Source organism: Pseudophryne corroboree, chromosome 5, assembly GCF_028390025.1.
Source record: "Pseudophryne corroboree isolate aPseCor3 chromosome 5, aPseCor3.hap2, whole genome shotgun sequence".
Classification (NCBI taxonomy): domain Eukaryota; kingdom Metazoa; phylum Chordata; class Amphibia; order Anura; family Myobatrachidae; genus Pseudophryne; species Pseudophryne corroboree.
In genome coordinates, this window is record NC_086448.1 from 473074685 (window position 1) to 473146773 (window position 72089).

Below are 72089 nucleotides of genomic sequence, written 5' to 3' on the forward strand. Positions count from 1 at the left end.
CAAACATAGCCCCTTCCATATGTTTATATCTGTTACCATGACTACCACTTCTGGTCACGGATCACCCAGCTGTATTGTAAATTCTTTTCCAGAAGTGGTAGTCCTAACCTAATACGAACCCATCAAACAGCATCATTATGTCACCCGCATGCACGCTATCTACAATAGTCTAGAGTGCGGGCTAACAGAGTCATTGTGTGTGAGTCAGGTTGCTAAGCAACTGCCCTCCAGCTCCGGGATCCATCGTCATCAGCGATACATCATTTCCATAATTTTCCAGTTGCTAGGCAATCGCTGGGTTCCGTCATCATGAGCGGAACATCACTTCCGCTCTGAGTCCCGTCTCTTTGTTGTGCCACATTGCTAGGATACCAGATTTCCTCTTATAAACATTTTTTTCCCTTTGTTAAGATAAGGAGCAATTATAAAATGCCCAGAAATGGGTTTGAGAACAGAGGAAAGAATCAAAGATGGGAGAGTAATGGAGTACAGTTACATGCTACATCACTCCCACAAAGAAACAGATATGCCCCCCTAGACAGAAATTATGAAGAAAACCATTTTTTAGGGAGACGAGGTCCATGAATCAACCAAAGATAGACCCTCATAGAAAGACACATATGGGTAAAAGGGGAGGAGTACATAAAAAATGCAAAAGAATGGCAAAAGTAAAGAAAAAATGAAAGTCAATTGGAAAAGAAAAAACCCATACATCTAAAAACAACCCAGACGAGGGAGAAGTGTCTGAAATAGAATCTACTAATCATAGCAATGTAGAGACAGGGAAAACAAATTTTCAATATCAGCTTGCATATACTGTCTAAATTTGAGATTTCTCTTCTAGAAAAAGGAATGAAGTATGCCCCTACCACCTCAATAGACAAGTTCTTGACATATATAGATATTAACAAGTTTGTAAGGAAACTTTGTCTAAATACATTTTTCCTAACTAAAGAGATGACACAGGATTTGGGTGAAATGGAGCTACTCCTTTCAAACCCAAATCTGTCTTTTTTCCACATCACATGAAAGGAAATTAATGTACATAGAAACTTTCACATTATTAGTCCAAGATGATCTGAGAGAAATTAATACACGTGGAGTCAAATATAATTTAACATTTAAAGAAAGGGCGGCGCTCAAATCCCTAAAATCCAACAATGCATTGGTTATTAAACCTGCCGACAAAGGTGATGGGGTAATCCTCATGGACAGGGCTTGGTATGTCAATGAAGTTGTACTTCACTTAACCGATAGAACTACATACCATAAATTAAGGGCACATCCTACATCTAAAATTCAGCAAAAGTTAGAGAATCTTGTCAAAAAGTATGGAACTTTAAAAGTTCTGAATGAAAAAGAACAGGAATTCGCTGTTAATAAGGAACCTGTCATTCCTTTGTTTTACCTCCTCCCCAAGGTCCATAAGGATGCACAACACCCACCTGGATGAACAATTGTGTCGGGCATCGAATGCGTAACTGCTAATTTATCAGAATTGATTGATTATCACTTACAACCATTGGTATTAATCAACAGATCCCATCTGAAAGACACGAAGGCTCTGTTGAAATTCCTACCCATGGGAGGATGGCATGCTGATAGTTACAGCGGATGTTAAATCCATATACACGATCATAGATCATGATGCATGAGTAGGAGCAGTTTCTGAGTTTCTCAACAAGAGTGAGATTGATAATAACATTCAAAACTTTATAATAGAAGCAGTATGGTTCATTTTGGTCAACAATTACTTCATGTTCAATGGAGACTTTTATCGTCAAAAGGTCGGGACGGCCATGGGCACCAGGTTCGCCCCAAGTTATGCCAACATATTTATGGGGAAATGGGAATCGGACTATACCTGGGAACCCAAGACATTTGGGGCAAGCCTGGTGTTGTGGAAACATTACATCGATGACATTATTTTCCTATGGAGAGGAGGAAGGGAGGAGTTGGAGAACTTCTGTACCTACTTGAATAGTAATCCACACAACATAAGTCTAACTTTCCACATTAGTATAGAAAGTATAGATTTTTTGGATATCACGCTGTATGTAAAGGAGGGAAGATTGTGTACTAAGACTTATACCAAGCATACGGACTCCCAAAACTTACATAGATAGAAATAGCTGCCATCATAGAAACTAGCTCCAGTCAATACCAAACAGCCAGTTCAAGAGAATTAGATGGAACTGCTCAGAGGACATGGTTTTTAAGCAACAGGCAGACCATTTAGAAAAAAGATTCCATGAATGTGGATATGAAGTTGATCATGTAAGCGAAGCCAAAGAACAAACTTTGAGTCTGAATAGGGAAGAACTCTTGAAGAATAGGGAACAGGCAATGAATGGACACAATCGCTTCGAATATGCTTTTGTGACAAATTATAATATACAGCATAAGTCATTAGAACACACAATCAGGAAACACTAGAACATCTTGAAAAAAGATCCAATATTAATGGAGGTCTTGCCAGACAGACCAGTGTTTATATACAAGAAGGCTCCAAACTTTAAAAATAGCTTAGTCAGAAGTGATCTTCCAACTCTAAAGAAGGAGGGGCAGATCAACACCAAAGGATTCCATCGATGTGGGTCATGTATAGGATGTAAAGCAATCAGGACGGATAGCGGGAAGAAGTTAGAAAAGTTAGAAATTAACGGACAAACACATACGATATGTGACTTTATAACATGTAACGTCAGGAATGTTGTTTACACAATTGTATGTTCTTGTCACATGTTCTATATACTGTAGGTAGGACATCAAGGCCTCTAAAAGTGCGTATAGGTTAACATCTTAGGAATATACAGAAGGGCCTTGAAACTCACTCACTGTCCAGTCATTTAAAAAAAAATCATAACTGTGATGCTAGTCATATTTTAAGGTATGTAGGGTTAAAACGGGTGGAAGCTAATCACCATCAAAAGAACACCCCTAAACTATTGCCCAAAATGGAAATGCAGCTGATATATAAGTATAATACACTTTTACCTGGGGGGCTTAATTCAGACTTTGAGGTCAAATGGTTCTTATGAATATTGAAATAGAAAACCATATGTTTTGTAATTTTCTATGAAACATTATATGTTAATAATTAATTTATCCAATCAATTTTCAGTTAGTTGTAGATACTTTGAAGATAATGAACATTTGTTTAATATCGCCCAATATGAGATATGGGGCTATGCTGAAAAATGGCTGTACTTTTATGATTATCAGGCTATTGCATGGATTTCCCCAAAAGACAACTTTTCATATAAAAACAACACTGTTAATATGGACCATCTTAACAAAGGGAAAAAAACAGTTTATAAGAGGGAATCTGGTATCCTAGCAATGTGCCACAACAAAGAGACGGGACTCAGAGCGGAAGTGACGTTCCGCTCATGATGATGGATCCCAGCGATTGCCTAGCAACCAGAAAACAACGGAAATGACGTATTGCTGATGATGATGGATCCCGGAGCTGGAGGGCGCTCGCTTAGCAACCTGATTCAGACACAATGACTCTGTTAGCCCGCGCTCTTAACTATTGAAGATAGCATGCATGCGGGTGATATAATGGCGCTGCTTGATGGGTCCGTATTAGGTTAGGACTACCACTTCTGGGAAAGCATTTACAATACTGCTGGGTGATCCGTGACCAGAAGTGGTAGCCATGGTAAAAGATATAAACATATGGAAGGGGCAATGTTTGTCACAGGTATACATCATCTATTTTGATTGATACTGTGATTGGATGACTCAGGAATAAAAGTAGGTAGGATTTTATTGAGAGCACACCTGTCTTGTAAAGGCTTGAAATGCGTGGGTGCAACACAGGGTGATTCTTTGCTGCTTTTGGAGGGGCGGTTGCCGAAAACCCAGGACGCCATTTCCCGGGAGGCTGCCTGGTGATTGTGAACACACTGGTTTGAGGATTTTTCAGTCAGTAACTTTCCGGTAATTGCAACCTCTATACTCAGCAAACTTATCACACATGTGTTGCATGTGCTCTGTTCAGCTATATGGAGAGTTTTTCTCTACTTGAATTTGTTTTACCCATTTTATGAAATTTTTATGGAGGAATAAAATGGTATTACATGAGATATTCCACATTTTCTTGACATTACTGACTGAGAACCTGTTGAGGATGTCCTCCTGCACATTAGGAATCCAGAGAATCCACTACATACCTGAATGATAGTCTAACCTAGGAACATATACAAACAAACAACTGAAAAGCATTTGTTGTTGTGATATATATATTTCCACTGCAGTTTCATTATCTACAAAATAAGCGCCCAGCACAGTTCACACCTATTTCTTATCTCTATTGTATTTTGGGGGAGAGGGTTAAGCCCCCTCATGGTGTTATATTGTTCAGGTAGCTATTTCTGCTCCATTTCTATCTTTTAGTTATTATGTTTTCATTCTTATCTTATATGACTTTGGTCAAACATATCTGTTTTCATACTACCTGCAATACCTCAGGATAAAAACCACATACTTACCCATCTTCCGCATTTTATATCCAACAGACCCTCTAGGCCCTTCTTCAACCTGAACCATGGTTGGGTCACCCATCCCACGCGTAAATTTAGTGCTAACTTTGGTGGCTTTTACCAAAATGCTAAATAACTTCTTTGTGATGGCAGTGGGGAATATTACAAGCTGTCCTCCACACACTCCTACACACTAATGATGCCATGTCCTGTCAATGTTCTGGCTGAGAAACACCTTATCAATCACCCCATTAGCCAGTCGCCTTTTTAGTGTGGCCCCTACCTACTTGGGTTTTGTTCCACTAGAATTCCAGGTGAGAAACACTGTATCGATCACCCCATCTAGCAGACTTCTACCGGAAATTCAACTGAGAAGAGAGCGTCAGTGTTCCACTTTTACACAAATCACGTATGTGTATGATAAGTAATTCGCCACGACACACAGGTACTTGTTATCTGTGAGCCCTACGATTAGGGAGACAATTTAACTAGGCTATGCCCCCGGAACCTGGATAATCGGTTTCAAATGGGCTACGATTCCAACACCCTTATATAACGTGAGGTAGCGATCCTCCATGCCACTGAACCTCTCTTTGGATCAGTGTAATCACTGCGGTACCTCTCATATTCACACTCATACAATTCACTTCCAATCTTCACACAAACAATATTTTTCTGTACAGAAAATTAATCATTAACCAGTGATTGATAACATCCCCCTAGAGGTATTAAACTTCAATATTTTATTTGCTATTGACTATAATTTAAATGCTATAATTCAGATTGGATAGCTATATTGCAGAACATACACTGATATAAATATACATACATTTATATAATACTATAACATATATATATGTATATATATATATACACACACATTAATTTATTGCGCTCTATGAAACCCTCACACAGCATATATATTTATACAAATATACTGAATGTAGCTTCCATAGCAGCCTAATTTGCATCTCAACAGATGTACACATACTCTACTCCTGTCCAAGAGTAGTTGAACAAGTTCATTAGCATTTCAATTGCCTAGCTGATGTAATAGATAAAGGGTCTCATCTTATACACTCATTATCTCCAGTTCTAAGACAAATTATAAAAAACTTTCTCATCTGAGTGGATTTTTCTTACATCAAGTATTACTCTTAACATTAATCTCACTAGGTCTAATTGAAATACTATTTATAATTGACTATGGCATGGGTTAATTAAATTCATTGGTAGCTTTTACATGGCAATGGACTTGTATATATATATATATATATATATATATATATATATATATATATTGTTTACTTGTGACAAAGGTAACAGATTGTTTAACAATGGCTTATTATGGTGTTTAATTCAGGAACAGCCGAAAGTTAGCTGTTAGCTAAATGGGTAGGTAGTGACTTTAAGTTATGTTGGTTTTGATAAGACCAATGCAGATTAGACCTAAAATGGCCACTGCTCCTCCCCCCTCCAAGCCATGTGCTTGGACACAAAATGGAGTCCAAGCCATGCGGCCAGAACACACAAACACTAGCTCTCTCTTTTCTCACAAGTAAATCCCAAACTATACAAGCACCGTAAATTGCCCTGATGGACAATTCCCACTGCATGGTAACAAAGTTTCCACATGCTCCATCTTTTTCAGCGTGAATTAAGCTTTGTTACTTCAGGCCTGTGTTAGCACTATGCGAGTAAGATGCAGCATGGTAACCAAGCTATATCCATACTATGCGAATTAGATGCATGCGCCAACTTTTAAACTCTCTTTAAATTTACTTAACAGATAAACAATCCAATCTGAATCAAACATAATATGACTTATTGAACCCTGTTAGCAACAATAAAGAGTACACTGTAACATTTCTAATATTGTATGTTTTGTCACACCCAAATTATACAAATAAATCTATTGTCCCTTGATTCATATCAGCGCCTTAATGATAGCTCAAAATGGATGCGGTTTATTGGCATCAGATGCGTCCACCATTAGCCAGTAGACCACAGTGTCTCTGTACTGCACATCATAAAAGTACGTTATATCGCGGATGTAGCCCCCAACTATGAAATTCCATTATTTTAAATAGACATTTACATATCAGCATTGTTATATACTGTGGATGCAAGGTGCATCTTATTACCATATATGATAATAGTGCTCTAAATGTTGCAGCACTATGTTACTTAAGAGAAAGCAAGTAGTCACACACATGGTATACTGAGGTCCAACGCTCAGAGATATATATGTATTTGATATTAAAAGATATGCATACAAAATAACATATGTACAGTATATCATTCAGTATAACATATATAAGACTAAGTAAGTGGTACAGAGTTACCGTTACATGGGAAACAGTTACAGCCAGCATACATCATCCTTAGGTCAGTGGACAGTCATCTCCATTTAGAATCAGAAACAACTGAATTCCTGGGTAAGGGAAAATACTTATATACTGTGTATTGGAGAAGGTACATGTCTGGGGCTAGGTCTTCTGCTATTGGTCCAGGGGTGGGTCATATACAGTACACTGGGGATCATTGGTTGGCTCAAACAGTGGACGATGACTAAGTCCTGAGATGTGATTACTGTTGTTTACATCTGAGTTCCTGCCCCAAGACCAGTCAAACCAACCACATTATCATACATTAATATACATGAATCCAGTTTTGCTAAGAACTTGTTGCCACAATATGTGACAATATTCTCGCAACCACCAAATTATTACTTATGTGACCCTAAACAATTTCATCCCACACACGGTATCCTTATGCAGTGTCCTTGATATGTAATGGAACAATACCTTTATATATATATATATATATATATATACACACACAGTTAACCAGTTGTGTAAATGCTATGTATAACTCATTGTGTAGGGGACATTTCAGTGCTGTGTAAATCATAAAACTAGAATACATAATATCTATGACATATCACTCTTAATTCAAGTGTCAATATCTGGTCTGTATTTTATTTAATATAAATACACAGGATTCTGAAGTGCATGAATGTGTGTTAAGCACACAATCAAGAATCTGCATGTCCTTGCAATTGTATCATATCTGGCTTCTTGTTTGCTCTGCCCTCTTTTGTAACAATGACAGTCCAGGATCTATTGACTCAACACACAACTCTCAATGGTTCGCAATTTACATTCCCAACAATGGAAAGCCTATGAATATAGAACACTACATTGTATGTTCACAATGGCTGTTTAAGCAATCTGATATGTTTAAGACACTATTTTATGTGTATTCCTGCAGATTCTACATTTGAGTGTGTGTAAGAATTATTTGCTATTTTTGTCACAGTTTGACATTTATTAACAAATGCATCTTCTACCGTAATGCACACAGTAACTTTCCGTTATGGTCATTCACGCCCTATTGTATTGATGCATGCATCATAAATGCATCCATTAATAAATGCCATAGCGTATTCTAAATATCAAATTATGCAATTTGACTTTGACATCCTATACTGTATGCTGTCAGTTTTAGACTACCTCCGTAATTTATCTGTGCTAAAATAGTGCTTATTTGAGTCTCATTCGTGATTTAAATATGTTAGGAAATAATGAAGACATCATTGTTGTTATGTAATTATTCATACTTGTATATGCTTATGTTTTTAATTTATTTATGTAATATACAATATAAATTTTTTACAAAGTAAATTGTTCAAAAAGCTTTAAAAAATTGTCAATGTCCAATCACATCCACATCAGGAGATATGTAAAATCAAATAATTAAAATAATTATTTATTTTAGCCTATATGTGCATATGCCTTATGGATTAGTCAGTCATGAATTTTTTTTTGGTGGTTTTGATTGTGAACACACAGCTCTTCTCCATGGTGACTTCTAGAACTGTTTCAAAAGAGAACAGGCCTTGCATTCTATTTGAAAAAAAAAAAAAGGATTTTAATATTCTCTTCTCCTTGCACTTCTGACTATTGTAAATAAAACATGCACATACTGTATACACCATTATAAAAGTTCACACAAATATAGGGTTGAGCAATGGTGAAAGCATGTTTTAAAAAGGAGCTTTAATAATAAAAAAGTAAAGAATACATTGCAAATTCAAGTGTATATTTATATATAAAGTCTATTTATCAGTGATATGTTAAACCTAGAATGATGTTTAATAGATGAGAGATATTACGATGAAAATAATGCCATCTTGAGAGAAGGTTCTATGAATAATTTTGGATGTTTATGATTATATTCAGATGGACTGAGAAGTTAATCTACCAATGGGGGATGAGAGAGGTGGATAAAGAGGCACATTGATGATGATTATCTAATCAGGTGGCTGACGAAGGTAAAATACATAATGAAAAGAGAGTCTACCCGGAATTGGTCAGATCAGGTGGAGAAGGGGATTCAGTATGGGATACTGGCGGATGGGATCCCAGCGGTCAGGAGACCGAAGCTGATAGCCAAAATCCCGTCAGAGAGCACAGTGAGTCTCCTTGCAGGCCCGGTGGCAATCTATGCTCACCACACTATTTTATTCCCCCTCTGGTGGTAGGGGCAATACTGGTAGTGTGTTGGGATTCTGTGTGCCAGCTTGTCACCTGCTGTTTGGTTTCCGGCATCTGTATCCTAACTGCTGGAACACCGACATCCAGGAAACTAAACACATCCCAGAGAAGAAATTGGAAGTTGGGAGGGTATATGTTTAAGTTGCCAGCAGTCGGGATCCTGGCATTCAGGATACAGGCACCAAAATACCAACCAAACAGGACTATTCTCACTCTATCAGGAGACTGACACTGGAATCCTGAAAGTCGGAAACCCAGACAGAGAACACAGCGAGTTCCCTTGCAGGCCCGGTGGCAAGCTTTACTCGCCACACTATTTTATTCCCCCGCCGGTGGTGGTATGGACGACCACCCAAGTGGGAAAACTGGTAGTGTGTCAGGAATCTGTACACCGACATGTCACCCGCTATTGAGTTTCCGGCATCGATATCCTGACTGTCAGGATCCTGACAGCCAGGAAACTAAAAGCATCTAATGGAAGGAATTGGAAGTTGGGAGGGTATACGTTTAACTTGCCGGCAGTCGGGATCTCAGCGTACAAGATACAGACACTGGAATCCTGACAGCTGCCAATGCCGGCTGCCACAATACCTCCCAAACAGGACTATTCCCACTGGTGGGTGTCCACGACACCCATAGAGTGGGAATAGAACCTGTGGTGAGTGCAGTGAGTCATTGAGCCCACAGTGTGGTGAGCACAGCAAACCCACAATGGGACTCTTTGCGCTCGCCCCACTGCCGGAATACTGGCGTCCGGGATGCTGTTGCTGATATACTGATAGCAGGCATCTTGGCCGCCGGTAAATCATACAGAACCCATTGGGAGGAATCGATGACTTGTATAACAAGGTTCCTAAGATCATAAAGATACTTTTTAGAACATACTTTAATCATTATATGCCCCCATGTTTGCTTGAACTGCAAGAAAAGCTGAGCCAAACAGGAAAAGGCTTGTTTGAAAAAGGGGAGTAGCAACATAAAAATATACACTCCATCTGGAACAGAAGTTCATTATAGCAGAACACTGTCAATTGTGGTGGACAATTTAAACCATTATCCAAATATTTTTACTTTGTCACCAGTCAGTTCAGAAAACAGTACTTTTGAATGATATTGCTATTGTAGAAAATAACATTACACACAGTAACTAGCAGATTGTTTTTACATTGTAGAAACTTTAGATTGCATTTATCACTTAATATCTTAACAATAATAATCTAATACTGTAATAATATAATAATAATAATAATAATAATAATAATAATCTATAACAGTTGATAGGTCTGCAGAACTGTCTTGAAATACACAATCATGTGTACAATGGATGTTCAAAGCTTGTACACAGTCATCTCGAATGACTCAGGCTTGAGAGCTATGGAGCGAATAATTTTCAAAATCTAAATATTTCACTGTTTATGTAACTTCTGGCATACATGTTAACACATAACTATTTCTTGTACAGTGGTGAATATTACATCCAACTTACAGGGTGTGCCATGGGATCGAATGGGGCACAGAGATACACAAACCTTTTCATGTTTGCACAGGAGTGGATCTTCTTTGGAACACATAACATACAAGCGAAGACATTACTATACACACGCTACATAGATGATCTTCTCCTGTTCAGGACTGGACCAGAGATGGATATTGTTGAATTGTTGGCAAACATCGATTGGAGCGACACCCCTATTAAAATAACTGCGCAATATAGGGGTTCAGAGATACACTTCTTGGATGTACTGATTAACATCAAGGATGGGAACATTTGCACGTCCATGTACCACAAAACTACAGACCGTAATACGCTATTGATGAAGAACAGTTTTTGTCCTCCAGCCCTTAAAAGGGGCCTTCCCAAGTCTCAAATGTTAAGGATTGCCAGAATAACCAGTGACCGTACCCACTTGAATCCAGCTTTGGACAAACTTATTACCACATTTCTACAGAGGGGGTACCATAAAAGCTCTGTAGACACCATGAAGAAGCAGGTAATACGAATTCCTAGACACAATTATTACATGGTTCACAAATGACCAATAATAATAATAATAAGATTCCTTTCATTATCGAATACACTACAGCCAGTTCTGTCATGACTAGGGCAACACGGGCCCTTTGGCCAATTGTAAAAACTGACCCTGCTTTACCATCCTTTACAGAGACCTCTATCATGCCCTTTTACAAAAGAGGGCACAATTTGCGTGACATTCTAGTAAAAGCTGATGTGACTAAGAAGAAAACCCTAATTCATAAACAAGGCTGCTACAGATGCCCTTCCTGCACAACCTGTAAACTTATGGATACAGGTCCACTGTTGACTCACCCGAAGTCCAAGCAAACATTTAAGATTAGACATTATGTAATGTGAACAATGTAATTTGTCATCTATGTCATCACATGCCCTTGTGGTTTGATATATGTGGGCCAAACCATACGGACCTTTAGAGAATGGATTGCGCTTCATCACTCTGCCATTAAGGCAGCACTTGAAGGAAAACAAAATAATCAATCAGTAGCCCGTCATTTCAAAACCGCACAGCATCAACTCCAGTAGCTCAGATATACTATTGTGAACCATATTCCTTCCCACAATAGAGAAGGTGACAGAATTAAACAGTTGGCTCAGCGGGAAATTGAATGGATACACCATCTATCTGCTGTAGCGCCCGAGGGACTTAATGAACACATCGCATGGAGAGTCTTTCTTTAGTCACAATTCCTATATCATGGTGACTTTGCCCATCAGCCTATCCTGTATATAAACATAGTGTCCATATAATGACCTTATAATGATCTTACTACATCAGTATCAGTCTGTATTTATCTTTTATGTGATATGATACTTTATCTAAAAATGTTTACATCTTTTCACACAGACTAATATTCCACGTCTGCATCTCTGTCCATTGTGTAATCATACAGGCATTATGATAATAATATTTTTCTATGTTGCTCTATTATATTAACATATTGTATGTATTGGATAATAGTTTTAATAGCCCTTTACAGACTTCATCTCTTTTGTTTTTAACATTGTTTAGTCTTATTTGTAGTCACGCAGGTATTTCCTGCACTTTACACATTGATTTCTCTTATCGCATCTGCAGGAAGCAGATGGGGGACAGGGGCGTCTGAGGTTGCCTGGTAATCGAGTGATGTCATCTTTCAGTCATGGAGCTCCGGAGCTGACCGGAAGTCCCGCCCACCGCCGGCTCCGGGCAGACAGCGCGAATGGCACACACAGCACTTTATCATGACTCCTTTATAAGGTAATGTAATGCACCTCTGATTGTTAGTCTTAACTAGCATAGAGCCTTGAGAAAAGCGCCCTGCATGGCATTGAAACGTCAGCAAGCTATGCCTTTTTTTCACAGGTTGATGCACTGAAGACCTCTTATTATCAAGACCGCTGAATGACGCCTGGTTTCTTCCTTAAGGAGGGGGGACAGAGCAGTTCCATCCTAGGAAACCATTGCATCTTTCTCTCTCTGTCTATCTGTCTATCTATCTATCTATCTATCTATCTCTATATATATATATATATATATATATATATATTCATTTCTGAAGCGGCACTCAATGAAAACAGGAGTCAGCAATTGATACCAACGTTTCAATGCTCTATTGTTAGCATTTTCATCATGGTGCAGAACGAACATATACAAACTGCAACACTCACTTAAATACCTCCAGATTGTCCATGCTGCCACACACCGCCAGGGCAAGCGTTTCAAAATGACATCACTGGATAGAGACCTGTGGAAGCACAGAATGAACCAGTCACCTAGGAAACCAAAATAACCATATAAAGACAGAATACTATCAGTAGATTAAATATTCCCAGTCTACTCAGTAATTATGTATATGCATACATGTATAGTACGATTATGTAAGCAGGCTAATATTATTAATCTCTACTAGACAATACTTTAATATCAACGATCAGTACCCGAATAATACTAAGATGTTGCCAAACTGAATATATCTGTACATTAATGTAGAACCACTTATAGCTAGTATTAAACATTATGGGCTATAGCATATTGCTTAATAGACCTGCTAATATCTCCAAACTAACATATAAAGATAAGAAAAGGACCACCCAGTTCAAAGAAATCCAAGAGAAGTTCCAGGCAACAATTTACAGGAAGCATGCTAATCTCGCATGCTCGTTGAGATCCCTAGGGGCCAATGTGTCCAGTCGATGTATCCACCTATTTTCAGCTTGGAGTAACAGTAAAGGTCTATTACCACCCCATGCTGGTGCTGGTATATGTTCAATAATCTGATAATGTAATGTCACCAGGCTATGCTTGGCCTCCATGAAGTGACGCGCCACTGGCTGGTCACTTTTTTTGGTAGGGATGGCATTTCTGACAGACCAGTGATGTTCTGCCATGTGTTCTGTAAAGGCGCACTCGGTTTTGCTGGCATAGTGATGTCCGCACGGGCAGCTGATAAGATAAGATGCCACAGGATATCTAGTCCAGCTCACATATGAGGTTAGTGAAGATAATATACCCTTTCTGGATGTCAACATTACCCTAGAATCCCAACAACTTAGAACATCTATACACTTGAAGTAGACAGATAAAAATTCGGTACTAAGACATGACAGCTACAATCCACTCCCTCTGAGAAAGGGGTTACCTTATTCTCATATTTAAGCGTAAAAAGGATAACAAGCGACCGTGCACAAACATGGACCGATTTGACCACCATGGTGGATAAGTTTGTAGAAAGGGTCTACATATGTCAAGAGTTGGAACAGATCAAAAACAGGGAATTAAATATGCCCCGTGATAATACCCTAAAACCACGACAAGTCACCAATCTTTCAGAGACAGTAATACACTGGGTAAATAAATATACAATTCATAGCTCCAATTCACAGGTGGTGGCCTAAAAAATATGATTTTAATTACCTACCGGTAAATCCTTTTCTCATAGTCCATAAAGAATACTGGGTTTCCATTTAGTATCATGGGGTATAGACAGGTTCACTAGGAGCCATGGGCACTTTAAGCATTTGATAGTGTAGGCTGGATCCTCCCTCTATGCTCCTCCTACCAGACTCAGTCTAGGAAACTGTGCCCGAGGAGACGGACATACTTTAAGAGAAGGATAGATAAGCATAGTGGTGAGATTCCAAACCAGCACACACAGCAAGAGGAAAGCCAAGCTAACCAAACTTAAAACAGGAACAGCAATGTCTGAACCAACAGTATCCTCTATGGACTACGAAAAAAGAATTTACCAGTAGGTAATTAAAATCCTATTTTCTCTAACGTTCTAGAGGATACTGGGGTTCCATTTAGTACCATGGGGATGTACCAAAGATCCCAAACCAGGCGGGAAAGCAGTGGCAAACACAGGATTTCTAGTGGGGGGTTTCCAAATGCAGTCCATAATCTCCTACTCTGTAGAACATTGTAGCAAGTGTGGGAGTCTTGGGGAGCAGTAGAAGTACCTAGTACAGACCCTGTACATTATTGTTCACATTTATCTTTTTATACACTGGTTACTGTATGGAATACAGTATTAATATTTAACACTATAGATGGTCTATAGTATAGGCTGTATTTAAATAATATAAATAAGTGTTCAGGAAAAGGAAAAACAAACCGTAATAAATACACAAACATAATAGAACCACAGTACTACACTTTCTAAGCACACATTCTCTCATATCATGATAAGGCTCCTGTCTCTTCTACCTGGCAGCTGCTCTCTGGTCCTTTGCACTGAGGACTCAGCTCCTCTCACAGCAAACTTGGTAGATAAAGCTGCTACACTGGGCATGTGCAGCAGCTCTGCTCTGTACCTTAAACTGCATGATGTGACAGCAGCTCTAGTATTTGTATTATATATCATTGCTATTGTCATAATTTAAGCCACTTGGCAAGAGGAGAGGGGTTTCTGGGAAACCAGAAACCCCCCTGTGTGTGCGTATGGAGAGTGCTGAGGTTCCTGCAGAACTGATTGACCAAACTGAAGGCCCTCAGAGGCCAAAGTATCAAACTTGTTTGTCTGCTTGTGTGCAAGAGGCATTGAATGGGAGCAGCATTTGGAAGGCATGCTGTTCCTTGTAGTGCCAATGGGAGATCCTGGGGGTGGCTCCTGGGTAAGTTAGCTCTCTGTCTGGAAGTGTTTTAGTAATAGCTTTTATCATGAGGCCTACTGTGACAAATTACATGGCCCTATGTGGGCACTGCTATTATGTAGGTTAGGACTGCTGTATCGGAGAAGCCGTGACGTGGCCAGCAGCTAAACATGTGTTTGCAAACATTTGTGACTAATTCTCTGAATTATATTACCAGATAGGTTCAGGGATGGTTACAGGTAATTTTCAGTGTGCGGAAGGGATTTTAGGGGTGGGGGATTTGCACTCCCCTCCTCTCTGTCTGTTGTTTGTCTGTGACCCCTCCCCCTTCCAGCACCTGATATATAATTATCTCCAGGTATGATTGAGCAACTGCCAAATTGTTTGTCTGCTTGTGTGCAAGAGGCATTGAATGGGAGCAGTATATGGAAGGCATGCTGTTCCTTGTAGTGCCATTGGGAGATCCTGGGGGAGGCTCCTGGGAAAGTTAGCTCTCTGTCTGGAAGTGTTTTAGTAATATCCTTTATCATGAGGCCTACTGTGACAAATTACATGGCCCTATGTGGGCACTGCTATTATGTAGGTTAGGACTGCTGTATCGGAGAAGCCGTGACGTGGCCAGCAGCTAAACATGTGTTTGCAAACATTTGGGACTAATTCTCTGAATTTTATTACTAGATAGGTTCAGGTATGGTTACAGGTAATTTTCAGTGTGCGGAAGGGATTTTAGGGGTGGGGGATTTGCACCTCCCTCCTCTCTGTCTGTTGTTTGTCTGTGACCCCTCCCCCTTCCAGCACCTGATATATAATTATCTCCAGGTATGATTGAGCAACTGCCAAATTGTTTGTGTGTTTGAACCTGACCATGTAGCTGCTCGATAGAGCTGTAAAGCCGAGACACCATGGGAAACCACCCAGGAAGAACCCACTGACCTTGTAGAGTGGGCCTGTACAGATTTTGGACATGGCAAACCTGCCATGGAATAAGCATGCTGGATAGTAAGCCTGATCCAGCATGCAATTGTCTGCTTTGAAGCAGGACACCCAATTTTATTGGGATCATAAAGAACAAACAGCGAGTCCAATTTTCTGTGATGAGCTTTTCGCTTTACATACACCTTCAAAGCCCTCACAACATCCAAAGACTTTGAAGTAGCGCAATTGTCAGTGATAAACGGAACCAAAATAGGTTGGTTGATGTGAAACGATGACACCACTTTCAGAAGAAATTGCTGACGAGTTCTGAGTTCAGCTCTGTCCTCATGGACAATTAAATATGGACTTTTGTGAGATAAAGCCCCCAGCTCCGACACATGTCTTGCTGAAGCCAAGGCCAACAGTGTGACGGTCTTCCACATAAGACATTTTATGTCCTCCTCCCGTTCAAACCCGTCCGATTGGATGAACTGCAGCACCACATTTAGATTCCAAGGTGCTGTGGGAGGCACAAAGGGAAGTTGGATGTGCAGAACACCTTTCAAGAAAGTCTGGACCTCAGGGAGAGAAGTCATTTGTCTCTGAAAGAAAATGGACAACGCCGAAATCTGGACTTTTATGGTGCCCAGACGTAGGCCCACACCCACACCTGCCTGCAGAAAAAGCAGAAAATGTCCCAGATGAAATTCCACCGCAGAATAATTTCTGCTCTCACACCAAGAGACGTATTTCTTCCAAATACAATGGCAATGCTTAGACATTACCCCCTTCCTGGCTTGGATCATAGTTGGGATAACGTTGTTAGGGATCCCTTTCCTGGCTAGAATAAGCCGTTTAACTTCCATGCCATCAAACGTAGCTGTTGTAAGTCCTGATAGACGAAAGGGCCCTGTTGCAGAAGATCCTCACGAAGAGGTAGAGGCCACAGATCTTCGAGGAGCATCTCCAGAAATTCTGAATACCAGGCCCTTCTTGGCCAGTCTGGAGCAATGAGTATTGCTTGAACCTTTTCCCTTTTTATTTACTTTAGAATTCTTGGGATCAGAGGAAGTGGAGGAAACACATACAGTATCTGATAGACCCATGGAGTCATCAGAGCATCTACCGCCACTGCATGTGTGTGTCTCTCGACCTGGAACAATACTGCCTGAGCTTCTTGTTGAGATAAGAGGCCATCATGTCAATCTGTGGATATCCCCATCAATGTGACAAGAACACTTCTGGGTGAAGGCCCCACTCCCCCGGATGCAGATTGTGTCTGCTGATGAAGTCTACTTCTCAGTTGTCTACTCCCAGAATGAAGACCGCTGACAACACCACAGCATTTATTTCTGCCAAGAGGAGAATTCTTGACACCTCCAACATTGCTACTCTGTTTTTCGTTCCACGCTGTTGGTTTATCTATGACACCACCATCACATTGCTTCCCAACCTCTGAGGCTTGCATCTGTGGTTACAACTATAAGACCTTTGTGTGCAAAATACAGTCGGAAAACTGATACACCGTTTGCAAGAGTGGATGACCTCTGACCTCCTTTGAGCTGGATGTGGCCAAAAAAGATAATACTGAGTCCTCTTAAATAATTAGCAGTCCTGCTAAATGTCTCCAATGTTAATGGGAAACCTGCAAAGCACGTGTCTCCTTTTCCCTTTCACAGGAATAATCGGGAGACACTTATAGAAAAGCAGACATAGTGTAGCAATCCTTAAAATTGAGACACAATTTATTTTACAGATTGCACTTACAAACATAGAAGTAAAAACAGAATATCAAATAGACTCCATAGGACATATCACCAATCCTATTTGTTTTTTTCTCCGGAGGATTCCTCAGGCACCAGATGGACAATGGGCTAGTGGGTTACCGGGCTTCGGATGCACGGCTCCACATCTGTAAGGATAGTCCCCCAAAGTACAGATGAGTCCCACGGGCTTGTTTTTCTGTGGACTCCTGGACTCATCTATCCTTTGGAGGACTATCCTTACAGATGTGGAACCTTTCATATTGAAGTAGCTCGTAAGTGGCCACTATTTTCCCCAGAAGGCGAATGCATAGATGCACCGCTATCTGGGTTGGCTTCAGGACATCCTGAACCATTGACTGGATTACCAATGCCTTTTCAACGGAAGGAACACTTTCTGCGACTCTGTTTCTAGTATCATTCCCAGGAATGGAAGCCTCCATGTTGGCTCCATGTGAGATTTCAGAAGGTTCAGAATCCACCCTTGATCCTGTAGGAGTTTGGTTGAGAGATCAGTGCTTTCCAGCAACCGTTCCCTGGATGGTGCTTTTATCAGGAGATCGTCCAGGTATGGAATTATGTTCACTCCCTGTTTGCGAAGTAGAAACCTCATCTCTGCCAACATCTTGGTTAACACCCTTGGTGCCGTGGAGAGACCAAATGGCAGGGCCTGGAACTGGTAGTGACAGTCCTGCAAACCGTAGGTAAGTTATACTTTCCTCTTGTGAAACTGGTAAGCCTGATTTGAAGAATCTGTGAGGTGGGGGCTCTTGGAACTCCAGTCTGTAGCCCTGGGAAATAAGATCCATGACCCAGGGATCCTGGCATGAACTTGACCAGATCTGACTGAAGAATCATAATTGGGCTCCCACCTGACAGCCTTCCAGGCATTGCAATCCACCATCATGCTGAAGGCTTTGAGGAAGCAGAGCCTAAGCTCTGTTCCTGAGAGCTTGCAGTTGCTGGATTGCGTGGTTTACCACTTGCACCGCTGGAGGACGTAGAAGCACCTCTGGATTTGCCCTTGAACTTGGCTGTCCAAAAGGACTGCAACTTAGAAGCTGAATAAGTCTTCTTGGTTGGGGGGGCTGCGGAAGGAAGATATGTAGACTTATCCGCAGTAGCTTTGGAGATTCATTTGTATAGTTTATCTCCAAACAAGGCCTCTCCTGTGAATAATAGTCCTTCCACTCCTTTCCTGGAGTCCGCATCAGCAGTCCACTGGCATAGCCACAAGCCTCTGCATGCTGACACTGCCATAGCAATAGTGCATGCTTTAAGCAAGCCTATTTCCTTTATGGCCTCCACCATAAAGTTCACAGAGTCCTGTATATGCTGCAGGAGTAAAACAACATCCTCCTAGGCAAGGAATCCAACCCCTCAATTAGGTTACCTGACCATTTAGCAATGGCTTTTGTGATCCATGCACATGCAATAGTGGGTCTTTGGGCCACCCCAGCAGCTGTGTACAATGATTTGAGTGTAGTCTCAATTTTACGATCAGCCGTGTCTTTTAGGGAGGCTGCACCACGGACAGGCAATACAATCTTTTGTGACAGCTTAGAGACTGATGCATCCACTATGGGTGGATTTTCCCATTTTTTCCTATCTTCCAAAGGAAAAGGAAAAGATGAGAGCAACCTTTTAGGAATTTTACGTTTCTTATCAGGATTAACCAATGGTTCTTCAAACAGGGTATTCAATTCCTTTGATGCAGGAAAAGTGACTTAGGACTTCTTTTTTACATTAAAATAAGTTTCCTCACACTCCTGACACCTTTTCAGGAATATGTAGAACATCTCTGTTATCCTCTATAAGAGCCTCTATTCCCTGCATCCCCCCTCTGAGTCCACCATCCCCCCATCACTCCACAATGTCTGACCTGTCAGCGTCAGAGTCAGACTGCAGGATATGGGCCAGAGATCGCTTTTGCAGAAAAATGGGAGGGGAATGAGATGCTGTTTTGGGGACTGAGTCTCTGTTCATAAATACATCCACAGTCTGTTTTAAGTATTGCATCTCTTCTCATTGCGGGACAATTTTGTAGAAAGAGTGGAGATCATTTCTTTAAGAGAATTAACTAACTCTGGTTCAGCCCCGCTATTCAGGGATGGTGTACTGCCCTGAGTACCCAGTAGTGAGCCCCCGGTGAGGAAAAACACTCCACTGTACATGAAACACACTCTTTTCCTGATATAATGTAAATGTGACAACACACACACACACAGGAAAAAGTTAAGCACAATTAACCCACAAAGAGCCCTTCAGGGAGACACAGAGTTGTTGGAGCCAGCCCCCATCGCGCCCTCACTGCTAATGCCAAGCTTAGCTTGGTCGCACACCAAGTACCCTGATAGGAGACTTAGTACACTAATAGATGCTTCCCCCCTGCTATTACCCCCTGGTACCGCTGAGGTAATTTGGAGTCACACAAGAGGAGCTGCGCATTCCAGTCAGTCAGCGTCTGTGTCCACTGCAGAGGGAAAATGGCACTGGTGAGCTTCTGGATCGTCTCATAGTGAAGCCCCACCCATTCAATGGCATGTGGTCTTCTCACTTTTTTTATACTGGCTGAGGTAATTTTTGCGCTTAAAATGGAGCAGAACCATTTTAAGGCTGTGTTTGCCAGTCTTGGTACTGTGTACAGTGTACAAAGACGCAGTTGTGTACTGTGTCCGGAGACGCATTCTGCCTCGTTGAGAAGCCATGCATCTCTGTACTCTCATGCCGCCATAATGGCTGACGCACCGCTAACTGGGATGCCAGCTCAGTACTCACCACTGTTCATTCTTCTGGCTCTGTTAGGGGTGGCGGTAATGTATGCTCACCATGGTGGGGCTTGCGAATAGTTCCCTCAGGAGCTCATTGTCCTGTCAGCAGGGAATGGGACCATTAACCCTTCAAGAGGTTGGGCCGTTCCCCCTCCTAAGTACCACGAAGCAGAAGACTACAATTGGGAAGAAGTAATCTGTGCCGAGCGCAGCAGTTGCAGAGCAAGGCGTCTTTCCTGAAGCATGGTGAATGTAGCGAGCAATGCGAGGGGACATGGTGCACTAATTGAGGTTCCCTGTCACTTTACGAAGAAAACGACACCAAAAAAAGTAAAAAAAAAACCTCATGTCGACCTTTTTCCATATGGACCTAGTACATGTCGACCTAAAGACCATGTCGACCTAGTGATCTTGTTGACCTAATGACCCATGCCCATTTTTTTCACACAGACCAGGATGCTATAGATGCCTGGGATGTGTTACATGTCGATCAATGTTAGTGGGTGACTCATTCACACATCCATATTCAGGAAAGAAATACACCATTAATCATCCACAGACATGCATAATAAGGTTCTGTCTTGCTCATGTGGGTTGATATATGTGGGTAAGACAGAAAGACAATTAAAGGAGTAGATGGTACAACAGAGATTTGCAATCAGAACAACCCTGGAAACGACATACAGTAGGTAGTCATTCCGAGTTGATCGCTCGCTAGCTATTTTTAGCTGCTGCGCAAACGCTATGCCGCCACCCACTGGGAGTGTATGTTAGCTTAGCAGAAGTGCGAACAAAAGGATCGCAGAGCGGCTACAAAGTTTTTTTGTGCAGTTTTAGAGTAGCTCAAAACCTACTCCACGCTTGCGATCACTTTAGACCATTCAGTTCCTGTTTTGACGTCACAAACATGCCATGCGTTCGCCCAGCCACACCTGCGTTTTTTCAGCCATGCCTGCGTTTTTTCAGTCACGCCTGCGTTTTTCCGAACACTCCCTGAAAACGGTCAGTTGACACCCAGAAATGCCCACTTCATGTCAATCACTCTGCGGCCAGCAGTGCGACTGAAATGCTTTGCTAGACCTTGTGTGAAACTACATCGGTCGTTGTAATAATATGTTGCGCGTGCTCATTGCGTCGCATACGCATGCGCAGAAGTGCATTATTTTGCCTTATCGCTGCACAGCGACCGAAAGCAGCTAGCGATCAACTCGGAATGACCACCATAGTGACCAACCTATGGCACGTCACTGCTTGCATGCAAAACACAGCATAGCAAGCATTAGATTTAAAACTATTGACCATGTCTCATATGATGTAAGAGGTGGTAATAGGTTGCAGAAATTATTACAATTAGAGAGGATATTCCAATTAGATGTACTGGCACCAAAATGACTTAATGAAATGCTAGGTCTGCAATGCTTACTGTAAGTCGGTATTTTACAAATGTCTGCAATCTATTTAAAAAAATATATATATTTGTTTATATTACTGTACACCTTGTTTTATTATATAAGTGATGATACTGAAAATGCAACCTTAATAGATCAGAGGAGGGCTGTTTAGTAAAGTAATAGATAGCAGTTATATAGTACCGTACCATATAGTATGAGATAAATTAATAACAAACAGCCTGGTATATAAGCAACATTGCTACAACATCACTGATACTTGTATTAGAGCATGTTCTATAATCGTTTTTTTATATACTGCATAGCATTGAGGGTGGTTGCCAAGGCAACCATACACAATATTGGGACTTCTGCTGGCAGGTGTGGCCTGATTACATCACCGGCTGCCCAGAGCAGCATTCCCACAGCACAGACACCGGGGAAGTCAGAGGGAGCGCCAGTTCAGCTGAAGAAACTCAGGTAATCATGGGGATTGTATCTGTGGGTATTTATATATCTACTGTCACATTTGTACTTGTTTTCCTGACAATGGGAGCAAGACACAGACATACATATAAAAAAAAAATACATGGCGACCAGTTACTGCCTTATTTATGGTCTAACCTGTGACACATTGGGGATGGTAAGGTTCTGTTATCCTATGTTTACAGTGTGTTTATTACCCTGCGGACGCCTACGCTGTGACCTGCCAGGTGTTGTACCTTTGTATACTCTGCTGGATGTTTAGGTATTTATTCTACATCTCTGGATCTGTTGCATTTGTGTGTTTTCTAGTAAGCATTTTTTATATCAAGTATAAAATTCTGTTTAGTGCTGTGTGTCGTTCCTAGTGGAGATGGCACTAATCTTACATCAGGGCTGTTTGTGACCATGATATGTAAACTGGATATTTCAGGTAAACCAGCGACTTGTGCTTTTTGCATGCTTTGGTGAAATAATATCAGCACCTTGCGATTGTTGAGCACTTAGGACTGTTTGCACTATGCCTACATTCGGCACCTATAGGTGTAGTAATATGATACTGTTTACACATACGGATAATTAAGATTGGCCTCCTCTGGATAGTGGGCTCTTGAACTGGCTCGCCTTGGGTATAAGGGTGTATATAGACACATATATATCCTTATATAGCTTGCACTTTTTTGCAGCTATATTTGGTATTTTGACGATATGTGTATGTGTGTAATATTGTCATCATTTGGGGCCTGAGCTACAATAAACTTTGACAACAAAACTGAAGATTTTCTGTTTCTTTTGTGAGAATGCACCCTCCACCTTGTGGAAACTTCTTCTATATGAGCAGACATTGTTCTGTTGGGAGCACCCACCCTGGGAGCCTATGATGAGAGTGCAGGACTTTCTTGTGTATATATATATATATATATATATATATAAAAAAAATTATAATAATTATTATTATTATTATTATTATTATTATTATTACCTTTATTTTATTTAGAAGATCACCAAATGCAGTGATTTCCATATCTATTATTGTGTTGTTTTTCCTGTGATTCTAGTAAAACCTTCTTCATTTGCAGCTGGTGACACGTGTAGTTTTATTGAAATCAATATATTAGTGACGGGAGGTATAGTAGATTATTCTATTACCTTTGATTGTTTGGTGTAGTGCTACAGCATTTTGAAGAATACTGTAGCTCATCCAAATTTGGCAGTCCATAAATGAAATAGTACACAGGACCTCAATTAGACTTGAACATAAAAATTGTGTTTTTGTGTACTGTGCATGAGAACCAAATATGCATCTACATACAGTATTGTATGTAATTGACTCATATCTCCTAACTAAAGAGACAGAACAAAGGGCCTAATTCAGACCTGATCGCAGCAACAAAATTGTTCTCTAATGGGCAAAGCTGTGTGCAGTGCATGTGGGGCAGATATAACATGTGCAGGGAGAGTTAAATTCGGATGGGTTGTGTTCAAAGTGAAATCTAAATTGCAGTGCAAAAATAAAGCAGCCAGTATTTACCCTGCACAGAAACAATATAACCCACCTTAATCTAAATCTTTCTGCCCCTTCCCCCCTACAGTGCACATGGTTTTGCCCATTAGAGAACAATTTTGCTGCTGTTATCAGGTCTGAATTAGGCCTAAAGCTAGGAAGACAGGCAAGCACAGGATTACGCTAAGACTCAGTTCACATAATTGTTATGCATTAATATGTCAATTTTTTTACAGATATACCTTTTAGGAGGTATATTTAGCATCAGAGTCCTGATGAAATTATAATGATGATGATGAAAATGATGATAATGATGATTACTATCAGCATCTCTAGCTATTGAAAGGCTGCTTTTTTTTTTTAGCCCATGCAACTGAACACATCATTGTTACATTATTTCAAGCCATTGCTTTCCATTTTCATTATTTAAATGATATTTACATTTTGTCGATTGCGTTGAAATAAGAGTTCCATTTAAATATAAAGAAGAAGCAGTTGTTTTGTAATATTTATCTCTCTCTCTCTATCTATCTATCTATCTAATTTTATTTATATAGCACTCTTTCTCCACACAGGACTCAAGGCATTTATAGACATCAAAACAATGCACATAATACAGAAGATTAATACAGCAATACACAAGCCACACAGACATAAATATGAAAACCTTGAATGCATAGAATAATCATAATTCAGGTTTGGTGTAGGCATTTTGGGTAGTAACTTCAATGGTTTGTGTATTTCTCCATTACAAGGTACCAGGTAAGGCAGCCATCTTGGGCGCACTGCATAGTATTAACCTGGGTTAATAGTCTACACCTAGAAGTGATGACACAAAATGGGGATGATTGCAGTGTCCTAACGCTCAAAGGTAGGTTCCCAATTAAACTATCAGGTCCATGTATTTTTCATCCCATTTGTGATTACTGGAACAGTTTATGGCACTTCATTGTATTATTAAATTGTGAATAACTAAAGTGTTTTGAATTTAGTATTCTTTACTACTAACATGTTCAGGCATATGTCTGTGCTGTTTCACTGCCATTGTGTGAATACATGCTTGTCATGACTAGTACAGTGGTTCTCAAACTGTGTGCCGTGGCACCCTGGGGTGCAGCGAGGCTCTTGCAGGTCTGTAATGGTTTGGTGGTCCAGGGCCAATTCTAATTATGTATAGTCAATGTGATATGCAAAACCAGTGCTAGTGGCTGTCAATCATAAAATATGTGGATAAAAAAATGTTGTCCTTTGCCACACAACTGAATTAATTTAATTTAATATTTCTTTCTAAATTTCTCAATATAAACTTTTGGCCTAGGGAGCCATGATGTAAAAAAGACAAAAGACTAGTACAGTATATGCGAATAAACTAGTGCAGTTTATAATATACTGTATATATATATATATATATATGTGATTGCAAACAAGGCAACACCCAATGACTGTAATCTGATTACAATGAAGCAGGGGGCTTTAAATATTAACATAAATTATCATTTGGAACCACACCGTGAAGAATTTGAACAAAATTATTCCTTAGGACAAAAGAAAGGAAGAGTGATAAATTTGAATGCTTTAATATAGATGTCTGGAAGAGCTTGGTAAGATTATACATACTTTATATACATTTTATAACTTATTAAATATATTTTTTTACAAACACCAATTTATAAGGATATCCAATAATTGTTTATAATTTTATTTTAAAAATGCCTTGTACAAATGTTAAGCTTGGCACATCTTGACTCATCTTATACATTTATATATGCCTTTTTATGTGAGTGTTTTTCCTACATACGTATGTTCATAATGCAAATGCATCATCTCTAAATGAGCCCCAAAATTAAACCTTGTTGACTATTACTTGCATGTACAGGCAGCCACAGATCAGGAGGAGGAGAAGCAGAGGGGCTCACACTGACTCAGATTCCGGGACTAGGTAGGGAACAGGGCAAGCCAGAGGCAACAGCAGGAGACACTGACAGCCAGCACATGCCGGGTCTCTGCTGCCCTCTTTATATCTTCACTGGCTGCTTGTAGCTGTGCAGCAGGGTTACTTCTGTCCTGTTACACCACTCTGCCCCGCTGCTGCAGCACCTCTTTCTGTCCCAGCTGCTGTAGCACTTCTTTCTGCCCCAGCTGCTGCAGCATCTCTCTCTATCCCAGCTGATGCAGCACCTCTTTCTGCCTCAGCTGCTAAAGCACTTCTCTATGTCTCTTATGCAGTAGCACCTCTTTCTGCCTTAGCTGCTGCAGCAGCTCTCTCTGCCCTGTCTGCTGCAGCACCTCTCTCTACATTGCACTTGTTTCTGCACAAGCTCTTGCTGCAGCATGTATTTCTGCATTAGAAGCTGCAGAATAACATCTGTAAGTGACTCTACTGTGGCATAACATGTATAAGTCGCTCTCAGAACCGGCCCTAACCAATATGATGCCCTAGGCAAGATTTGGCTGGTCCCCTTTGGCACTGCTGCTAGTTCCGCCTCTGATCCTGTACCCCTTTCCCAGTACCATCACCCCTCACTTATAGCAGTTCTCATTTTGGTGCTCCTATCCCCTATATTTTAAATTGGAACAGTGCGTACATGTTGTGTGCAGCCCAGAAAGGGGCGTGTTCTTGCTGGAAAGGGGCATGGCCACAAAATAGTACCCACAATTCAAATTAAGCCACCTAGTATTGCAACTTTATTCACATTATACCACACAGTAATGCCCCTCACACATATGACACACATTATTAATGTCCTTATAAACAAGATGCGCCTTACACATTATGCCAACCTTTATTAATGCCCCTTTACACATACTATCCTTTACACATATGCTGCACAATATTGATGCCCTTATACACATAATGACACACATAGTGCCCCTTACTCATATGCTGAACACTATTACACAATCAACCCACCTGCACACATCACTCACATGGCTGCTCACACTGTGACCTCTGCCTCTGCTTGGACACAGATGTGCCCTCATACATCTTGCCTCAATACACCAAGCAGCTTCTGCTGATTAAAATTATATGCGGCATGCCTATATTCTGTGTGCAACTGTGGCTGTATCTGCATACGGAATGCTACATTACAGGAATACACTGTAATGTAGCATTTCATATGCAGATACAGCCGCAGTCACACACAGAATATAGGCATGCTGCATATCATTTTAATCAGCAGAAGGTGCTCGTGCCCCTAAGCATTCCAAATGTATTTGCCTAGTTTGCCTATGCATAGTGCCGGCTCTGGTCGCTCTACTCTGATATAACTTGTATAAACAGCTATAATGTGGCATAACATGTATAAGCGGCTCTACTGTGTTTTGTAATGTGCACAAGGGGCTCTACTGTGTGGTGTAACGTGCATAAAGGGCTCTACTGTGTGGTGTAATGTGAATAATGTACAATACTGTGCGGTGTAATCTGAATTGGTACTATTCTTTGACCACGCCCCTTCCCCATGAAGCCACTCCTCTTTATTTTTCTTACACACCTTTGGAGTACACTGACCCTTTTTTAAACATGGGGGGTGCCCAAAGGAAACTTTAGCCCTGAGATCCATAAGGTCTAGAACCAGCCCTGTCAACAATTTAGGATTTTTTTATATTTTTTTCTTTTCAAATTTAACATGCCCCAATTCAGTACAGGAGTGGGGGTGCCGATACATAACATTGCTTTGGGCACCATGGCACTTAGCTACACCTCTGGATGGCTGCTAAAGTTGGCAAATCTTGTCTGCTAAAATACATTAGCTGGATGATTACAATTTTAAATCTAAGGTATACAGCTTTCAGTTTTCATTAAAAGTAATAGAACTTAAAGTGCAAGGTATTTCAATAGAAGAAAATAACTGTTTAGACTTTTTTTTATCAAGTGACTATAGTTGTAACAATAAACTTACAAGGTAAATACAAAGTGTAACACAGTGTACTCTGTTTTTCTCAGTTGACATAGCCTGGAGTAAAACCTGCATCCTCTAATAAGAAAATGATGTATGGAAGCAATTTTCTATGGCTACAACGAAGAGGTGAATTACAGCTGCAAAATATTTTACAAAATAACAATTTCTAAGTTTATTAGACAACATATTACAACATTATTTCCAATAAATCTTACAATTCTGAGATGCAAGTAAATTTAGACTATGTAGAAAAACATAAAATCTGTTTATTCATTAAAAACATGTAGAAATACACTTGTGCTCATGTTATTTTAACACACTTTAAAAAATGAGATTTGTCATATGTTCCATGGCATTTATTGTCAGATAATTGTGTAGAATTTTCTAAAACAAAATGTCTAAAGTATTTACTCTTCAGAGGTGCTTTTAAACACACACAAGTACTTTAAGCTATGTTGATCTCAAAGCTAAAAGCCATTTGTGCAAATGACAAGCAAGTGACAATTCTACAATGCAGATGTCTTCAATGCAGATGCAGATGTCTTAGTCAAGGCTGATTGACAATATATACTGTAGATAGATAAGTGATTACATGCTGAGACTATATAAAAGTCTGGTATGGTAAATATTCTGACACACATATGCACAATAACAGCAAAATAATATACCTGTAAATATTAAAAATAATTTTTAATTGATATTCTCAAACAATTTATTTAGTAGCAACTGGTTGCCAATTAATCCATAGTAACTTTAATAACAATATAAAATAAATACATATATAACATAAGAAATGTAAAAAGATATCTAAAGAAATAAACATAATTCTTATAAATGAGGATTATTCTAAAATGAATTTAAAAAAGTAATTATTATTCACGTCTATGGTTGGGCAAGAATATCCATTTGTTCTGGATGTATTGTCTGAGGGCTCCTGCGCGCCCTTATCGGATCTCATGACAAGATATCACTTTCCAGTGGCAAACCCTTTCACTTATTTTCAGATAAGACATTTTGTATCCTCTCCCAAATTCTTCCCCATTTCAGCCCCTATCCACATTAGAGTCTTTTTGCTATCATAAACCACTTGTTCGTGAAATCATTTCATTGCTATATTCCCTCCTCATGGATTGTGGTCAGTCATCGACCCTGTCATTCATTCTTCAGTGGGAATGGGATTTGGGCCCAATGCTTGGTGGACATGATTGGTCAGACATCTTCACTGCTGTTTCAAAATCCTCTATTTCAACCCTAATAAAAGAAAATGGCTACACAATTTTATATAGATGGTATTTTGTCTCCACTAAACTACTCAAAATATTCCCTTCTTCTTCTCCCTTGTGCTGGAGAGGTTGCGGTTGGCAAGGCTCTTTCCTCCATATATGGTGGTCATGTCCTTAGATTGTGATGTTTTGGGATAAGATCGCACACCTATTTATTATTTATTATTATCCTTTATTTATATGGCACCACAAGGGTTCCGCAGCGCCCAATTACAGAGTACATATGCACATAATCAAAACAGGAAAACAGTGAGTTACAGTTGATGACAATTTAGGACAAGTACAGGGTAACTAAGCATAACTACACCAGTAAATGACAGAGAAGTTCCAGGGGGCCAAAAAACTGCTTGATTTGGGCAGTTGAGGATTATTAAAGCAAGAAAAGGATAAGCACATGAGGGAAGAGGGCCCTACTCATGAGAGCTTACAATCTAAGGGGAGGGGTAGACAGACAGGGGTGACACAGATGGGGTACATAGAGAGCGTAGAACAAAGGGTTAGGATGAGATTTGGCTGGGTTTGGTAAAGAAATGGGTCTTAAGAGCCCGTTTGAAGTTTTGTAGAGAGGTGGAGAGTCTGAAGGGGAGAGGTAAAGAATTCCAGAGGAAGGGAGCAGCACGTGAAAAATCTTTGAGATAGGAGTGGGAGGAAGTAATCAGAAGACAGGAGAACCGGCGTGCATTAGCAGAGCGAAGAGGACGGGTGGGAGAGTAAAGGGAGATAAGGTCAGAGATGTAAATGGGAGAGGAGTGGGTGAGTGCTTTGTAAGTGAGAGTGAGAAGTTTGAATTGGATTCTGAAAGGGAAGGGTAGCCAGTGAAGGGCATGTAGGAGAGGGGAGGTGGACGTAGTGCGTTTGGTGAGGAAGATAAGCCAGGCAGCAGCATTGAGGATAGATTGGAGTGGAGAGAGGTAATTTTCAGGGAGGCCAGTTAGGAGGAGATTACAGTAGTCCAGTCTGGAAATAATCAGTGAGTGAATAATGATCTTAGTGGCATCCTGGGTGAGAAACGGTCTGATCCTGGAAATGTTTTTGAGATGAAAATGACAGGTTTGTGAGAGGTGCTGAATGTGTGGTTTGAAGGAGAGGGAGGAGTCAAGGATTACACCAAGACAGCATACTTGGGGGCTAGAGGAGATAGTCGTGCCATCAATGTATAATGAAATTGTGGGAGGTGAGGTTGTGCGGGAGGGTGGGAAGATGATCAGCTCGGTCTTAGACATGTTGAGTTTAAGAAAGCGCTGGGACATCCAGGAAGAGATAGCAGAAAGACAGTTAGAGGCACGAGTGAGGAGAGCCGCGGAGAGATCAGGGGAGGATCTAATGAGTTCACCTAAAGAGGACGTATAGAGAGAGAAAAGGAGAGGATCAAGAACAGAACCTTGGGGGACACCAACAGTTAGTGGAAGTGGGGGCGAGGAGACAGAGAAGAAACGATCAGAGAGGTAGGAGGACAGCCAGGAGAGGGCAGTATCACGTAGACCAAGAGAGTGAAGGATTTGCAGAAGGAGAGGGTGGTCCACAGTGTCAAAAGCAGCAGAGAGGTCAAGAAGAATAAGCAGAGAGTAGTGGCCCTTAGATTTGGTGGCATGGAGGTCATTGCAGACTTTTGTGAGGCCAATTTCAGTGGAGTGGAAAGAGCAGAAACCAGACTGGAATGGGTCAAGCAGTGAGTGAGAGGAAAGAAAGGCAGTGAGGCGACAAGAGCATGCTTGAAGGCAGAGGGGACAGTGCCTGATGAGAGGGAGAGATTGAGAAGGTGGGGAAGATGGGAACAGGCAGAAGGAGAGAGGTAGCTGAGGAGGTGGGAGGGGATAGGGTCGAGTGGGGAGGTTGTGGGGGGGGGGAGGAGTGTATGAGGCCCATGACTTCCTCGCCAGATACATGGGAGAAAGATGTCAGAGTTGGAAAGAGGGTAGGGGAGGGGTGGCAAAGGATGGGTGGTGGCTGGTTGCTCGACTGGTGGGATGTGATGTCCTGACGTATGGAGTCAATCTTGGTTGTGAAATAAGTGGCAAAGTCAAGAGCAGACAATGAGGAAGGGAGAGGAGGTGGTGGTGGGCAGAGGAGGGAGTTAACAGTGGCAAAGAGGCGCCGGGGGTTGGAAGAGTGGGTGGAGATGAGGATTCTGAAGTATGATTGTTTAGCGAGGAAAAGGGCAGCACTGAAGGATGAGAGCATGAATTTGAAGTGGAGGAAGTCTGCTTGAGAGCGTGATTTCCTCCACTGTCGCTCGGCAGTACGTGAGCATTTTTGTAGATATCTGGTGCATTTGGTGTGCCAGGGTTGAGGTGTTGATCTGCGAGGGTGAATAGTGGTTGGCGGAGCAACAGAGTCAAGGGCTGAAGTAAGAGATGCATTGTATAGAGATGTGGCTTGTTCAGGGCATGTGAGAGAGAGAAGAGGAGAGAGAAGTGAGTCAAACAGGGAGGATAGGGATGAGGTGTCAATAGCCTCAATGTTATGCTTAGTGATGGTAGCCTTAGGAGGGAGAGATGGGGGAGCAGAGATAGATAAGTTGAATGAGAGCAAGTGGTGGTCAGAGAGGGGAAAAGGGGATTTGGAGAAATCAGAAATATCACAGCGGTTAGTGAAAACCAGATCCAGTGAGCTCCCGTTCACATGGGAGGGTGAGGTGGTCCACTGGGAGAGACCAAGTGAAAAGGTGAGGTTAAGGAGTTTAGAGGCAGGTGGTTTTGTGGGGTTATCGATAGGGATGTTGAAATCACCTAGGATAATGGAGGGAATGTCAGAAGAGAGGAAGTGAGGTAGCCAAGAAGCAAAGTTGTCGAGGAATTTGGAGGAAATGCCAGGTGGACGGTAAATGACAGCAACTCGAATATTACTAGGTTGGTAGAGGCGAATTGCATGGACCTCAAATGTAGAGAATGTAAGAGATGGTTCTGGAGGTATAAGTTGGTATGTGTAGCTTGAGGGTAAAAGGATCCCAGCACCACCCCCATGACGACCCCCAGGTCGGGGTGTGTGTGAGAATGTGAGGCCCCCAGCAGAGAGAGAAGCAGGAGAAGCGGTGTCATAGGGAGTAATCCAGGTTTCAGTAATGGCCAGGAGGTGCAGGGAGTTGGATATGAAAAGGTCGTGAGTGGGGGACAGTTTGTTGCAAACAGATCTGGCATTCCAGAGGGCACAGGATAGGGAGTAGGAGTTTGTGGGAGAGATGTGAATGAGATTATCAGGGTTGCTGTAGCGTTGAGGTAAGTTTGATGTGGAAGGAAGGGATAAAGAGGGTGTATTGATGGTGCTGGGGCCTTGGCTAGGAATGGAGACTGCAGGAGTGAGGCAGGGAGGGAGTGTAGTATGATACTGGTGGAGGAGAGGTGAGGTGACAGGCAAAGGAGGGAGAGAGCAGGGTTGAGTGGTGGGGTATAAATGGTGTGGAGGGGCAGAAGTGAATTGCAGTGGGGAAACAGAAGAGGAGGGGAAGGGAGGCAGACAGAGGAGAGGAGAGAGCATGAGATGTAGGAGACTGGGAGAGAGGGATAGAGGTGGTAACAGGGGACAGAAAAAAGGAATAGGAAGACAAGGATTAATGGGTGATGTTGCCAGCCTGGCCATAGTGTGGATGGGGTAAATAGCGGTAGCAAAATGAGAGTAGGAGGAGGAGTGGTGGCTGAATAAGAGAGCAGTGAAGTTTGCAGAAATAAAATTCAATTTTAAACTGTCGTTAGTATCTACAGGTTAACAGTAACTCAAATATATGCTGATGTTAGATGGAAAATTACACAGTGTTGGCAAACTGCAAGTCAGTGTTACTTTATTAAATATGCTTCTCAGTGAAACATTTGTTTTCCAGGTATTTGCAGGGTCAGAGTAGAAGTTGCATTGCAGGTGTTTGTACAGAAAGTGAATGTATAGTTTCCCGAATAAGTGAGGTTTGGTGAATATTAGGAGTAAACAATCATTTGTAGCTGCAGTCCAAGTATTGGTGGTTTGTGATGGTATTTTTCTTTTTTTTTTGCAATTGATGGTGTTTTCTTTCAGTTTCCGTCCAGTAGAATTCCAGTAAAAGTCACAGATGACACCCTTAGAAATTTTCTCCCTTTGAAATCTTTCAACCCACACTGATTCAGCTACGCTGATTCAGCTAGACTACACACTAATATAGAGACCAACAAACATGTGTATGTGAGCACATTGATTGATTGGACCCACCCCTAGCCCATCACCCATTTAAAGCAATAAAACTTACAAACAAATGGTGTGGGGGTATGAAACCATCACACATTCCCCAAATGCTAAAAATAAAGTTTGCTTAAATCTGCTAATGATTAATGAACTAGACATACCTATAGCTAAGCATTCATGGTATTCATATATGAAAATTAGCAGATGCAGTGTAGCTTTCTGGCGCTTGTAGTCCCACTAGACATACCTATAGCTAAGCATATAGCTAAGCACCTAATAAGTATAGTGATCAATGCCCTGGTGTCTAAAGATGCTTGGTCTTTCCTCCTAGGCCTTCCAATTGTAAATACTGCTTTAAATTCTGGTAAATTAATAACGCAGATCTTAAACACTGCCAGATGCTTAATTGCTCTCCACTGGAAACAGCTGGAGGCCCCTCCTCTTAGTCAGGTCATTGATAAAGTCTGGTACTTAGCAAGCATGGAAAATATCACTGCATACCTCAATAACAGGTCATTCAAGTTTCTACAGGTATGGGACATGTGGTTCAACTGTCAAGCTCCCAGATTCAGTTCATGCTCCTCTAGAGGATCTCTAGCACTCCTTCTGTGACTTTTTTAAGCCCTTAACCAATTACACAGCCCTGAGAATGTACTTTGCACTAACATACTGTTTACTTCAGCTAATACTTCCAACCTAGCATTAGAATTATGAGAAGTATATATTGTGTAAGGGGACACACCAGCGGGTTCTCCACCCCTTTCTCTTCTCCCCCTAATCTGTACCTTTCCCTTCTTTCCCTTCCTCCTTCTTCTCTTACCTCTTCTTCTTCTTTCTTCCTTCTACTTTTTGTGCTATTCCTAGTCTATCATTTGGTTCCTCCACGTATAACATGCTTTTGTTTCTCACAGTGTCTATTCCTTCCAGTGTAATATTTACTACTCTGTCTACCCTATTGCTTAGTCAATATTGTTATACTCCTGATCTGTATGTTACGTAGTTTTATGAATATATTCTCTCCTTGATGTTAGGAGACATCATTGTTCCTTTTAACCTGAAAAATAAATAAGAAATGTAAAAAAAAATTACATGCAATATGTCCCAATAAAGACTTAAATATGCAGAGGTTTGTATTTGTAATCACTTTTATACCTCTGCGTCCATGAACATTATCAGAGACTATTACCAAGTGGGATGTGGCATGGATAATGCCTTCCTCTAGGTAGGTCCAGCAGTGTATACTCCTTTAGTACACTTCTCTTTGTTAACACTCCTAATTTTTCTGAGTAGAAAGCAGCTTTCACCACTTAGCAGACACCTCCATTGTGGTAGTTGTTTGGAGACTTTTTCTCTTACTACACTGCAGGAGATTCTTGGCATTATCAACTGACGGGCAAACTAGCAAGTGTATGGCTGAGGCCAAATAATGTCCATTTCTGCTCTCAGTTTTGCTGTCACTTCTCACAGGTCTCTTGCCTGCATTGCCTCCATAGACACAGGTACAGCAGGTCCTCTAATATGTTTTGATTTAAATACTTGGATCTTTTGATCTTGGGGGACAGGGCACATGGGTAAGCTATTTGGGAGGCCAGGGCAAAGCAGAAGGCTGTATAAGGTAGGACACAGTGGAAATCTTTCTGTATAGTAGGCAGTTCAACCAGCTGCTGCATTTGTTTTTGTTCCTGTATAACTAAAAATACTGATGGAGAATTGGGTAAGATGAAAGGATAATGTGGAATTTTGAGGAAAAAATGATCTGCCAAAAAAGGTCAGTGATTTGTGGAATTATCTTCCTACAAATGTTGTAGAGGCTAATATAGTCGAGTACTGTATAGTATATTAAATATGCCTGATTATAAGGGCTTAAAGTTGCCACTTCTTGGCAGGTTGAGATGAATCTTTTAAATGGCAAAAATATTAAATGTAAATCCTACTGGGCTTTACACTGAATGCTAGTGTCTCTTTAAATTTTCAACTCCAACCCTCTAAAAGTGCAATCATTTAGCTATAATATTCAAGCATTTTTTGTGTACTTCACTAACTACTGCTTCATAAATACTGTATAGCCCTTAGAATTAAAAAAATAGGTAAAATTATATTGTCCTAGTCATTATTTGTTGTCAAATTATTGCTTTTTAAATATTAAATAAAAAATACTTTAATTTGCAAAAACCAAAGACCATAAAAGTTCCATAGACAAAAAACATTACAGTTTAACATGTCCTACTAAAAATCCTTACACATGATGTAAAATAACTCACTTTATAACATATCTATATATTTTATCATGTCACCCTTGGCTCACAAACTTTCTCATATGCCCCTGCACACTCCACATAGCCTTCTCATGTACCCTGCTCCCTCAATCTGGTCTACATATTTACCTGGCCACTCCATGCAGCCATAATATCTACTCTTGCCCCTCCACACAGCCTCCCGGTATGACTTTTTCTCTCTTTCACAGCCTCCCAATGTGCCCTGCGTATTCCACACAAGCACCTTGTGTTCATGTCCCCTCCATCCAACATCCTGTCCCTTCCAATCAGCCTCTTTGTGTGCTCTGGCCACAACACACAGTCTTGTCAAGTAATTTCCCCACTACACTCATCCTTCAGTATATAACATGATACCTTGTGATCTGATCTTCATTTACTTTTGTTGAAAAGCAATATCCCAAATCTCATTGTGATCATGATTCTTCTAATGCTCACCTTCCACTGTTCACAACTTCTTTGACATTTCACTTTTAAAATAGTACTGGGCAAGATGGGTTCACTGTTGCATGGTGATGAAGTTGGCATCCCGATATATGCAGTGCAGACAGTCAGGAAACTGGTGCCAAATCCTGAAACATGTATGTATGCTGAAAATGCATATGCACACCTTACTGACAATTATACTTTCAGACTTAACTTGTTGAGAAGGACACTGTGGTCCTGGTTCAGAAGCGGACAGAGAACCAGACTAGGCTATGACTATTGATGGTCAACTATCTGTGACTTTATGCAAAAGCAGCTACAAAGCCCTTTCCTGTTGTACATGCAGACATCTGAATGTGCAAGGACTGAACAACCTTTGTCAGCATCCATTTGTGCTTGAATATAAACTAATACATTTTTAGATGCACCATGAGTCACATCATTGAAACTTGCACCAGCTCTATGGCAGGTGAAGTTTCTCTGCTAGAGTATGGTCTACTATGTGAGCTGTTAAATACCTGTGTATGCAGCTACATTCACCAACATTCCCACAAAACCCCCATATTATGTACATAAGATGGACCACCTACGTGTGTGCACTGCCAGTAACACCCAGCACTTTTCCAAGACCTTTCTGATACTGTGCATCTTGACAGAAGGAGTGTCTTTGTTCATACACTCTGTGTAAAGTATGCACCACATTGTAGCAGTTTTTATGGCTCTTCATGCACAGTTCCAAGTAGAGGGGCCATTGGTCATGATCCATGGGCTAATGGGTCACAAATGTGTGTTGGGGTGGATACATTCCTGCTTTCATGACTGACTAGAGTAGCAGCTTGTTATTAGTTTCCTAGCTGATGTAAGAAAGTTAAATTAGTAGCAGAACCATCCCATGATGGCTTATTATGTGCAAGATGAAGTCTGAACATTATATGTGGGGCAGATGGAATTGGAGTATTTGAGGGAGAGTTTCTATTTAATGATCATCAGCACCCAAGTGAACTAGAACCTGAATATATGGCTTTCTTGTAGGATTGTTATGGGAGCTAGTTCTGGAGATTTGGGAACCCTGATGATGTTTGGCTTAGACAACCGACACACACTTGCATAGATCTGATTGGAGCATATTATTAGGTAATATATTAGGGAGAGAAAGCCTGGACTGCACACCCTAGCTACTTATAATGGGATGTGCTACCTAGCTGAGGCTTAGTACTACAACATAGAAACAAGAGAGCAGCTGCACCATACACCTATTATAAAAAAATGAATAATTATACATCATATCTGAGGTTTTTGGAATAAAATTGGCCCATAACTGCAAAATTGGCCAACAACTGCAAACAAATTTACAGCATCAATGCACTAATGAGGAATGCTGGCATTATGTTTCCCTACGCACATGACCACAGCTGAAGATAAATATAAGCTCAAAAAACTTTTGTGACATACCTTTGTTTTTACCACCACTCCCTGTTACCTCTCCCAAAATGGCCCTTCCTGTCTACTGTATCAGTCTGTGTTAAAAATCTCACTGCGAGCGGTTTTCAAATGTACCGTGGAGCGTGTGCAGTGCGATTGTGGTGAGATTGTCCAAAGCCTACCTTTATTATTTATATTGTAATTTATTATATTCCACCATACACCAACTCAACTGTAAAGTAATATATACTGTGACCATGTTTTTTCTTTTCATTTTATTACCAAATTGTAAGGAGGATGATGTATTATTTTTATAAACCAATAAGACTGAGAAAGTGGCAAGAAAAAAAATCCCTACCAAGACTACAGCTGAAGATGAAGTTGGTTCTAACATCACAGCCTGCATGTCCCTGATCTTTATGATTTTCAGTGGGACATACCATGTTGGATCACTTGCTGGGACCCTATTGTTATGACCTTATATGATGTTCACTGGTTTTGACTGATCTTGGACCACATAGGTTTTTCTAAGGACATGGGATAAGCTCATTATATTGTATTGATATTATACTGTATATATTTTCTTGTGCATCCAAGAGAACGACTTTTCAAGATCAGACATTTTTAGAGAAGCACTATATGTACTGTATCAAACATTCCCATTAAATAATTTAAGATATTTACATAAAAGAAGCAGTGTTTCCATACAAAAAAATGAATTTACTATCTGGTGCACAAATATTGGTATATGGACATTCACAACACAAATTATCACACAGTAAGTTTTATTTTCATTAAATATGATGCCAAGAAACCTACTGACATTAGGAGGTAAATTTACTTAACATTGCTTTGCATCAGTATCAAAATCTATGAAAATCGACCATTATTGCCATAAATATGATGTCTAAAATCAGTGCAGTTACTATTTGTCATTTTTGAGTCTCATGTTAAGTTCAACATCAATGTCAGTTGATTTTTATCATCATAAACCTCATCGATTTTGATTAGAAGTATTTTACATAGGACTTGGTAAAGTACAGGAATACAATGAATGGACTGAAAGTGAAGAATCCCAAAAGTAACTTTTTACAAGCACAATTAGCCCAGTCACTGCAACTTGAATTTAATAAAAATGTAGTTTAAAAGAGTTTCTTTATAATTTGTTTAATCATTGAAAGTATTTCATAAGCTTACAAATCAGTAATGTTAAACATGTTAAGAATTTAATCATTTTCTGGTAACATTGTAGAATGAGCTGAATCATCTTAATCATGAAATGTAAAATCGTTATCATAATTTATATTATTAGATTTGCTTCATAATTAGTTTTGATGAAGTATCACATGTATATTGCTAATTATGTATCTCTAGGTACTGATTTAAATATAAGATTGCTTTTCAGCAGGAAATTTTGACTATTATTATATTTATTGTTAACATACTACATTCTGCAATGCTCTGCACCAAAGGACATTGCAGAAAATATTGTATACATAAAATAAGGTCAACCAAGATACATAATGCATTGGTGTTTTTATAATGGGTGCAATGTGAATGGTGCACATGGGCCCCTGGGTTCAGGGGAAGCCCACACCGTACGCATTACACCCATATTAATACTTACAGTACCTTAATGGAGTACAGCATTGGGTTCTGCAGCGGCGGCAAAAATCTCATTTAAAATGGCCGCTGCGTATGCACTGTACTGGTCTCCCGAACATTGCAGATGCCATGTTTCTAGAGACCTGCGCATGTACAGTAGACTCCAGCACAAATCTGGAGACTACTGCACCATGCATAGAAGGGGGCCCACCCAGAGTCTGCACAGGGAGCCCCTCCTCTGTTAAAATGCCCCTGATGTAGAATAATGTACTAATACAGGTTTGAAAACAAAGCCCAGCTTGTGAGATCTTACAATCTAATGTGAAAAGTACAAAGTTGAAACCAGAAATTAATATTGAGAATGCAATGAATGTGTAACAGTGTAAGATGTTTTAAAAAATTGGAAGGCTTGGAGAGTCTGACTAGGCATGGTATGGGGCTCCATAGGTGTGCAATGTCATTGGATGCATTTTGTAAGATGAAGTTAGAGGTGGATATGAGAAGGGAAGTTAAGGTGAAAGGTAAAAAAAGTGTGTAAAGATTAGACTTGATATGTATAAAGTTTTGTTCTTTAAGGTGTTTGTGAGTAATTTAATTTGGATTCTGAAGGATATGTGGAGGCAGGGCAGATATATTTAGAATTGTGTAGTGGATAAATACTGACCAGAGAGGAAGATCATTCTAGTAGAATCATTTTGTACTAATTGAAACAGGATGAGATGTATATTTTAGGAAACCAGAGATACTGTAGCTCTCATTGCTGCACATACAGAGAAGTTACTGGAAGATGAATATGAAAAGAGGTACAGTATGGACAGTAAGAAAATCAGAACATACCGCTGAGGAAATGCAACATATAATGGAAATTGAGGGAAACATGAGCCAAGTCAGAGAAACTGAAAGAGTGGCTGGTTAGGTAGGAAGTGGACAAGGGGTGGAACAGTGTCAGGAAGGACAATAGAGTGTTAAGGAGGTGAGAGTGATCAAAAGATACAAAAGCAGAAGAGAGAATCAGGAGTATATGCATGGAGATGCTACCCTTATACTTTGCTGTCAGTAGACACACCAGTGATCTCATTTGTGTGAATAGTCTTAGGTAATGCTGTTGAGGGAGTAGGGGACTTGATTTTAAGAAAGAATTGAAAGAAAAGAAAGTGAATTAGTAGGTTTAACAAAAGCTGTTCAAGTGCTTTGGTAGAAATTGGGTTGTTTTGCAAGTTGTGAAGTCAAAATATGACTTCTTTTTACCTGGTAAACTGAGTGCCTGTTTAAGGCTGGAAATCTACAAGTATAGAGATAAATCATGTAAAGATGTAACTGCAATGTGGGTGAGGTATTGTAAACCTTGAGAAGAAATAGGCAGATAAGCAAGTCTAAGCATTAGGGGTTACACTTGGGGGATATTAAAGGACTGAAATAGTGCAAAATGCAGTATTGTAAAACAAATGTTTACTTTATATTAAATAAAGTATGTGTTAAAGTGAAATTTCCTCCAGTGCTGCTCAGCAGTGTGGGTAAACTTCTGCAAGTACTGTGCCAAGAGAGTTTGTGTGGGGTGATGCGAGACGCTCTTTCTAGATCTGAAATGATCATGCCACTGAAGAGAGACAGTGATGAATCAGAAAAAGACAGAATAGTTAAAAAAAAAGAAGAATTTATTGAAGCTGAGAATAGGATTAGCTTCAAAGCATATAGCTGGTTTTGTGTGCATGTGCAAATGGGTGTAGGTGGTGCATAAAGTAAGTTGAGGCTGAAGAATGCAGGTTGTAACTGGAGAGTGGGAAGCTCATGGAGTTGTCAATGGAGGTGTTGAAATTACTCATTACGAAATTTAGTAGGTCAGAATATAAGATATACTGTATGTGAGCTAGGTATTGAATTTGTCTAAATAAGATACTAAACTGGGAACTGAGATCTGATAGATTATATAATTTACTATATTCCACTTTAGTTTCAATCACATTATATAGTCAGATGAAAATAGTGGGTATATAGTCTCAAGGAGGCTCCTAGTATCCAACAGATTCCTGAGTTGATGGTCTGTTAACACTTCTGTCCAGTATACTCTCTCATCCCTAGAGTCATCTGGGATCAAAGCCCACAACTAATTTGTCTCCAGGTAACCTCTGTTATACAATACAAAGATCCACATACAGATGTAGCCACACCCATCATGTCTACATCTGCCACTCCCCTTCATGTGAAAGGGGCTCGTGCATGTCTAAAGCGCACACACCTTAGACAGGCACGCAGTTGCAGCAAACGAGGCGTGAATGCACCTACAGTAGATGTAGCCACAATGAATGTGGCTACATCTGTATATAACAGAAATGACATACTGTAGTACAGAATTTGAGGTTTTATTTCTTCAGAAAGGCATAAGTTGCTAAGTACAAGCTCTTCACTTAAAAAATTACAATTGGAGAAGACATAAGGAACTTATAAATGCAAGGTGATAGACACTCCAGCCAATCAGCTCCCATATGTAAATTAACAGTTAGGAGCTGATTGGCTGGTGCGTTATCACCTTGCACTTAACACTGCTTTATCACTGGTTTATCACTTCCTTATGCCTTCTCCAGGTTAATACATCTACCACATGGTGAGGCGAAATACCATAAATAAACAAATATGAATTCTTATAACAATTCATAATATATATATATATATATATATATATATATATATATAAAAGAAAGTGCATATATATAAGAAACCTGAATAACCTGCACTTGGTGCCCTCACTGTCCAAAGGATATGTACTGTAGCATCAAAGATGTGCGGCACTCTGAGCTGGATTGAAGTGTCAAGAGCCACTTTTATCTATTACATTTTCGTTAGGATATACAAACAAACATAAAATCTTACTTTGTATCCCCACCACTGTATTAGAATACGCACCTGTCCAGTTTCTCCCAACCGGCGGCTGTGGTACTTAGAAGTGACATCATTGCTTATAGCTCGGCGCACGTTACAATGTTTATCATCACCATCGAAAAATATGAAGGGACAGCAAGATGGAGAGAGGTGCAAATCTTCTTGCTAAGAAATCTAATAAATTGCTACAAATGTAATCGTAGCACAGATATGTTTAGCTGAAATATAAATTATAAAATAGCTCACATAAATGTTATATACTGTACTACAATTAATATACACTTAGGAGCACTAATCCAAAGCTGGATGTATACAATGAAAAAAATAGAAAATAATATATTAAAGAAAGACTATTGAAAGTATGTTAAAGGAATCATATCGTTAAGTCCCTTTGCATACAGCGCATCCAGTTTTTTGATCCATCTGGCTTTACAATGTCGAACACAGTGGAGCCATTTTTTGACACTGTGCATGTATCTAAGTCACATTGCGCATTTACTGCGATGGTCATGCAATGGTGGTCACAGTGACAATTTATTTGCAAGAATGGCCACTACATTGCAGAGTAAATGCATCTTAATCGATACTGTGTATATCTGCATGAAAATATCTTTGCTTTCAACTCAGAATTAGGCCTCGAAAAAAATGCTTTCATGAAACACTAGTTTTACTCAGAGGGTTTATTTCTATGGTTATGGGTTGACAGTCAAAAGGTTGACAAGGTCAAATTTGACACACATGGTCGACATGCACAAGGTCAACATGGTCAGCCAACACAGTAAATGGTTAGCACATAAAAATGTCGACATTATTTTTGTATTTTTTGTGTCAAATTTTTCCTTAGCATGTGGGAACCCAATTAGTGCACCGCGTTTGTGTCACATGGCTCATTTTACTTGCCATGCTTTGAGTTACTATACCTAATCATAGTCTATGTGGATAGTAAAGTATGAAAAAGTAAAAAAAAAAAATCGATCTTCTCATGTGTCACCATTGTTATGCCGACCTTTGGCCATGTTGACTTTTTAACCATGTTGATCATATGCATTTTGACCTTTTGGCGTTGACCTATAGCATGTCTGTCACGATCCGGGTACTGAGACACCAGTTTCTGCCTATTAGGTGCCTCCTGAGGTTGGCTCAGCGGGCCAGGGCCAGACTTTAGCTTAGGTTATTGTTCATAGCACTGGTCTTAGCTGCTCACCTCAGGGTAAGTACTTACGGAAGTGCGGCGCTTCTAGCCCTGCCGCGGCCATCAACACCGCGTCTGGGGCTCCCGACCGGATGCGCATCCCTCATGTCCCTTTGCTGCCCCTCCTGTCCCTCTGGCTGCCGCATATCACTGGGCGCATGTGACTCGGCTACTACGGCCTTCACCACCTTCCCACAGTGGTTGGTTCCCCTTCTGATACCATTCATGGGCGCAGCCATGTTGGACTCCAGTCACCTGTTCTCATTCCTCCTGTCCGCTGTGCTGTCATTAGCTCAGTAATTACGATCAGCCCATCCCCGCTGGTCATGGGGGATAAATACCTTGTATCCACACCCAGGAAATCGTCAGTGCTTCCATTGTCGTCTGTTACTCCAGTGTGCAGTTCTCCTGAGGATTCTCTCTGCAACCTAGCCTGACTCCCCGGTGGTTCCTCCTGCAGTGCTAATCTTGCTCTTCTGTGATCATCCTGTGGTGTCTACTCTCTGGCCTCCCAGCGGTCATTCTTAATTTACCTGCGAACCCCAGCTTCATTCTTCATTTACCTGCGAAACCCAGCTTCATTCTTCATTTACCTGCGAACCCCAGCTTCATTCTTCATTTACCTGCGAACCCCAGCTTCAATACTCATTTATCTACGAACCCCAGCTTCATCTTTTGTTTATGCACAAACACTAATATTATTTACAGCTCCACCTTCATTACCCATCATCACGTTACTCCTCATATGGGCTCCCAAGTTTTATACAGGACTTTGTGTTATTCTGGATTACTGGATACCACCAGTACTGTCTGCATTCATCCCTTGTGATATTATTATTTCTTGCACCTTATATGACTTTCTCAATAAATCTTGTTCAAGTTATTCCAGTTGTCGTGGTCACGCCTTCGGACTCTACATATTACTCCCTAGCACATGTCTAGGAGTCTACTCACTCCTCCTACATTTCGGTACCTGTCAGCCCCTACAACTGAGGCTTCCAGATATCATTGTCAGTCCTCAGTTTTGACAGTAAGCACTGACCATATGGATCCAGTGGGAGATCAAGCCCAGGGAACTAGGCCAATGCAAGAACTGGCAGTCCGCCTTGAACATCAGGAGGCTGCACAAGGCCAGGTTATCCTATATCTCCAGGACCTCTCCTCCCGACTGGATATGATTCAAGCTACCCTCCGTGGGTCAGGAGCGCCTGGTGTGCCGACAGTAGTAGTTCCGGTGGTGCCCCCACCCACCATGCCTATTTCTCCTCCACATCTCCATTTGCCGACTCCTCCCAAATATGATGGGTCTCCGAAAACCTGTAGGGGTTTTCTGAATCAGTGTGAGATCCACTTTGAACTACAGTCTAGCAGTTTTCCCACAGCTCGCACTAAAGTGGCATACATTATTTCTCTACTCAGTGGTGCCGCCCTTGATTGCGCCTCACCTTTATGGGAAAGGTCGGATTCCCTCCTGTCATCCTACACTGACTTCGTGGCAACATTCAGATGAATTTTCGATGAGCCAGGTCGAGTGTCGTCAGCTTCCTCAGAGATCCTTCGACTGCGTCAGGGGACGCGAACTGTCGGGCAGTATCTGGTGCAATTCCAGACATTGGCTTCTGAGGTCTCCTTGAATGAGGAGGCCCTCTATGCGGCTTTTTGGCAATGTCTGTCAGAATGCATTAAAGATGAGCTCACCACCAGAGACTTGCCCTCGAGACTGAATGAGCTCATCTCGCTCTGTATCAAAGTAGACCTACGATTCTGCGAAAGAGTCATGGAACAAGGCAGGTCAACTACTCACAAGACTCCTTGTACTCCACCTCCTCGACAGCCGTCTCCATCTAAAGACGAACCTATGCAGATAGGACATTCACGACTGTCTCCAGCAGAGCGTAGAAGACGCTTATCTAACCACCTATGCTTATACTGTGCTGCACCTTCCCACCTCATTAACGCTTGTCCTGAATGCCCGGGAAACTCCAAATCCTAGCCCACCAAGGAGGGGGTAGGCTAGGAGTTATGTGTGCCTCTCCACCTTCAAGCGACTGTAACCTCTCAGTCTCCCTACGAGTGGCACAGCGTACCAAGCATTTAACTACCTTATTGGATTCTGGAGCAGCAGGCAACTTTATCACAGAGAGGTTAGTCAAGCAATGGTCTCTTCTTATTGGGAGACTGTTATCCCCGATTTATTTGACTGCCATGGATGGCAGTAGGATTCCTGATGCTGTGATTACCTCCAAGACTCTACCTATCTGTTTGAAGGTAGGGGTCCTACATACAGAGATGATTTCTTTTCTGGTAATCCCAAAGGCCACTCATCCTGTGGTCCAAGGCCTCCCTTGGCTACGTTTGCATAACCCCCAAATTGATTGGAGAATGACCCATATCCTGGCCTGGGGTCCTTCTTGTTCTAAGACATGTCTGCAAAGAGTGCTTCAAGTTTGCAAATCTTCCCCTAAATCTTCCAATGATCCACCTTCTCCATATCAGGACTTCACTGATGTATTCAGCAAGTCCTCAGCTGATATTCTTCCTCCTCATAGAGAATGGGACTGTCCTATAGATCTTATTCCAGGGAAAACTCCTCCCCAAGGGCGTACGTATCCATTGTCTCTGCCTGAGACTCACTCTATGGAGGAGTATATTAAAGAAAATCTGGATAAAGGATTCATGAGTCTGAGTCTACTGATAAGCATTATATAATTTATCCAGTGGCTCTTAGAAGGAAGCTCTTGCATTGGGCACATTCCTCTCATTTTGCCGGTCACGCGGGCATCCGCAAGACCTTAGAATTTGTTTCCAGAGCATACTGGTGGCCGACCCTAAAAAAGGACAATGCTGAGTTTGTGGCCTCCTGCCCGAAATGTGCCCAACACAAGGTACCCCGCCAGTCACCCACTGGGCAACTAGTTCCTCTGTCTATTCCTTGTCGTCCGTGGACTCATCTTTCTATGGATTTTGTCACGGATCTCCCCTTGAGTAATAGGTTTAATACCATTTGGGTGGTAGTCGACCGGTTTACCAAGATGGCTCATTTCATCCCACTCACCAGTCTTCCGTCAGCTCCCAGGTTGGCACAAGTCTTCATTCAAGAGATCTTCAGACTACATGGTCTTCCTGAGGAGATAATTTCCGATAGAGGTGTGCAGTTTGTGGCCAAATTCTGGCGCAGTCTTTGTCAAGCACTCCAGGTTAAACTGAAGTTTTCTACAGCCTACCTTCCCCAAACCAATGAGCAAACCGAGAGGGTGAAACAGGACTTGGAGGCCTTCCTCCGTATCTATGTATCCTCTTCCCCGGATGATTGGGATCAACTCCTCCCATGGGCTGAATTCTGCCACAACAAACAGTACCACTCTTCGTCTTCCTCCACGCCATTCTTCACCAACTATGGGTTTCACCCAAAAGTCCCTGAGTTCCAGCCGCTTCCAGCAACCTTGGTGCCTGCTGCTGATATCACGATTCAACAGTTTTCCAGTAATTGGAAGAATGTCCATGCAGCTTTGTTGAAGGCTTCCTCCAGGTACAAAAAATTTGCAGATAAGTAGCGTCGGGCAATTCCTGCCCTTAAAGTGGGTGACCGTGTCTGGCTATCGACGAAAAATCTACGACTAAGGGTTCCGAGTATAAAGTTCGCTCCACGATACATCAGCCCTTTTCTGATTGAGCAAGTTGTCAACCCAGTGGCCTACAAACTTCAACTACCTCCATTCCTGAAAGTTCCAAAAACGTTCCACATTTCTCTTCTCAAGCCAGTGATTTTGAACCGCTTCCATTCTGCGCTTTCCTCTGCTCCCAAAGTCCACACCCAATGTGCCGTTGAGTACGAGTTTGCCAAGATACTTTATTCTCGTATTAGATATGGTCATCTCCAGTACTTAATAGATTGGAAGGGCTACGGTCCTGATGAACGTTCCTGGACAAATGCATCTGATGTTTACGCTCCTAAATTGGTCCGAGAATTTCATTCTAAACTCCCACATAAACCTAAGAAGTGTCCTGGGGCCACTCCTAAAGAGGGGGGGGGGGTGCTGTCATGATCCGGGTACTGAGACACCAGTTTCTGCCTATTAGGTGCCTCCTGAGGTTGGCTCAGCGGGCCAGGGCCAGACTTTAGCTTAGGTTATTGTTCATAGCACTGGTCTTAGCTGCTCACCTCAGGGTAAGTACTTACGGAAGTGCGGCGCTTCCAGCCCCGCCGCGGCCGTCACCGCCACGTCTGGGGCTCACGCCCAGATGCACATCCCTCATGTACCTTTGCTGCCCCTCCTGTCCCTCTGGCTGCCTCATATCGCTGGGCGCATGTGACTCGGCTACTACGGCCTTCACCACCTTCCCACAGTGGTTGGTTCCCCTTCTGATACCGTTCATGGGCACAGCCATGTTGGACTCCAGTCACCTGTTCTCATTCCTCCTATCCGCTGTGCTGTCGTTAGCTCAGGATTTATGATCAGCCAATCCCCACTGGTCATGGGGGATAAATATCTTGTATCCACACCCAGGAAATCGTCAGTGCTTCCATTGTCATCTGTTACTCCAGTGTGCAGTTCTCCTGAGGATTCTCTGCAACCTAGCCTGACTCCCCGGTGGTTCCTCCTGCTGTGCTAATCCTGCTCTTCTGTGATCATCCTGTGGTGTGTACTCTCTGGCCTCCCAGCGGTCATTCTTCATTTAGCTGCGAACCCCAGCTTCATTCTTCATTTACCTGCAAACGCCAGCTTCATTCTTCATTTACCTGTGAACCCCTGCTTCATTCTTCATTTACCTGCGAACCCCAGCTTCATTCTTCATTTACCTGCGAAACCCAGCTTCATTCTTCATTTACCTGCGAACCCCAGCTTCAATACTCATTTATCTATGAACCCCAGTTTCATCTTTTGTTTATGCACGAACACTAATATTATTTACAGCTCCACCTTCATTACCCATCATCACGTTACTCCTCATCTGGGCTCCCAAGTTTTATACAGGACTTTGTGTTATTCTGGATTACTGGATCCCACCAGTACTGTCTGCATTCATCCCTTGTGATATTATTATTTCTTTCACCTTATATGACTTTCTCAATAAATATTGTTCAAGTTATTCCAGTTGTTGTGGTCACGCCTTTGGGCTCTACATATTACTCCCTAGCACATGTCTAGGAGTCTACTCACTCCTCCTACATTTTGGTACCCAGCAGCCCCTACAACTGAGGCTTCCAGATATCATTGTCAGCCCTCAGTTGTGACAATGGCGATAAGTCACGTTTCAGTAGTGGCAGAAGGGTGAGGCATTTTGAGGGGATCCATTTAATTTGCTGGCTGTCAGGATCCTTGCAATCAAGACCCAAAATAATACATTTTCAAATTGTTTTATATATATATATATATATATATATATATATTTAAATATATATTACAATTTCAAAATGTATTATTTTGTGAAAACTCACAGACTGAAGCTACATTGGCTCTCATTCCGAGTTGATCGCTAGCTGCCGTTGTTCACTGTGTAGCAATCATTTAAAAAAATGTCAAAAGTACGCATGCATATGGGCCGCAATGCACACGCATGACGTACGGGTACAAAGAGCATTGTTTTGCACTGCTTCTAGCGACGATTCCATTTGCACAGCTGATTGCAAGGAGATTGACAGGAAGTGGGAGTTTATGGGTGTCAACTGACCGTTTTCTGGTTGTGTTTGGAAAAATGCAGGCGTGTCCAGGTGTTTGCAGGGCGGGTATCTGATGTCAATTCCAGGACCTTCGTTGCAGCAATCATCACACAGAATAAGTAACTACAAGGCTGGTTTTGTTTTGCACAAAATGTTTTTGTACCGCTCGGCTGCACAGGCGTTCGCACTCTTGCAAAGCGAAAATACACTCCCCCGTGGGCAGCGACTATGCTTTTTCACGGCTGCTAAAAGTAGCTAGTGAGCGATCAACTCGGAATGAGTGCAATTATCCTGTCCTGAACAACTTTTGTTATGTGCAGACTTTGGAGGTCCTTGAATCAAGACATGGGGCATGACCAGATCACAATGGGATTAAGACTATGGGGTATATTTACTAAGGTCCCGATTTTGACCGAGATGCCGTTTTCTCTTCAAAGTGTCATCTCGGTAATTTACTAAGCAAAAATCACGGCAGTGATGAGGGCATTCGTAATATTTTGGAAGTCCTAGGAAAAAATCACGAATCAATATACCATCGGTCAAATACGCCTGCAATTTGGTAGAAATCGTGAATTTACTAAAAAGTGCAAAACACAAACACTGCCGACAATAGCCAAACACTGCCGTGATGAAATACAAATCGTGAAAAAGTGCTAAAAAAAACAGACCTGCTTTTTTATCCCATGTTTGTATAGGCATGCACGGATCCATGAGATCCGTGCATGTTTTTCAGTGGGAAGGGGTGGGAAATGTTATAATTTAAAAAAAAAAAAATGCGTGGGGTCCCCCCTCCTAAACCAAACCAGCCTCGGGCTCTTTGAGCCGGCCCTAGTTGCAAAAATATGGGGAAAAAATTGACAGGGGTTCCCCCATATTTAAGCAACCAGCACCGGGCTCTGCGCCTGGTCCTGGTTCCAAAAATACGAGGGACAAAAAGCGTAGGGGTCCCCCGTATTTTTGAAACCAGCACCGGGCTCCACAAGCTGGACAGATAATGCCACAGCCGGGGGTCACTTTTATACAGTGCCTTGCGGCCGTGGCATCAAATATCCAACTAGTCACCCCTGGCCGGGGTACCCTGGGGGAGTGGGGACCCCTTCAATCAAGGGGTCCCCCCCCAGCCACCCAAGGGCCAGGGGTGAAGCCCGAGGCTGTCCCCCCCATCCAATGGGCTGCGGATGGGGGGCTGATAACCTTTGTTGAAAGTAATGAATATTGTTTTTAGCAGCAGTACTACAAGTCCCAGCAAGCCTCCCCCGCAAGCTGGTACTTGGAGAACCACAAGTACCAGCATGCGGCGGAAAACCGGGCCCACTGGTACCTGTAGTACTACTACTAAAAAATACCCCAATAAAGACATTACACACACACCTTGAAAGTATAACTTTAATGCATACATACACACCACCAAATACACATACTTACCTTATGTTCACACGAGGGTCGGTCCTCTTCTCCAGTAGAATCCATGGTGTACCTGTTGAAAAAATCCTACTTACCAAATCCAGTGTAGAGGGCTCCTCGGATAATCCATTTGTAATCCACGTACTTGTAAAAATAAAAAAACGGGACACCCGACCACGAACTGAAAGGGGACCCATGTTTTCACATGGGACCCCTTTCCTCGAATGCCAGAAACCCCCTCTGACTGATGTCTAAGTGGGTTTCTTCAGCCAATCAGGGAGCGCCACGTTGTGGCACCCTCCTGATCGGCTGTGTGCTCCTGTACTGTCTGACAGGCAGCACACGGCAGTGTTACAATGTAGCGCCTATGCGCTCCATTGTAACCAATAGTGGGAACTTTGTGGTCAGCGGTGAGGTCACTTTCGGTCAACCGCTGACCTCAAAGTTCCCACCATTGGTTACAATGGAGCGCATAGGCGCTACATTGTAACACTGCCGTGTGCTGCCTGTCAGACAGTACAGGAGCACACAGCCGATCAGGAGGGTGCCACAACGTGGCGCTCCCTGATTGGCTGAAGAAACCCACTTAGACATCAGTCAGAGGGGGTTTCTGGCATTCGGGGAAAGGGGTCCCATGTGAAAACATGGGTCCCCTTTCAGTTCGTGGTCGGGTGTCCCGTTTTTTTATTTTTACAAGTACGTGGATTACAAATGGATTATCCGAGGAGCCCTCTACACTGGATTTGGTGAGTAGGATTTTTTCAACAGGTACACCATGGATTCTACTGGAGAAGAGGACCGACCCTCGTGTGAACATAAGGTAAGTATGTGTATATGGTGGTGTGTATGTATGCATTAAAGTTATACTTTCAAGGTGTGTGTGTAATGTCTTTATTGGGGTATTTTTTTAGTAGTAGTACTACAGGTACCAGCGGGCCCGGTTTTCCGCCGCATGCTGGTACTTGTGGTTCTCCAAGTACCAGCTTGCGTGGGAGGCTTGCTGGGACTTGTAGTACTGCTACTAAAAACAATATTCATTACTTTCAACAAAGGCTATCAGCCCCCCATCCGCAGCCCATTGGATGGGGGGGACAGCCTCGGGCTTCACCCCTGGCCCTTGGGTGGCTGGGGGGGGACCCCTTGATTGAAGGGGTCCCCACTCCCCCAGGGTACCCCGGCCAGGGGTGACTAGTTGGATATTTGATGCCACGGCCGCAAGGCACTGTATAAAAGTGACCCCCGGCTGTGACATTATCTGTCAAGCTAGTGGAGCCCGGTGCTGGTTTCAAAAATACGGGGGACCCCTACGCTTTTTGTCCCTCGTATTTTTGGAACCAGGACCAGGCGCAGAGCCCGGTGCTGGTTGCTTAAATATGGGGGAACCCCTGTCAATTTTTTCCCATATTTTTGCAACCAGGGCCGGCTCAAAGAGCCCGAGGCTGGTTTGGCTTAGGAGGGGGGACCCCACACTATTTTTTTTTTAAGTTTAAACATTTTTTTATTTTTTTTACAAGGTGCACAATGAAGCCCGGCATGGATCTCTCAGATCCGGCCGAGATTCATTGTATTAAAGTCGGCAGTGTTTTACAAGTCACTCACGTAAAACACTGCCTAAAAAAACGAATGACATCGACATCGGAAAAACCGAAAATGCAGAATACGGCAGCTTAGTAAATTAGTCGTAATCAATTCAAAAAGTTGCATATTTACACTTTCGATGTCATTCGTGATTGAACTTTGACCTCAAATGGGAAAATACGATTCTTAGTAAATTTACCCCTATGTCACAATGGTCTCCATTCTCTGTAAGTGTTCATAGTGCTTTTGCATTCCTAGGTTGCCCTTTGCACATACAGTATCACAGATTCTCCAAAGACCCATTTTTTGCTTGATACTGTACATTGGCCCTCATTCTGAGTTGTTCGCTCGCTAGCTGCTTTTAGCAGCCGTGCAAACGCTAAGCCGCCGCCCTCTGGGAGTGTATCTTAGCTTAGCGGAAGTGCGAATGAAAGGATCACACAGCGGCTAAAAAATAATTTTGTGCAGCTTCAGAGTAGCTCCAGACCTACTCCTAGCTTGCGATCACTGCAGACTATTTAGTTCTGTTTTGACGTCACGAACACACCCTGCATTTAGCCAGCCACGCCTATGTTTCCCCAGCCACTCCTGCGTTTTTATCTGACACGCCGGCTTTTTTACACACACTCCCCGAAAATGGTCAGTTACCACCCAGAAACACCCACTTTCTGTCAATCACTCTGCGGCCAGCAGTGCGACTGAAAAGCATCGCTAGACCTTGTGTGAAACTGCATCGGCTTTTGTAAAAGTACATCATGCGCGCGCATTGAGCCGCATACGCATGTGCAGAAGTGCCAATGTTTAGCCTGATCGCTGCGCTGCGAATGGCAGCTAGCGATCAACTCAGAATGACCACCCTTGTTTGATATATGCAGAGCAGAAATTATCATGGCCTACAAATATCTCACAAAAATGTCCATGGGTGATACAGATAACTAAAACTAGGACTGTCCCAGCTATGTTAGTGTTTCTTGGGCATTGATTGATAAAGTATGTGATAGCCGCTATAAGCAAGCAAAATAATTCAATAATCTAGGAACCTAAATCCTTAGAGCAGGCTTTCCCAACCACGGACCTCAAGGCACACTAACAGTGCAGGTTTTAGTGATATCCAAGCTTCAGCACAGGTGACTTAATTAGTAGCTCACTTATTTTTATTTAACTGTCTGTGCTGCAGCCTGGATATCACTAAAACCTGCACTTTTGGTGTGCCTTGAGGACCGTGGTTGGGAAAGCTTGCCTTAGAGTGATCCCTCATTGTTTATAATGTAAGCAAAGGTTAACTAATTTGTGTTGGGAAGCTAATTCCAAGCAGTCTGCTTCACTTTATTCATTGGGAATCCTTTTCCCAGTCTATTGGAAATGGAGACTGCTTGCATTTTGCAAACTCACCCCTCCTTCCAGTATTTACAAACCATTATATGTAAAAGAAGTTTGATGAGGATAGCCATCATATATTTTCTGTCTAAAACCAGATCAGATTACCAAGTTACAATAGACAAGAGAAGCAAGCAAACACTTTCTATTGTTTTGTATTGTTTGAAGCAGACACATGCAATGTTGACATCACAAACCCATGGGTGTAACTATAGTAGGTGCAAGGGATGCTATTGCTATGGGGCCCAGAGGTTTAGAGGGCCTGGACCCAGGTTATAAAGTTGCATACCAATTTTCCATATTTGCCTTCTTAGCAACTGGGTCTGATACATTACCTAGCCTTAATTGTGTGACATTACATTTTCAGTGAGAGGAGTGTGTAGTGGATGATGTAATGGTAATGGAGCATTGTATGTGGCATAATATGAACTGGAGGGCACTCTTATGTGACAAAGTATGAATCGGGGACACTGTGATATGGCATAATATGAACAGTAGACACTGTATGTCATAATCTGAATTGGGGATACTGTGTGGCATAATGTGTACTGGCAGCCCTACAATGTGACATCTTGTAAATTAGGGAACTATGATGGTTCATAAAACATACAAGGGTACTAGTATGGTGCATAAAATTAACTAGGGCACTACTATGGTTCAGAGATCGAACTAGGACACTATTATAGGGCTTAAAATGAATAACTGCTGCAGAGAGGTGTCTCTCAAGAAACATTGGGACAGGGGTCCTTTCAATGTGTTGCTATGGTTGTGGTTATGCACCTGCACAAACCCATTATAAAAATCCCCCAGAATGTTACAAAATCTTCACAGTGGTAGACTGAAGAGGCTGGTGTCTGCATAAGGAGAGAAGGTAGTGTTTGGAGATTTTTTGGGGCATTAGAAAAATATTACTTTTAGTTGACTTATCTTATTATCTGTTGTGTTGACTATTGTAAGAGTTTATTCCATTTTATTGGCACTTGTCTATTTATTATTTTTCTTGTCAACGTTAATTTGTGTGTGCTTGTGGTGTGTTTGTTGATATTGTATTTTTACTTTTATGGAGTCCATACATTCAATAGGTATCAGGAAAAATGCCCCATTCTGCCAGCATTTAGGTTGGAGATACGGGAAATACAACATTTTGGCAAACCTTGATTTACCAATTCCAATCAAAAAATATTGGGATCAGTGATTCAGGTATTTTTAAAGTGCAGTTTTTTTAACCATACCTCAACAGACCACTGATCGTTAATGTCAACTAATCACTATTTGGCAGATCAGTTTGGCATCAGCAGAGCTAAGAATCAGCCCATAGATGTATGGGCCCCATTAGTATAGTTAGTATTTTTCTTTGTTTGCTTTATCTGTGTTATTTTTTTAGTTTTAGTATGGAAGTGGATAGAAAAAGGAGATGCAGCTAAACGCTGAGATAGGGAAGGGAGCATAGCTGCGAGATTTGGATTCAAAGGAGCAGATGCATGATCGTCTGCTATCAAATACAAAAGCAGGGTGAAATATCAGATTGAATTGTGATGACGATGTGGCCCTTGTAAATGTGGTCAATATACACTATAATGTGTTAAATTGGAGACTGGCAAAAAGAACCACATGGTGTAGAAAGACAGCAAATGTGACAGACAGTGGTGCAGACTGTCAGTGCCATAGGCCACATTAAGCAGGATGTGACGTAAAAATAAGAGTCAAATCAAATATGCCATGTTGCAAGGCAAACAGCTGGTGCCCCCACCCCACCCGCTGTGATGGACTACTGGAGTATGAGGAGCTGTTGTGTGGCATTATTCCAACTGAGGTAGTTCAAACCCTCAATAGCCATAACATGGATGCCCTGTCATGGTCTGGAGATTGAGTACAATTTTGTATGCTCACTTTGTCATATTAATTGTTTGCATACATACTGTATATAACATACGCTATACAAGTGAGACAGTCAGTGTCAGCTCCAGAGGTGGGGCTGCAGCACATTTCAAAATCCAAGTAGGGGACCCACACCGCCTGCTAGTGAGACTTGGCATGTGAGGTTTGGCAGCATTTAGGGTGGCAGTTGGTGTGGGTCTCCTATTTGAATTTTGAATTTCGCTGCAGCCCTACATCTGAAGCTGTACTGGTTATAGTCATCCTTAGCTGAAATTTGAATTAATGTCTCCAGTACCACTAATCAGTAATGGTACTTAGATTACCCCAAATGGTGTTAAATTACAAAAAAAAGGCTGCAAGAAATTTCAATGATAGTGGGCCCATAGCTGTTGGGAGTACAATGTGTACTTGGGTCAGTAATTGGTTAGATAATAGGGAGCAGCGGTTAATGGATCTTTTTCAAATTGGACTAAAGTGCTAAGTGGGGTGCTGCAAGGGTCTGTACTCATACCACTATTGTTCAACATCTTCATTAACGACCTAACAGTAGGTCTAGAGAGCATGGTGTCAATTTTTGCTGACGATAACAAATTGTGTAAGGTTATAAATACGGAGGGGGATGCGGAGTCTCTTCAGAACAACTTAGTTAAACTAGAAGCATGAGCAGCAAAATGGAGAATGAGATTCAATACAGACAAGTGTAAGGTAATGCACTGTGGTAGCAAGAACAAAAATAACACCTACATACTAAATGGAGTAATATTAGGAGATTCTGTACTGGAAAAAGACTTAGGTGTTCACATAGAAAACAAACAAAGCAGCAGTACCCAAAGTAGAATTGTAGCAAAAAAGGCTAATAAGATATTAGCATGCATAAAGCGGGGAATTGATGCAAGGGACGAGAGTATTATACTCCCATTATATAAATCACTAGTGAGGCCTCATCTTGAATACTGTGTGTAATTTTGGGCACCATACTACGAAAAGGATATCCTGGAGCTAGAAAAGGTTCAGAGGCGGGCAACCAAACTAATTAAGGGCATGGAGATGCTGGAATACGAGGAAAGGCTTGCAAGGCTAGGCATGTTTTCATTGGAAAAGGAGGAGACTAAGAGAGGACATGATCAACATCTACAAATATATAAGGGGACAATACACAGAACATGCAAGGGACCTGTTAGGTTAGAGGAGAGAAGTTTCCGCACTTTGAGGCAAAAAGGTTTTTTCACAGTAAGGACAATACATGTTTGGAATTTCCTGCCTGAGAGTGTAGTAACGGCGGACTCAGTTAACACCTTTAAGAATGCATTAGATAAATTCCTATTGGATAAATATATTCAGGGATATGGTGCTAGACAAGTATTATAGTTAATATATCTAGACCTAAACTAAAATAACTAGTCCTAAAATAAACTGCATAGGAGTCCTCAAACAGGTTGAACACGATAGACAAATTGTCTTTTTTCAACCTTAAATACTATGTTACTATGTTATTATGTAACTTCACTGTTGTGTGGTCATGTAGATGGTGTATTTTAACCACAACCATTTTTTATGTGTTTATTCACAGCACCACAAAAGAAGACATGAATTTCCAAGCCTAGTATATTTGAAGATGATAATGTGGAAGGCAAGTTAAATGTAACAATGTACTATTCATAGTGCCCATAGATACATATTTGCATTGTTAATTAAAAAATGCTCTTTATCATGTAGGTCCATGAAGGCCTATGTCCCTGCCTCCACCACTGCAGCATCGTCAACTTCAAAGTACACCAAGTCCTGGATTCACTAAACAATTAAGGGACACATCCACTCCACCTTGTGGACAGCCTGTATGTGTGTTCCTGTCTATAATCCAAACACAAAAATGGTTGTCACATGTGATGTAAGTACTATAATGTACAAAAGAACACTTTCCTATAAATAGCCAGGGAGTGGTGTTTATTTGCATTAATTCTTATTTATAGAGCAGTTTAAGTGCTAGTTTTTAGATATACTAAAGCTACAATTTAGTTGCATTCTATTTTATGTGTTAACAGTGAGGGCAATATGCAATTGTTTATTTCTGCAGCCTCCTTTATAACAAATGACAAACTAGAAATGTGCTTAAAAAAGACCATGATACACTGCTGAAATTAAATAATTGTAATCAAAAGCACGCTTACCTCAACATCACCAAATTCTCAAACCCAAGCACCCATGGCCACAACTGCCACAGATTATGGGGCTCCATTTCTACATGTTGTTGCTTCATTTGAGGACATACAGGTACTACTGATTGTGATGGGGATGTTACATTTACTTGCAGACAGCAGTATCATAATTGTATTGTATGTAAAAGTATGTAGAATATTGTTTTATTTCATCTAGATGGATCAGTAGCATATGTCCTATAGGTGACCCTACACAGACCGGTAAGGAGGGAAATTAATGCCTCCTTGATTGAGGAAATTAGATAATGATCCCTTATCCAGACCCAAATAAAACTGGAGGATGGGATACATTCATTCTCCAACAGCCAGATCAGATCTGGAAGCTTAGGAGAGTTTCACCTCCAGGAAGGAGTGGAATGTCATGCCCATCTGGATTAACTCCCCCTCCCCTATCTATTGCAAGACAGACTTGGGAGTCTATGATCCCTTAAATATCCAGTGTCCAGTACTGAGCTAGTTAAAAAAAAAAACAGCAGGTGGGAGGGAGGAGTGCAGCTGTGGAGGTATATTGCACTTGTCCATCAATGTTGTGTGTTCATTCTTTTTGGGGATTCAGCCACATGAGCTGAAGGTGAACCATCCTACATGTGAAGTCCCTCTACATTGGAAGTTCTTTTGGGCAAATGTTAGGCTTCTGAAATATTCAATTGCTTTTGTTTCTGAGATTTATGTACTGTATTTCTGTCCATTTGTTATCTATCAATTTTAAAATCATTCCTTGGATTATTTTGTTCAAATTAAAAGATAATTAATTCTAGCACAGTCCCTGTGTCTCTTGGTGAGTCTGCGAGCCTGTGAGAACAAAGCTACATATTTAAGTGCAAGTGAGTGTGCAATTAATAATTCTGTATGGTGGTAAGAGCAAGAGCTTACGTAGTGTGGTATCATTAAAGGAACTTTTGCTTGAGGTAGTTACCGGTATTCAGTAACCACACATGCTGAGGTAACCATAAATCACTGGTGGCAATTCTCAGATTGACATATCTGAAGAATCGGCAGGCTAGTCATAGTAACATAGTAACATAGTAACATAGTATTTGAGGTTGAATAGAGGCAAATTGCCATTCGTGTTCAACCTGTTTTAAGTTGTGATGATTCTACATACTTGCTGAATAATGTTTTATGACTAGTTAGCTACTATAACTCATGTTACCCCTGAATTAACCACGTTGATATCTTAAGTATTATAACCTTGGATAGCTTTTTCATTCAGAAATTTATCCATTCCTTTTTTAAATCCAATTACAGAGTCTGCCATTACCACCTTCCCTGGCAGGGAATTCCACATCCTGATTGCCCTAACAGTGAAGAACCCTTTCCTCCGTTGCATTCGAAACTTTCTCTCCTCCAATTGCAGCGAGTGCCCACGTGTCCTAAACTGTGTTCTTTCAATAAAAAATTCCTCTGATAACTATTTGTGATGTCCCTTTACATATTTGAAGATATTAATAATATCTCCTCTTAGTCGCCTCTTTTCTAGTGTATACATATTCAGCCTAGTAAGTCTTTCCTTATAGTCCAGTCCTTCTAGGCTTTTAATCAATTTAGTAGCTCGCCTTTGAACACTTTCGAGTTCACTGATGTCTTTTTTATACAATGGTGCCAAAAACTGAACACAATATTCCAGGTGCGGATGTACCAATGCCTTAAACAGCGGCATGATTACATCCGAGTCCCTTGTCTCAAGTCCCCTTTTTATACACGCTAGCACCTTACTTGCCTTCTTTACTGCGTTTTGACATTGTGTATCGTTATTAAGCCTATTATCAATGAATACCCCCAAATCTTTTTCCAACTCTGTTTCCCCTAGGCGTTCCCCATTTAATATGTAGGATGCAAGTTTGTTTTTAGTCCCAAAATGCATAACCTTGCATTTGTCTGTATTGAACCTCATTTTCCATTTAGACGCCCAGAGTTCAAGTTTAGATAAATCATTCTGCAAGGACTCCACATCCAATTCTGAATTAATTACCTTACACAGTTTAGTATCATCTGCAAAGATTGACACTGTGCTTTCCAGACCTATTTCTAGGTCATTGATAAATATTTTGAACAGTAGTGGTCCGAGAATGGACCCTTGTGGTATTCCGCTGACTACTGGGGACCAGGTTGAGGACTTTCTGTTGACCACTACTCGCTGTACCCTGCTATCCAACCAGCTGCTTATCCATGTGCAAATAGTTTTTCCTAGGCTAAGCTCCTTTAATTTGATCATCGGTCTTCTGTGAGGAACTGTATCAAAGGCTTTTGCAAAATCTAGGAAGACCACATCCATTGCTTTTCCTTGATCATGATTATTGCTCACTTCCTCGTAGAAGCTAATTAAGTTAGTCTGACATGACCTGTCCCTCACAAAACCATGCTGGTTCTTGCTAATAATCCTAGTGGACTGTAGATACTCCTGTATGCCATCCCTTAGAATTCCTCCAATATTTTCCCCACTATAGATGTTAAACTAACTTGTCTGTAGTTTCCCAGAAGATTTTTGGATCCCCTTTTAAATAATGGCACTACCTCAGCTATACGCCAATCCTTCGGTACCATGCCTGATCTAATTGAACTATTGAAAATCAAGTATAGGGGTCGTGCTAGTTGTTAACTAAGCTCCATAAGAACCCTCGGCTAAAGTCCATCAGGACCAGGTGATTTATTAATCTTAATTTTGCTTAGTCTCTCCCGGACTACATCTTTGCTTAAACAAGTATCTAACCATGACGAAGGCCAGAAAGGGCCGATACGCGTTGGAACCACAGCACCCTGCTTTTTATCCACGACCTATAAGCCATTAAACCAACACTATCTCCAGATATACAGAGCCAACCGCAAACTAAGACGGAAGAAAGAGAATCGCTACTGCACGGCTGATGACATCGTGACCTCGTACCCTGATCACGTGATCGGAACAACCCGGAAGGTAGAGGAGAACGCCGCTGGAGAGGAACGGAGAAGGCCGCCGGCAAGAGGGAACAAGACGGGGCTACGTGAACGAGGTAAGGGACTCTGTAGGAGAGGAAAGGACACGGCAGATAGCCCAGCAGGGCTAGAAGCAGTCGTCCTTCTCCCTCTCCGAGACGGTGACCGCTTCCCCTTCTGACACAGCCAGTCACAGTGTTCTCAAAGGAGCGACACTGTGCACTTACGGAGTCTAGGGGCGGACGGTAGGTCCGGAGCCCTCATTACCTAATCCTAGCATACACCAGAACCGCTTGCCGCACCGACCCTCCGGGGGGACCCCCATCTTTTATCTTTTTTTCCACACATCTTTTTTCTGCAAAGAACTTTTTTCATTTTTTCCCTGACTCAACCAAAGTTACCATATACAGGCTCTGGACAGCATCATAAGACTATAGGCACTACTGAAGGTGGGACGCCACTGACCAGAGTGCCTTCATACACCAGACTAATCCACCAACCTTGTCCAATTACGGATTTTTGAGACATTACTTTAACCCATCGAGACATTCACTCCCCCCCCCCCTTTTTTCATCTATACCCATATCATCCCCTCCCCCTATCCCCCTTTTTTCTCTGATTTAATAAAAGAATCTTTTTGTGATATTTACAAGTCTTTTGACCATCATTTCACACATCATCCCCTTTTCAAATACATACCAACTTGTCCCCTTGGCGCACCTAACCCCTTACTGTATTTACCTTATTTGAAGTTGGAGGAACTTCTGCAAATAGGTAGCAGCCTTAGGGCTTACCAAATACCCACCTGCATGAGCGCTGGATAATCTCTCCTTTTCAAAGTATCTAACCATGAATCATTACTGTCACAATTGTTATGCTCTACTCCCACCATCAGTTCTTCACTGGTGAATACTGATGAAAAGAATTTGTTCAGTGTTTCCACTTTTATTTCGTAATCATTTATCAATTCTCCTAATTCATCTTTTAATGGACCTATATTCTCCTTTTTTAACCTTTTACCGTTTATGTATTTAAAAAACTTTTTAGGATTGGTTTTACTCTCTATAGCGATTTGCTTTTCATTTTCCATTTTAGCTGCTTTTCTTGATTTTTTGCATTTCTTATTACACTCCATGTAATACTTGAAAGACTCCTCCTTTCCATTAGATTTAAATGCTTTGAAAGCCTGCTTTTTTTATCCATTTCTGCCTTAACCCTCTTGTTAAGCCACATTGGTTTGAGTTTAATACTTCTGCGTTTACTGCCCATGGGAATAAAGTTATGAATATTGCTATCCAGCAACCCTTTTAAAACATCCCACATTTCCGAAGTATTCTTGTTATTAAACAGAACCTCCCACTATATGTCATTAAGTGCACATCTAAGCACACTGAAATTAGCCTTCCTAAAGTTAAAAGTTTTGGTGGAACCCCTGTAGCTATGTTTCCTGAAACTGATGTTGAATGTGATCATATAGTGATCACTGTTACCCAAAGTCTCCCAAACTTTAGTGTTTGATATAATATCCACATTATTAGTAATTACTAGATCCAGGGTAGTTTTACCCCTAGTTGGGTCCTCGACTAATTGAGACAAGTAGTGATCCCTAAACATATTTATGAACCTGCTGCCCCTCGCTTCAGCACATGAATCATTATTCCAGTTTATATCAGGGTAATTAAAATCCCCAATCACAAGGATGTCCCCCTTTCCAACAGCCATTTTGATTGTCTGCAATAATTGTTCTTCCTCATGTAAGCTAAAATCCGGCTGTTTGTAGTACGTGCCTATGACTAGTTTTTTTGCATCAATTCCCCCACTTGAGATTTCAACCAGTAGTGACTCCACATTATTGCCAGTCTCCTCATAAATAACCTCCTTTAGGTATGGTTTAAGTGATGGTTTAATATAAAGACATACAACTCCTCTTTTGTTAGCCCTGTCCCTCCTAAAAAGAGAATACCCCTCCAAGTTAGCAACCCAGCCATGAGAGTCGTCCCACCATGTTTCCGTGATACCTATAATGTCATACTCAGCCTCTAATGCTACCAATTCCAATTCCCCCATTTTTCCTGCTAGACCTTGTGTTTGCAAGCATACATTTTAGTTTATCTGTTCCTTTATTTGTTTGTTTTCTTAAAGATTTCTCATCCTGGTTAACTAGTGCATCTGTAGAGTTACTGATACAGACTGTCCTTCTCGCTCCCTCTCCAACACCACCGTACTTAGTATTTCCCACATTACTTTTCTCTTTGGTCAACCCAATGTTCCCATCTAAATACACTGCCCTGATATAAGTATTTTCCCTTAAGTCCCATACAACATTTTCTATAGGCTGTAATGATGACACATAATTGTTATTATTTAATGCTTTAGCAATACCTTTCTTAACACCCTTATTAGAACCTATGTAAATACCCTTACCGGCTGCACTTTCCCTCCCCCCTTCTCCACCCCCTTTTATCTCACTACCACCATCCCTACTATACTCGCTGCATGACCCATAGTTTCTAGCTAAACCCTCCCCCCAGGCTCCTAGTAAAGAAGCTCCTCCAACCTACTAACCATCCTACCCCCCAGCGCTGCAGCCCCTTCCTCATTCAGGTGCAATCTGTCATGAGAAAAAAGAGGGTGCCTGACTGAGAAGTCTGCCCAGTGTTCCAAGAACACAAACCCCTCTTTCCTACACCGGTCTCTGAGCCACACATTTACCTCCCTAATCTCCTTCTGTCTCCCTGGGCTAGCGTGTGGCACTGGTAATATTTTGGAGAAAATTACCTTAGATGTCCTTTTTTTTAGTTTCTGGCCTAAGTCCCTATTATCTTTCTTAAGGACATCCCACCTACCACTAACTTTGTCATTGGTGCCAACGTGCACCAAGACTGCCAGGTCTTTCCCAGCCCCTCCCAACAATCTATCTATCCGGTCCACGATGTGCCGTACCCGAGCACCCGGGAGACAACAGACCATAAGGCAATCACAGTCCCGGTAGCAGATTGTCCTATCTACCTTCCTAATGATAGAGTCCCCTATCACCACCATCTGCCTGGGCGCATCTCTAGCTTTCATCCCATCTGAGCCAGAGGGACCACTCCTCCAGTTGCTAGAGGGAGCAGTCTCCTCCAGCTCCGTCATTTCATCGCTATCATCCACCGAATCTTCATTCAATTGGGCAAATTTGTTCGGGTTTGATAGATCTGAGATGTCATGCCTCCCCCTCTTTTTCTTCTTTCTAACAGTGACGCAACTGCCTATCTGATTTTCCTCATCTACCAGTGACCCCTGCTGCAACTTCTCCACCATTCTATCTAAACTTCGCTTGAGATTGTGAATATCGCTCAGTCGTGTAACGGTCTGCTCTAGATCAGTTATCTGGGCTTCCAGGGCTACCGTTCGCTCACATCTCGTGCATATGTATTCGCCCTGGGTCGGCTGCTCCAGGTGCGCATACATCTTGCACGATACGCACTGAGTGAGACTCTCAATCACGGCCCCTCCCATTGTTTGAGAACTCAACTTCCTATTACCTTTCGAAAGTACAATAAAGAGAATCAAAACCAACTAGCCAATACAATCAATACACAATAAGTAAGTATCAATACTTATCTGAGTGGTACCTCTCCTGCGGCACCGATACTCCACCTAGCAGTTGCAGTTGTTCCAGCTCACTGCACCTTCTTTCCACTCGGCTTCCGGCTTCTGCTTTAAAAAAAAAAATACTGATGATGTTGCATTTGCTAAGTCAAAATATTAGCAAATTAGATGGAGACACCATCCATTATCTGCTGTTAATATAAACCTTAATAGGTTGTTTTCAAGTATTGACTTACATTTTAGCAGAAACATTTATTAGAATGCAAATTCACTCCAAAAATAGTTTATTTCACCAAATCTCAACCATATGTTTTTCGACACATACTATTTTCAATGTAATTTGGTTTTACAATAATTTATTTTGCTCCAATATTATAAGAAAAATTAAAAAAAATAACAGGCATAAAAATGTCACTTCCTGCTAGTTATGTTTATGCTTTAAGTGCAATCCACAATCTTGTGTTTATATTTTTACATTCATTTGTATTACACTCTGCTGTTTATAGTGTTTTTTAATGGCCATATTAAAATGCATTCAGTACTTGATATGTTTTCTTCCTTCTTTAGAGAACAAGCATTCTAGGAGATTCATGTTTTGACAACAGTGGTGCTGTTTCTTCACAGCTGCTACACTCCCTGATTATTTTAAGGGTGACTTGATAAAAGCTATTTAACTGTATATATTGGATTTCTGCATTTCTTTTTTTCCTTACAGTAATTTTACTGAAATACTTTATTTCATTGCCACCATCCTATAAATGTACAGCATAGATAAAAGTATTCACAGAGGCATTGAAAGCCTCATAGAGAGAGAGAGAGAGAGAGAGAGAGAGAGAGAGTGAAAGCAATTCAACTTGTAAAAAGATTTAAATCAAAATACATAACACTACAGTTTAAATCCCTTGTAGTCTGGCTTAGCCTATTTGGCATAGTGGCATTTCACTGCCACTCTATTAAATATGATGTCAATACTGTAGATGGGTCATTAGACAAAGATTAGAAAGTGCAGAGAAAATTGAATACAACATAGTCAGTTTCTCTTTTCAAAGTGGATGCCCCACTGGTTCTGTACATTTTGTCTGAAAAGCAAACTCAGCAGATGTGGAAAATAATAAATGCATGCTCATTATTCTATCACTGTGATTCTGTCACACTATACAAAGTAGAAACACATTGTTGCTACAAAATAGAGCATTATTTGTACCTTAAAACTCAAAGAAATAACATAAAAGAATAGTAAAACTGAAATGATTACATAAAAAATATATAACAAATACAGTATGATACAATATATTTTATTTAAAGGGTAAAATGAACCTGATTTAACCTGTGATGACATAGCTACTCTGAGGGGTATTCAATTAGCCATGGGGTTTACCCCATTGCAAATTGCTGCGCCAATTAGTGAGTACTGCACAGCGTATGAATCCACGAAGTCAGACTGAAATCAGATTAAAGTCTGCATAAAAATTGGGTTTGCACGCTGGATAAAAACCCATTGATTCAACAGTTTACATGGAGTCAGTGGGGTTCTACACCTATTTATATGGATTTGCAAAGATGTTAACTTAAAAAAATGCTTATCAGTATTTGAAACAATGCCTGAGAAGGATGGGCATGGATACTCATATATTGATCAAATTACCTACAAAAAATGCAAAATATCCTATAATTAATTATAATTTAAATATGAGCAGTATTTATACACTCACTATTTCTCTTGGAGGTCTATTTACTAAGGCTTGGATGGAGATAAAGCGGACAGAGATAAATGACCAGCCAATCAGCTCCCATCTGCCATGTCACAGGCTGGGTTTGAAAAAAGTCAGTTAGGAGCTAATTGGCTGGTACTTTATCTCCAGGCACTTTATCTCCATCCAAGGCTTAGTAAATAGACCCCTTAATCTCTTTAAAAACATGGACAATTTATTTCACATTTATAAACTGGAGAAAAGTTTATGGCAATGCAATATATTTATTATGCATCAATCAAAACACTTTCACTATAATTAATACATAACAAGATTCAGTGATCACTATTAATATGAATGTATTTAGTGAAAAAAAAGGTCTATCAAGTGGACTAGAAAGAGGAGTCTGTCTTTTGCACAGGGAGTCTTTTTGCTTTAAAAGGCATTGCACAGATCAGGTCTCCGTTATTAAGGAGGATGGGCCTTATGAGTGGGGAGACAGGAGAGGAAGATTTGCTGTATTAGAGCAGGGTAAGTTTTCCTTGGCCTCAGTAGCTACACTTATGAAACTTTTGGCTAAGATCAAGCATAGGTGTCCATATATGCTTTTGGGGTGGTCTTCAGTATGCCGGCGGTCGGGCTCCCGGCGACCAGCATACCGACAGCCGGCATACCGACACTTATTCTCCCTCGTGGGGGTCCACGACCCCCCTGGAGGGAGAATAAAATAGTGTGGCGCGCGTAGCGTGGCGAGCGCAGCGAGCATGCAAGGGGCTCATTTGCGCTTGCCACACTGTCGGTAAGCCGGCGGCCGGCCTCCCGGCGCCGGTATGCTGGTCGCCGGGAGGCCGGCCGCCGGCAGATCGTAGTGAACCCATGCTTTTGGGCTTAAAGGCTCCCTCCTGTAGGTGATGGACCATCACTTAACCTCTTCACATGTTTTTGATATAGTTTTAGTAATTATTGTTGTTGGGATAGATACAGTACATTATTCCTATTATCTTGATTTAGAGAGTAACCTAGTGTAACTCATTATCTTTGTATTGTAGTCACTATAGTGATATTTTATGCTACCTGCTGCTACTGTATTTTATCTATTTGTACAGAGTATAGTCTCATACTGTACCATTCGTTTAATTCCTTGAGTCACAGTTTCTCTATTTTGTGTACATTTTTTGTGTGTGTTTATATTTAAATGTCAATAAGCCTTTTAGGGCCCGATTTATCACAATCTGAATCTGAGAATGTGGATGTGTTGTGCTAAAAAACCTAGAGTATGTGCTGTGCATGTGCCACCACCACTGCCGCTACCTCCAAAGAGAGGTTTTCCTGTTGTCATGACTACCCCCCGCATGCTGCAACCTTCCCCCACTGCTGAACATACTCAACAGAGCAGGGACCAATGAATAGAAGGCTACTGTTCCAAGGTCCCCTTCCTACTGTGACCTCCAGTGCTGTAAAATGAGCTGTTGCTTCGCAGCATCACTTTCCTGCACCAGGGCCATGCAGCAGAGCAGGAAGACCTGATGACTGGCAGCCCTCACTGGAGCACCAATCACAGGTCATGATTTAAAAAAAAAAAATTCACAGTGATCAGCTTGTGTGTCCATCGTAGACACATAGTCCCTCCACAGTTTTCTCTGTTAGAAGGTCCAGAGATAGCTGTGCAGGAGGCAGCATATCACAGTGAGCACAGTGATTACACTGTCTGAAGATGGTGTAATTATCACAGGGCTCACTGCTGTGTTTTGTTACTTTTTTTCTAGTCAATTCGCAATCTGGTTACTAAAAAAAATAGATTTAAAGGGTTTAGAGAAGTTTTTCACAAAAACTTCTCCAAAAGTCCTTTAATACAATTTAATACAATCACGTTATAGTAAAATATTGTGAAAACCATTCACATTATTTTAGTGAAAAAAGTTAATAGATCTGCCTGTTAGAGTTTGTGCCTGTAGATGCAGATGTGTACATTGCTATGGCCAAAGCCTACTGTAAGTTTGAGTGATTGTATGCCAATAATCCACATGGGCTTGTTTTCATGTAAAACTTTGTATTTTTTATTACATTCTGTATGCAATTTTATATTTACCACTACAGTCACTTTATATTATCTAAGTGCAAGTACATTTTTTTTTTGTTTTGTTATAATTTACATTGATGTACCAGTCTTGCAGTTGTCTAACCAATTACTAAATGTGTATTGATTTATCCTCTTTTACCTGGTATTTAAGTGTGTGTTTGAACAATCTAAAGTCCCCTACTGTGACCTCCTAAAGTCCCTTACTGTGATCTTGGAATGGGTTTCCCATGTCATTCTCTGTTAGAAGTTGTCAAGAATTGCAACTCCATAGAGAGAATATGGCATAAGTGGAGACACTTACAGTATAACATAGACAGGATGTACAATAATTAGGTAGAATGTATGATGTTCACTCTCTTCATAGCAGTCACACAATTGCTCCAAAATTACTATTGTAGTGTTCTATGCTGAGTGGAGGCAGTGGAGGATTTGATGAAAGAACAAAAATGTCAATGCAATCTGAGGACAATATGCCATGACTATATGGCAGTTTCAATAAAGATAATGTCTGTACATACACACACAAAATAATATATAGTATTCTTGATAGGGGCACTCAGAATTTCCAAGTATTATTTAAATGTTTACTTTGTTATCTTTGCTATAAGTCTATTTAAAAAATAAAAATGTATAAAACACAATCTGTGAAATAATAATGTGAAAAAGTAGAACAAATTTCTGTGTTAAAAAATTAAAACTTGTGTTTTACAAGGTCTAAAATTACATGACACATTGCATGGATTGTTTTCATCAAAATATCCTATTATTCTAAATTAAAAATGTTTAACACTATCTCATTGTGGTGATATTTTGTTATTGATTTCAGTTTTGTTAAAATCCTTAATGTTTCTTCTAAGAAAATATCTTTTAATGGAGTTCATCATTGCACCAATCATGTACAAAATGCCAAATAAAGCTTTATTTATTAAAACATGGAGAGAGATAAAGTGGAGAGAGAGATAAAGTGATACCCAATCAGCATCTAACTTTAATTTTACAGGCTGTGTTTTTCTTAAAAATGAAAGTTATTTATTATTTACTAACAGTAATAGGGCCCGATTCAGCATGAGTTGTAGTTTTGCTAAAAGTAGCAAAACTACAAATCATTTCACCAGCGTGCATGGGTCTGCCCAGCACAGGGCAAGGATGCCCCGCATGCTGGGTCATGCACCCCCCAACTAACATGTGAGTGCATTGCTATATAGTAATGTGCTCACATGATTAGGGTTGCCCCCTGCCTACGCAGCCTACCTGCGAATGCAGTCAGAGGGCATCCATCTTTCGGGTCACAGCCCACCCCGCAAACAGTCTGGACACACCTGCATTGCCTGGACCACGCCCCCCAAATGGTGTGTCAAAGCCCCATCACTGCCCCCCCCCCCCCTCACCCCCGCTGGCTCTTAAACTGTGATTGCAGTTTATGACCTCACTCATGCGCGCATGTACAGAAGTGCATAAATCAGCAAATAGTGATTTCCGCACTTCTACGGTTGATGCTGAATCAGACCCATAGTGCAGCTTGTTTAGTTGCGTTTTTACAATTGAAACAACATAATAGAACATAACTGGGTAAAAACAGACAGACATATAAGAAGGAAGGACCTGATTGCAAGATAGATGCTACCTATTGCGTAATGGTCCACCAGATTGAAGAGGTTCTTAATGGGCTGTATGATATGGTCACCCAGCAATGTTAGCCAAGGGTCAGGAGGATATAAGAGTGAAGAAAAACAAAATATGTGCAGTTATGTGTGGAATGTACAGAGATGATATAAATAGATACGGAGGCATTAAAGGGTATGTGGGTGGGTCTGGAATTTGATAAGCTTGTCTGAAGAGGTGAGTTTTGAGGGAATGTTTGAAGGTTTGGAAACTAGAGGAGAGTCTTATTGTGTGTGAGAGGGCACTCCACCGAATGGGTGCATCCCGGATAAAGGAGATCATTCAGATCTGATCACTGGGCTGCGTTTTTTTCTGAACTGCATTCAGATAGTCACCGCCTACAGTGGGAGTGTAGTTTCACCATGCAAGTACTTTGAGCTGTAAAAATCCAATGTGTGCAGTCTCTGCACAGGCCAGGACTTACTCCTCCAGTGTTATTGAATCAGGTTTGATCGGGGCCGGAGCTGACGTCAGACACCCTCTCAGAAAAAGTTTGGGTAAGCCTGCGTTTTTCCGGACACTCCCAGTAAACGGTCAGTTACCAACCACAAAGGGCTTCCTCCTGTCAATCACCTTGTGAACACCCATACAAATGGATTTTTCACAACATCCTGTTGCTGACTGGTGATACCCGTCATTGTTGTTGTTGTTGTTGTTGTTGTCTGATGTGTGTGTGTATTGCAGTGCATAAATATGCGCTGTTATGTCCTGATCGCCCGCTGTGCGAAAACGTACAGCAGCGATCAGATCGGAATGACCCCCAAAGTCCTGTAATTTTGAGTGGGAGCAAGTAATGCATGTGGATGAGAGACACAGATCTTATGCAGAGCGGATAAGTCAGATAGGGAGATATTTTGAGATAAGTGATATAGAAATGAGTGAGAATATTGTAGAATACCGGTAACCAATGGAGGAACTGACAGAGCGGATTTGCAGATGATGAATTTCTAATGAGGAAACTCAGCTTCGCAGCTGCATTCAAAATGGATTATAGCTGTGAGAGCCTATTTTTGGGAAGACCAGTCAGGATACTATTGCAATAATCAATGTGGGAGAAAATGAGTGGATGGATAAGAGTTTTTGCAGTATTTTGTGCAAGATATGCTCATATTTCAGATATGTTTCTTAGATGTATGCAACATGAACTTGAGACAGATTTAATGTGGAGAACAAAGGACAGTTCAGAATCACGAATGACACCTAGGCAGCGAGCTTGTGGGGAAGGGTTGAATTTTGAGTTATCAACAGTGCTAGAGATCGGTAAGTACTTTGGGGGTCATTCCGAGTCGATCGCTAGCTGCCGTTGTTCACTGCATAGCGATCAGTGAAAAAAATAGGTAATCTGCGCATGCATATGCACCGCAATGCGCACGCGCTTCGTACGGGTACGAAGTCCATTGTGGTTTTGCACTGGTTCTAGCGACGATTCCAATCATGGCCGGGCGTTTGCTGGGCGGGTATCTGATGTCATTACCGTGTCACTCGTCGCAGCAATCATCACACAGGATAAGTAACTACAGGGCTGGTCTTGTTTTTTCACAAAATGTGTTTGCAGATGCTCTGCTGCACAAGTGTTCACACTCCTGCAATGCAAAATACACTCCCCCGTGGGCGGCGACTATGAGTTTGCACGGCGGCTAAAAACTGCTAGTGAGCGATCAACTCAGAATGACCACCTTTGTCTCTCTTAACTTTCACTCTATCGAAGCTTTGATAAATTTACCATAAAGTTTATTAAGAGAACATATCACTGTCTTAATTAAATATACCTCATTGGAGCAGTAACGCTGATTTTTATAGCATTATGTATGAATTCATTGCACCATAGAGCATAGACATATGTATACAGTGTAAACAAGGTTTGCTCTCAAACTACCTGCACAGAAATCCACATGAAAATGTACTTGTACACATAACAACATAAGTTATACATTGCTAATTTGATAATTATTATAATAACAAGTAGAGCATGTATGTCCATCTGCTGTAATAATCATATTTAATTTTCTGTTCTAAAAAAAGAAACAATATATAAGAAAGATAAAAGAAATTTTAGGATTTGTTACATTTTATGTGTTTATTCTTTTGCACAAAATTCTTTCCAAGTTTTCTCTTTTGTGTTTCATTGAAAATCATACCCATAGATATAATATGGGTTGAGTATTTTTAAGCTAGATAAATATTTTTTAATAAAGATAAATATCTGAATAATGATCACTTATTTGGGACTTATGAGTGCTGCTATATGGAAACCTTTTCTTTTTTTAGGGTATTTCAATCACATGAACACATATGACTGAAAATGTGATCTTTATTTTCATGTATACAAAGTTCAATAACAGAATGTTCATGCAGCTGTGGGTTGTGCAGAGTTGGAAAAAGCAAACATGCACCTGCTATTCATATTTTTGCACTTGGCATAGGGCAGGTGCTGATTATGATGATGACTAGTAGCAAATTTGGTGCACACATAGGCAAATACAGTATATATATTTTTACATGCAGACTTCTGAGCAATCTACTTCCAGTTTACTTCTAACTTCACATACGGCTCAGAGTCTTTACAATTTCATAGCTTTTTTTTTATCAGTAGATACAGTGTAACATAATAACATAGTAACATAATAGATGTTTGAAAAAAGACAAAATGTCCATCAAGATCAACCAGTGTTATAATTCTTACACTACTCTGTATGTAACTAGCTTAACTATAATGACCCAGATTAAGTTATGTTTTTAAGTCTAAATAACAGCTATAATTCATGCTTTTTCTAACATTCATGCTTTTTCTAAAATTTTCTAACTTTAGTGTAACTGTAGGTATTCCAAAGTACTTAGGGGGTCATTCCGACCCGATCGCTCGCAGCAGTTTCTCGCAGCACATCGATCGGGTCAGAACTGCGCATACACTGGTGCCGCAGTGCGACGG

At 41.1% G+C, this 72089-nt stretch overlaps 1 long non-coding RNA gene across 1 annotated transcript; it reads left to right on the forward strand.

The window, feature by feature from the left end:
• The first annotated feature begins 25844 nt into the window (after positions 1-25844).
• LOC134929135 (uncharacterized) lies at positions 25845-56632 on the forward strand. Its single transcript, XR_010178312.1, has 3 exons — positions 25845-25918; positions 27926-28007; positions 56575-56632. It is a non-coding gene; the product is annotated as an uncharacterized LOC134929135 (long non-coding RNA).
• Positions 56633-72089: the final 15457 nt, after the last annotated feature.